This window comes from Miscanthus floridulus, chromosome 8 (genome assembly GCF_019320115.1).
Source record: "Miscanthus floridulus cultivar M001 chromosome 8, ASM1932011v1, whole genome shotgun sequence".
NCBI classification, from domain to species: domain Eukaryota; kingdom Viridiplantae; phylum Streptophyta; class Magnoliopsida; order Poales; family Poaceae; genus Miscanthus; species Miscanthus floridulus.
Window position 1 is genome coordinate 120194615 of NC_089587.1, and position 72089 is coordinate 120266703.

The following is a 72089-nucleotide window of genomic DNA, read 5'->3' on the forward strand; positions in this document are numbered from 1 at the left end:
TCGGATGTCTCCCCCTGGGCATTCACCTTGTCGGCAATCTTGTTCGCCGCCACCTTCAAGCGGTCATTCTCCGCGGAAAGAGCTGGGCAGAAAAGAAAAAAGAAAAAAGAAAAAAAATGGGTCAGCAAGCAAGGGAAGCCAGGATGATAAAACCAAATGAAGATATCAAACCGGTGATGGCGTCGCAGAGTTGCTTCCGCTGGTCCTCCCATTCGGCTTGATCGATGCCGAATTTCTTGGAGACGTCGCCTAGCTCCTCCTGGGCTTCGTCCCTCTCCTGGCGAAACTTGAGCGCCTCCTCGTGAGAATACGGATGGTGTGCATCTGCTGGTTCCGCCGAGCCCCAAGGATTGGAATGATAGGAGCTTGAAGAGTTGGAAGATCCGGAAGAGCCGGATGATGGAGTTCCCGGTTGAGCTGCTGTCGCCGGAGGAAGGAGATGATATTGGCTGGAGCTGATGACCCTTATCCTGATGAATGAGAAAGAAAAATCGAAACTGAGAGATGAACAAGGAAATTGAAAAGGGGGCAAAAAGCCAAATCATACCCACGATGCCGGCAGCGCGATGCTCTGCTTCCTTCAGCCTCTCCGTCGGCAGGACGCTTGCCACGGTTGCCACTGTTCGTCATTTGCTTTGATGGAGGTTAGGGTTTTCTTCTGGAATGAATCGAACGAAGGAAGTGGAGGAGACGGATGTGAGAACGCTAAAGCAAAGATAGCGATGAAGGCTAACGGAAGGGTCTATTTGTAAGCCGAAGCGAAGGATCATGGCGAATTCCACGGGGTTGTGGGGCGAGAATCCCGAACGGTGGAGTAGGGTTTTTTCCCTTTCGGCTAGGCCGCTACTGGGCTGGGCCAGGCATGGGTTAAGTCGAACGTCGCTCGACTATCTCCCTGGTTTGTTGGAGCCAACGTTGTTCGGCTATACCCTCACAATATTTGAATTGGATTCGTTCGGCTATCGGAAGAATGGAGACAATCGGCTACATTCTAATCGAGTAATTTAAGGGAAAGTGGCCGATTGCTTTTTTTCGAACGAATAAAAATAAGTAAACATAAAGCTGGTTAATCAAGGGAAAGAGGATATCACACTTAAGTTTATTACAAACCCAATGTCTACTGGTTCAGAAGATGATTGATTGCCTCTATGGCCTTAGTCCTGATTCGGCTAACATTATCTAGCACTTTTTGATCTTCATCTTCAGAAATCTGGATGCTGGATAACTTAGTTTTGATTTGCTGGTCTTCTTTGATGATCGAAGTCATCTTCAATGAAGCTGCTTCTATGTTCTTCAGCAAATTAGCTATATGGGCCCTGTGAGACTGAATTTTGGCATTCAGTTCGGTTAGTTGAGCTTCTAATCTGCTTTTTTAGTCCTCCATGGCTTTCAGTTCAGGCTCCAAGGTTGTCAAGGAATTTCTTGCAGTATGGATATGAGAGTGAAGGTCTTTAATCTCCAGTTTTTTCAAAGATCTATCCTTCTGCAGAGCAGCCCTCGAAGATATGTTCTTGGTTGCCCTTCTCACCATAGCAAAGTGGTCATCAAGATGGGCTGCAGATTCTAGGGGGGCTTTGAGAGCAGAGGGGATATCTTGATCAATGAGTTCAAGGAGGTCTTTTATCTGGTCTGCATCCTGAACCAGACTAATGGTATCCTTGTTCAGCAGAATGATCACCTCTTTTAGCCGAGCTTGATTTTCCAGCGATAAGGTTTGATGGGAAGTAATCTCTTCACCTTTCTCAATGATGTAGTCCTCAATAGAAAAGGAGTAACTGGTGGTCGGTTTAGTGATGTTCTTCTAAAGAAAAGAGAAGAAAGAAGGTGTTAGCCGATTGGGTAATTTTGCTAAAATATAGTGTAAAACAAAGAATTACCTGCTAAGCTGATTGATCATCAGGATGGGTTATACCCTGGCTTGCTGGGGAACTTGGCTGAAGGTTCAGAAGGGACAGGTTTGGAGCTTGATCAAGAGAAGTTTCCCTTGCCAGTTCATCTAAGATTTCATCTATTTTCAGTAAAGTAAATGATAATGAGCATAAGAGATAGATGTTGTTTAAAAGAAAGAAAAAGAGAATTGGTTGAACAATGTTACCTATAGTCTCATCAGGTTTATGAGCCTTTAAGCCTTCAGCTTCATGAGTCTCTGAAGTTTCGCTATCATGGATTTCTTCATCTTCAGTAAAAACTTCAGGGGTTGGTTCTACAGGTGCTGAGGTATTGCCTAGTGTGGGAATTTCGACTTGTGGCTGCAATGGAAGTAATGAATGTAAGAGGTGGTCAGGTTTACTGATAAGTGAGGTTGGTAACCTGATAGAGAATAAAAGGTTCATACCTTAAGAGATAATTTGGCTTTCTTGGTCCTTGGTTTCTTGGGTAAGAGAAAACTTTCAGGTGTTTTCCTTTTGCTTTTTCCTCTTGAAGATGCAGCAGCTGAAGTAGCAGGAGTTCTCATGAGTGCCTTTAGAGGTGCTGAATCCAAAGTTGCAGAAGTTTTCATGAATTCCTTTAAGTTTGGAGCATCAAACCCCAGAGCAGGCTTGGGACCAGCCGAATAGTACTGGATTGCTTTGGCTGGGAGAGTAAACTCAAGATCCTGTGCATGACCAGATGTTAAAATAAGAAGTGGATTCAAGAACAAGAAATGATGGGCATAATGAAATTACCTCACTGTCAGAAGCAAAATCGGGTTGCAAGTTTTTGCATAAAGAATGAACTGATATATTGAAGATATGAGCATGCCATTCTTGCCACCAAGAAACAAAGAAGGGATGAGCAACATCTATTAACCCAAATGGAGATGGTTCGTATGTTGGCAATTCCCATCCTAATTCAAAGACCTTCTTGGCTTCCATTCCTTCTATTATTACTTCCCTTGACTTTATGATTGTTGAGAAGAGGAATTTTGGAGGCAGTTGGCCACATCCTAATTGTCTGGCCACCATGTTTGGATAATAGAATTCATAGGTGGATTGCACTAACCTCCCATGATGAAATTCGGCTAGCAAAGTGCAAGGTTTGATAAAGGAGTTGAAAATCTTCGTGGATTCTTGACCTGAACAACCAATTTCATAGCTAAACTTGCAGGGCAAAGTCAAATTTTCGTTTTCTCTGTAAGGAAACCAGAGCACATTGCCGAATCCTTTGAAAAATAGCTTGAAGAAATGACCGATGTCTATATCAATGCTTATAGATGATGCTGCTTCCCCATAAGTCTGACAAGCCTTAACCTTTTGCTGTACTGCCTTCAGCATAGTTAACTGAAGGAAAACTTAGATTGAAGAGGCTCACAGAGGTTATCTGATGCATATATAGCTGGAGCCACATTTGAATTAGCCACCAGGGACCATTCACACAAGAGATTTCTCCACCTTGGCGCATCTGAAGAGTAATCTGATGCATCATATGATAAACAGACCCTAAGAGATATTTGCCTAGTGGGATCTGAGTGCCTGCAGCTAAGTCTTCAGCCATTACCATGTGATTCAGGGTTGGTTCATTGGATTTTCCACAGAAGATGAATCTGCATAGCCACATATTCATGAAGGCTTTCAACTCTTTGTCAGAGACGGTGCCAGATGCATTCATGTAGTTCTGAATATGTTTGACCCATCCACATCCAGAGCTGACGGCTCTTTGATTACTTTTGCTCTTGTACTTATAGGGATATACTGGCAATGACACGTTCAAGCCAGTCATCATGAACACGTCGGCTAGAGTGATGGTCATCATACCATGACCAAAGATAAAGGCATTGATAGTGTCAGACCAAAAATGGGAAACTGCTATCAAAAGGGAATCATTCCTGGGTGTTTCTGCTAAAGATAATTCCAGACAATGACTGATGTCCTGACTTTCCTAGTGGCTGCTGCTTTTCTCCAGCATTCTCCTGTACCAATTACGCCATCCGGTGATTGGGGGAAATGGCCAATTCTTGAACGTGTTTGGCCATCGGTTTGACGAGGTGATCCCAGACTTGAAAGGAATTCTTTGGGTTTCCTTCTCAATAATTTCAGAAGGGTCAGGATTTCCCATTGGGCCAAGGAAATAGGAGTCGGGGTTGGCAGCATAGGGGATCAAAATCTGGCTCTTGTATTCCTTTAGAAGGTGATTGAAATCAAAGGGGAATAAATCAAAAGAGGAGCGGAAGGATAAAATGAAAGTTGCCGAATATAAGTAAAGTTTACCTCTGGGATTTCATCCTGGGTCGCCATTGAAGATTCGAAGGAGGTCCGAGGTTGCGCTGAAAGCTTGAATTTTTGGGTAGCGGCTGCGGTATTGAACGGTGATGACCTAGGAGGATGAAAGAGCTTGTGGTCAATTTCAGAATAAAACAACTTTTATCCCGAAATTGAGGGGGCATGTGTTAACACTGGATTTTGGTCAATTCTGGAAGATGACAGGTAGACCCGCATGCGGGAAGAAGGGTGTTCAGCAAACAAAACAAGCGGTCGGCTAAATGCTTGTGCGGTCGGTTACTCCAGAAGACGGTAACTCCATTCGGGAAAACAGAAGATGGCAGGCAAGACCGATCGGAAAGATGAGAGTTGTAATAATAAAGGAATCTAGAAGTTTAGGGGGTTCACAACCAAATCAATACAACCGGCCCCGTGCCAACTTTCGAGTCCTCTTGTCGTGTCGTCGAGTTCTTCGAGAGGAGTCATCGATCCATCGACCTCCATAAGTTCCGACAACGTTGTTATCATGTTTAGTATCATGCGGTGGATTTAGACGTGATGCAAGTAGTCTTGTTTGTTTTCAATGGTCGTGCGGCGGATCTTTGCTTGACAATCAAGAAGTCTTTGCTTATGCTTTGTTTATGAGTAGATACCGTGCGGCAGGCGTTTGCTCAATATGCTTAGTGAAAGCGAGATAGTTATCGGCTCTATATTAGATATGGCAAATCTAAATAGATTCATTAAGTTATCCAGTGTTGCATGTTTTAAACCTTTTATATATTTGTAACACACTTCTGCCCAATTTAGATTGATATTGTTCGGCCTTCTTTCTCTCGTGGTTTTATTCGTGCTTCAACGATCATTGTTTTTTTATATTACCTTTGCAAAATAGATAACATGCTCATAATGGCTGAATTGTTTTAATCTAGATTGTCACATGTTGCGGGTTCATGCATGTTAATCACGTTTAAGCTTTAACGAAACTAGGTGTCGTGCGGCAGATGCAAGTTTTAGCTTAGTTTAATCGTTTTTTATTTGTACGTTCCTTCTTCATGGACCCCAATTCGGCTGGATTGCCGAGCTTGGTTATGCATTAGCTCATAATTAATTTCACTTGTTCAAACATGTCTTCCCATGCACATGCATTCGGCAATTAGGTCTTTACGTGCATTCACCTTACGATTAGCTGAATGGTTTATGAACTTGTTGGCAGACAGCTCTCTATAGCTGTATGTCGTTGTAAGTGGCTTCAGGGCCGTATATGTGGAACTGTCTGGTATTACCCGACATGTTCCGGTTTGACATTTAATTGTTTTATCCCTTGTTAGTTTTCAGGTCAAACTGACTGGCACGCTTCCGGATCACGAAACACCCGGGAACCTGATTGAAGCCACGCTTTCCGGCTTGCTGTGTGTGAGGCACAGTGCGTCACATTTTGTGTCAACAAATATAAAATGAACTATTTGATATTGGCCGAAGCATTTTGCTACAGGCCCCTCCAATATTGGAACATTTTTTTGTTACATCTTGGTATTATCTGTTTGGATCAGTCCCTCCTTTTTATTTGTCCAGTTCGGTACCTCTTGCCCCCCCCCCCCCCCCCCACGTTTCGATATTGGCCAAATTAGTATCCCTTATATTTAGGTCTCATATTAACTTGGCACCCCGACATTTTCACAACTCCCAATTTAATTCATTACGAGACACTAAGAATATCTCCCTATTTTTTCATTTGTAAAATGGCCAATGATGGAAATATGAACTATAAAAGAGCGAACCTTAAGATCTTACAACCGTATTTTATTCAGATTAGTGTGTCTGTTGACTTTTGATGGATTACTACAATAGCACTATTTGGTGAAAATAAAATCTAAAGTTCAGACGTGGCTCTCTTCATAACAATATGAGACGGATAAGTAACAATAATTATTTTCAATTTGACACATAACAGTACACAAGTCAAATTGCTTCTCTAGGCAGTAATCTACATGTGAATGCCTATTTCTTCATGGAACTTAACTAGGTCCCTGCTCCACATCAGGTACTCTACTAGAACTCGATGCACAATGTTGGTTTCTTTTTTTATGATCCCTTGCCATGTCGTGGGCGTGGACTATGAGATCTGCGTATGAGCATATTTTCAAGTAGTCAGGGCAGAAAGGATAGGAAAATTCATTGTTTTCATGTACTATATAGCCATCTACACCATTGATTAGCCCTTGAGTAGTTTGATTCTTAAGGTGACGTATGTTTTCATCACTTGCCACACCTTCAGCTGAAACAATCATGTCGTCTTCTTCCTCATATAGACTACTAATGAGCTCTAAAATAGCTTTTCCGTCAAATTTGTTGTCATGGGAAATGTCATCTCCAACTCTATATGTAAATATTAGAACAGAGTAAATTATATTAGTTGTTAAAAAGAACATCTTCTTGTAATAATAATCACATAGTATGACACAAAATTAAATATTCACTTGGCATACCTTTCTTTACCCTTTTCCCATGATTAAGCTAGCCTTGCAGAGCACAATACAACATATGTGTTGTGTTGGGGGTTCTAGGAATGGTGGTAGCCTATTATATAGTAAGTTTACTATTTATTATTTTTCTCTCTTTCTCATAGTAGAATCTTTCACGTGAACTATGTACCATTCTTGAGGTTCTTTTTTTCCTCATGATAATTTTGTGGTACATGCAACAGTCGCATCCGTTCTCGATTTACTTGGCCCTAACCTTCTATATGCCTTTCGTTCAAATATTCGTTCAAATATTTGGTTTAGTACTCGATACCCTCTGGTGAACCTATCTCTCCAGTTCATTATTTGATGGTGCAGTTGACAAGACTGGTGCCGCTGCAGTGATTCCCTTAAAGTATTTTTACTTTCTGTCTCGTCATCCTCAGGGAATCCTGCTCTTTGTACATGTTTGGCAGCGGCACCACACCCCTAAGGTTTTAGCTATCCATAGCTAGATGGCCGCCTATTCTCATCGCCACTCATCATTTATGCTATCAGCGTTCCCTTCGCCGCTTCCTTGTCCATACTTTAACTCTTTCTTTACCATGGACGCCGTTCTTAAAGTAAGCATCTTCACCATTCAATTATTTTCAATAGCACGTTTACATTCCTAATATGTACATATTTATCATTCGCAGAAGTATTTTGGTTTTTCATCCCTACGACCATACCAACGTGATGTTGTGGACGCAGTTAGAAGGGGCCATGATTGTTTAGCTGTCATTGCTACAGGTGGCGGCAAATCAAGGTGGTATGTGATAATTCCTTCATAAGTGCCGGCATCATGAACCACAGTAAAGTGTTCTTATTTATTATTTACTAAATTCAAGAACTATTATGTATTTTTTGTTTAATATTCTACACTCCAATCTCTCCTCTGCACTCCCTTTTTAACACTTGTAGCTACCAGCTTCCCCCGTTATTAACAAAAAAAGACTGCAATTGTCATTAGCCCATTGTTGTCCTTAATGCAAGACCAGGTGGCCCATTTCTCCCTATTTTTATTGCTATATTTTGTTTTGTTATTTTAACAATATAGCATTATAGGTCATGAGCTTGCAGCAAAGAGGGGTGCATTCTGACTATTTAGGAAGCACGCAAAAGAATCATGCTGTAGTAATGAACTACGCTCAAAGTGGTTTGTATGATGCGTTGTACTAGACACCGGAAAAGGTAATTTCCCTTCCCGATAGTATTATCATTAATATATATTCAAAGCATCGTTAAGATACTAATCAGAAACAATTACCCACCATTCTAATCGTGTTACTCTCAGTTTTTGGTCTAACATGATCCGTCGTGGCATTTGTCTGTTGGCCGTGGACGAAGCACATTGCATCAGGTATTTCATTAATCCGGATTTCCTTGTCAAATTTTCATTTGCTTATTTCTTATTTTTTCTTTATATTATGTTCCAAATTTAGGATTGAGTACAAAATGCTCCATCGTTTAAGAGCTAAATTGTTTGGTATCCCATTTTTAACATTGACTGCAACGGCTACTGATAGGTAATACCAGATTTATTATTGAACTATATTAATGTTTTTCCTGGAAAGAGATATCTATTTACATTATTTATTTACCAGGGTCCACGAAGATATTTGCAAATCACTTATCCTAGGTGAACCATTCGTATTCATTGGCTCTTTTGATAGACCTAATTACTTGTTTTGTGGAGTAAAATTAATTAGATCTAGCACATGCAGTAACGAAGCAATTGCTGAGTTGATACGAGATGTTCCTCGTCGGGTATCAGCCCGTGAATCAACTATAATATATTGCATCACAATATGTGACACTGAGCAGGCTGGTTTATTTTTTGTTTAGTTTTTTCTTTTATTTTTATTTTTATTTATTTTAATTATTATTTTCTCTCTCTTGGTGTTGATGCTCTTAAATCTCTTGGTGTTGATACTAGGTACATGATGCTCTTAAATCTCTTGGTGTTGATGCAAAAATGTATCATGGACAGATGGATAGTGCTTTAAGAGAGGCTGCACACAAGTTCGTTTTAGTTATAACCAAAATTATTCATTTCTTTGGTTCATTTATCTTTCGCTTTCACTTATTACATGTAACAATCATTTTTTGGTCATTTGTTACTGACGAGGTATTTGTCATGGTGACCACTATTGCCTTTGGTATGGGTATAGACAAGCCAGATGTCAGGTGTGTTATTCATTTTGGTTGCCCCAAAAGCCTTGAGTCATACTATCAAGAGAGCGGTAGATGCGGACGCGATGGTTTGCCTTCAACATGTTTGCTTTATTATAGCCGAAGTGATTTCTCTAGGGGTGATTTTTATTGTGCTGCAACTAATACTGCGAGTTTTGCATTTTTCCTTTAAGTTTTTTGTATCATATTTTCAGCATCTAAACTATTACATTATACAGGAAGCTCAAAAAGAAGTTATCATGTCATCTTTCTTTGCTGCCGAAAGTTATTGTGTCCTTGCTACATGCCGTCGCCAACTTATTCTTAATTATTTTAGCGAAGCTGGTGGTGACAATTGTGGTTAGTAGTGAATCCAAATATTTCACATTTATTTTATTCACATTTGTATATTCCTTTGGTCACTACTACAAAAAGCATTTCTACGGACGGCTGGTAACCCTTTGTAGGGGCGGTTTGCCCAGCCGCCCCTACGCAAGGGTCTCTACAAATTATGCATTTAAAGGGGCGGTTCCCAAGCCGGCCTTACAAATCGATTTGTAGGGGCGGCTGTCCCACGACCAACATTCCGAACCGCGTTCGTGTTGCCGAACGCCCCGCGACCAACATTCCGAACCGCGTTCGCGTTGCCGAACGCCCCACGACCAACGTTCGCGTTGTTGAACGCCCCGCGACCGCGACTACAAGCACAAGAGTATTCTATAAACTACAATTACAAGTCCAATTCACAAGAATATATACAATCCATCATTAAATATATAAATTCCATACACATTGTTATCAACGTCCTAGAGCTAGCCTTTCAGTCTCACGAAGGTGTTGGTACTGAGGATTTGTACATAACTCAGACTCTCGGTCATGGTAGGCGCCTCTGACGTGTACAACCTGGTCCAATATGAAGTTGCAAAGGTCGCCGACGAGCTCTAAGAGTTGGTCATCCTTGTATGGGTCTCTTTTCATTCCTTTCTCTTCTCTCCACTACAAGAGAACAAGTTTCGGTTTAGTATTTCATACCATTTATGAAGTTTTTATACTACGGGTGAAGAGGTTCAAACTTACCCTTAAGGGGTGTCTCCTGTAAGCACCGGTGTTACTCATCATAGAACATATATAGTATCCACAATGTACACTCTCAGGCTTCTGCTTGGGACACTGTGTGTTTTGCATATGAAAATGTTAAGTAATGCTTTTGACATCACCGGAGTACTGAAGAAGTAAGTTACACTTACCGCGCATAGTGTTTTTATAGCCAGCTTTTCCTTCCTTGTTGGATCATGCCTTCCATGATGATTAGTGACATAGAACCTAAATGCCCTGCTCAAATTATTTTAGCAAATACAACTTGTTAGTATCCAAAAGTGAACGTTATAAGTATGTATACAAACATATAAGCTAATGAGGATTGTCGATATGTATACGTCTTGAGAATCGATATGAAGTCTTTGTATGTCACTGTGTCCTTATCTAATGAATCAAAGACCCATGCCATGCTCCTCCCGACATCGACGGCTATACAAATCCAGTGGTTGCTGCATGGATTTAATCATAGAACTAGATAAGGTCTTTTGCATCGAATAAAATATATCGAACAAAGCTTTAAGTATAGAGTTGAGCTTACTCGAAGTTGTATGGTAGCCATATAGTAGAGTGTTGTTGGAGATTTTTGAAAGCCAGGGCAATGTATGCCGCAACCTTAAGGGACTCTTCCCTTAGTTTCGCCGTACGGATGTGCTCTTTCTCCCGAAGAGTCTTTGCAGCAGCTAGCTCTTTGGCATCTAGTATCCACCGTTTAGGGTAATTGAAATTTGTTTGGGCTATAGCTTGAGGGTCCACATACCCGGCTTTCACACTTGGCATTTGTTTGACAATGTGCACTTGCATTCTACAAATCACGGCGTGGGTTAGTTACAATAAAATTCAAAGATTACATTCATATCATATCGGGAGGATAAGGACTTACAGGCACCACGTGTGAATTAGATTCATCTCCATTTCTCCTAGGTGAAAGCATGTCTGCATGTCATTGAAGTCAAAGACAATTTTCCTAGCTGGGCTTCCAAATGTGTCGGTGGGGAAGCATGCTTGTATGATATCTATGCTCGTTGGGAGAACACGCAAGTACCAATCATGGAACCTTCTCATTCCAAGTGGTAGGCGCTGGATGTCCCAGTTTGGTAGGAAGGGCTTGCCTCTTTCATATGTTTTCGAGCAATCCTTTGACCATTTGATGGCATCAACATTTGGATACTGCTTTACAATTTGGTGGAGTTTGCTAGTGACAGCCTCCTCAGAACCCCGTGATGGGACTTTTTTAACTTGGTTCTCAGGCTTGAACTGGTCATGGGAATACCACTTGGACACCGACGAGACGTCTTTGATCGGAACATAAACTGGCCTTATGGTGATTGGATGCTTCTTTCGAAGTTCCCATTCAGGCACGTCCTCATCTTCTTGTGCTGCAGCTTCTTCAGGAGGCACTCGTTGTTCATGTATCGGTTGTGCTTGTTGAGAAGACTGTGGTATCTCATGATGCACTTGCTTGGTACAAGCTGGAGAAGGTTGTGGCATCTCATCAGACACATGCTCGCTAGGAGGCGGGGAAGAATGTGGCATCTCAGGAATGTGGGGGTCACGAGACGGTGAAAATATCTCCTCGACCTCAACAACTCGCTCTAAATTTGGGAGAGGGGGAGGCGGCGAAGAAGCAGTCAATATAATGTCCCGTTTGTGCCAGAGGATGAACTGCCCCATAACATCTTCGAGTAACACTAGCCCCTCGGGAGTTGCATAGTCTATCCTCCACTACATGAACTCGGGCTTCACTGTATGCACCTCGACCCTAGTATAGTCCGGTGGTATCTTATTATTGTGGTGTAAGCCACCGGGAGGATGTGCCACACCCGTTGCCACCTCCATCACAGTGTTCTACCAACCGCTGAGAAACACCAAGGTGCAACTAGTTGGTTCCCGTATGCGATCGACTGGGGTTATGGTTGCAGTGGAACCTTGGCTGCTAGGAACTTTCAGAGGGCTGCCAACTAATGCCAGTTCTCCTGATGGCGTCACTAATATCCGTGGCTCCATAGATAGTCCTTGCTCCTCCAGCGCCTTCGCAACTAGAGCCTTCACTTGGAGCTCAAGACTAGTCTCCCGGTCTTGGCCATGTTTCTTGTACATGTGTCTGTCCTCTTTGAATCCTTGCTTCTAGGTCGTCCTTTTCCCTAGCCTCCTGGTGCGGCCTGTGTGCTCCTTGTTTCCCAAGCCAAGGCTAAGCTCGTCCCTCTCTCTGGAAGGATTGAATGAGCCCTTCTCCTTGTCTTTAGCATATTTCAGTATCCTTGATACCGCCTCTTGGGTCTCTGGCTTATCAAACTTAAGATTACTACCGAATGATTCTGTACTCCTCGCATATATCCAGTTCCTTAAGCGTACCTTCAAATTTGTCACATCGATATTCCCAGCAGCTGCGGCCTCTTCGTCCATCTTCCTAAACTGCTCTTCCTTGGCATAGTAGCCACCGGGGCCTAGATGATGGTGGTGTTTGTTCCTCTTTGCCAGCTCGGTGTTACGGGCACTGAGCTCTAATGCCTCCAGTGAAGTCTTCTAAGCCACGAGCTCCTCCCATTGACTAGGAGTTATTTTGCCAAACTCGTTGAAGGGAGTTAACCCCTTTTGGATATACTTCATGTTGAGCTCCGACCTCCAACATCGGAATGACTCTCCCATCATCCTAATAGCATTTTTTTTACCAATTTGTGCTTACCCTCTAGAAATCTAAAATTGACCTTCAGCTGTCTGTCCCATAGTTCATTCTTTGTGTTCTCTGGTACCTCTTTCCAGTTAGGGATTGCTGGGTTCAATTTATCTCTTACTAGGGCCCCGATCGCATTACGGAATCATCCTCTTAATTCCTTCGGCTCAAGAATCTCCCCTGCTGGCCTGACCTCGGTTATCACATAGCATGCCTTATCTGGATATAGATTTCATTTTCTATCCCCTCATTTCCTCTTAGGCTTGGTAGTCGTGGTTGTGCCTTGAGTTTGTGGAGCAGAGGCATCGTGATCTGTCTCTATGGTTGTTGCCTCTGCTCTCCTTTCCTCTACTCCGTCTTGCCCAGCGAGATGTCATGGACATCGACGTCGTCTTTTCTGAGTTTCATGAGGGACCTGTATATAGGACAGGTCAAAGTGTTAGCAGAGGTAACACTACCAAAGCTTTAGCAAAATTTACAAGCTAAGGCTTCTTCCCTACCTCCTTGTTCAGGTCAAAATCCTTGTCCAAATCTTCCTCCGTTGGCCTCCTTCTTGGTTCACATGGGAAAGGATCCTCAGGACTTTCATATCCCTCTTCTGAGTCATCATCATCATCATCCTCTTCTTCTTCGCCTTCAGCAGTCTCTCCTTCGGGGCCTTCCTCCTCGTCACACTCCTCCTGAGTAAGCATCACTTCTAGATCCTTTTCTACCTCATTATCGAACTATTCCTAAGTAAGCTGGTCCTCTAGTGCTTGCTCCTCAAGGGTTGGCTGCTCATCATGCTCGGGGCATCGAGCTGCACTGTCTGTTGTCCACGACATTATTCCGTGCTTTATTCTAAAAGATGCAAGAAAGTGTGCTTTAGGTACGTGAGAAGGTATAAGAAATAAAAAAGGGCTATAAACCAAAGTAGTCCTATAAAACAACAATATATCAAAAAACTAGTAGTAGCAGTAGTAGAGGCCTCAGAAACATGTCAATCATCATCTGATCTTGAACTTGGAGCATCAAGGCATCATAACAGAGAAGAGAGGAGAAGGTAATGTAGGGGCGACTGCTAATGATGCCAAGTTCCTCACAAGTTCTTGATCATCAGCTCATATTCCATATAATGTATGTACTTGGACAATTTCATCATCGGCAAAACAAAGGAGAGGAGAGGAGAGGAGAGGGGAGATTTGGCAAAAAAAAACCAACAGCTGCTTAGCAAACATAGTGCAGCAGCTGATGGCAAAAGATAGGACAACAAGTCCTGGGCGAGTCCTAGGAGATTTGGCAAAAAAAGCAACAGCAACCAACAGTTAGTAGCTAGAAGTAGCAAGTAGTAGTAGTAAGTAGAAAGTAGTAGAGTAGAGTAAGTGTAGCAGTAGTGGTAGTAGTAGAGTAAGAGCAGCAGCCACTTAGGAGTAGCAAGTAGTAAGACGAGTAGTAGGAGTAGTAAGAGGAGTAGTAGGAGTAGTAAGAGGAGGAGTAGTAGGAGTAGTAAGAGCAGTGGAGTAGTAGTAAGAGTAGTAGTGTAAGAGTAGTGAAGTAGTAGTAAGAGTAAGAGTATAAAGTAGTAGCAAGGACAACTTAAGTAGTAGTTAAGTAGTAGTATAGAGTAGCAGCAGCAGTTAAGTAGTATAGAGTAGTAGTAGTATAGAGCAGTGGCAGTAGTTATGTAGTAGTAATAGTATAGAAAAGTAGAGAGTAGTAGAGATAGTAGAGTAGAGTAGAGGAGTAGTAGTAAAAGTAGTAGAGTAGAGCAGTAGCAGTAGTAGTGGAGTAGTAGTAGTATAGGAGTAGGAGTAGAGTAGTAGTAGTAGTAAGAGAAGTAGTAGGCACGAGTAAGAGTAGTGAAGTAGTAGTAAGAGTAAGAGTAAGAGTACAGACTAGTAGGAAGGATAGCTTAAGTAGTAGTTAAGTATTAGTAGCAGTAGTACTAAGGATTTGATATTGACGACCACTGCTAGTAAGCATCAAGACAGTGACAACCACTGCTAGTAAGCATCAAGATAGTGACAACCACTGCTAGTAAGCATCAAGACAGTTGCAACCACTGGCATGTGCTAAAAGTAGTAAGCATCAAGAAAGTTATAGAGTGGCATGTGCTAAAAGTAGTAAGCATCAAGACAGTTGAAAGTATGCAGTGTAAGTGCCATGGAGCCCAATCAAAACCAAACAGTAGTAAGCATCAAGACAGTTGAGTAGCATTTTGTATTATTTATATTAGGAGTTGGCTTTTGCTTGTGCTTCCAGTTCTTGATTTTGACATGCTAGGTGTGGACGACAATCACCTAAATTGAAACTGTCAACTAATACAGTCAAGCAAGTATCATAGTCCAGCAAGTAATACAACTTTACTATCATAGTCCAGCAAGTAGCACAAGTTTTCATACAAAAAATACAGTCAAGCCAGCATGCTAGAACAATGCAGCAATATTTTGACAAGTAATCTAGCACATCTCATTATGCTGAAGTCAAACTGATAACTCAACAATGAAAACTAAATTCTTCTCTGCAACGTCATGTATCAATCCAACCATAGTTCAAATGCAAGAACCTACCACAAATCATATCATGTCATACTGCAAATAAGAAATAACATGTGTACTTGCTGATAAAAAATAAATAATTAAGTTTTACTATAGTATATAATCCAGGAAGTCAGAACAGATCATTAAAGAAATAACATGTGTACTTGCTGCTAGAAATTTCATGTTCATCACCAGCACCATGTAAAAAAATCCTGCAAACTGCATTCTTAATTTCTAATCCGTTGACAAATTGATATCCCGATACCTAAATTTTTGAAACTGCCACTCTAAAAAAAACTTCAATCCTAAACCTGTGTATAAGCAAACACAAGCATACTAATTTTTGAAACTGCTTATATCATGTTCAATTTATATCTCACGACACTGCAGCATACTAACTAAAAAAGAAAAGAAAACTTCAATCCTAAACCTGTGTATAAGCAAACCGAATCCAGTCCTGGTGTGTGACTCAATTAGGGTTCGGGTGCTCAATTTTGCCTAGAAGGAAGGGAAGAGAGGGGCGGGCATACCTGGTGTGTGACTGGTGGATGCTCGTTGTCGGCAAAGGGTTCGGCGAAGACCTGGGCAGCTAGGAGTAGGGCGACGGCGGTCGGCAAGGCCGTGTGCAGCCAACCGAATGCAGTCCTAGGGCAGGCGAGGTGAACGGGAGCGGGGCGCCGGGAGCCTACGTCGTCGGCGTGCAGGGGCGGGACCGCTGGAGGCTAAAAAGGCTCCTTGCTCACCAGCGGCATCGCCACTCCTCTAGAAACCCTAGGGCGGGTGCGCGGGAGGGGGAGCGGGAGGGGGCGAGGGGGCAGAGGTGCGGGGAGGGGCGCGGAGATGGGGCACACGGGTGCGGGGAAGGGGCGTGGGCCGGCGTCGGCGGGGAAGGGGCGCAGGTGCGGGGCAGCCTGACGGAGTCGGAGGAGAAGAGAGCGACCAAATAAAGCCAACACCCGTGCGCCCTCATTTTCATAGACAGGATGATTTGTAGGGGCGGTTCCTGATCTAGCCGCCCCTACAAATGCATTTGTAGGGGCGGTTTCTGATCCAGCCGCCCCAAGAAATATATTTTTATTTTTTTAAACTGTTAATTCTGTATTATAAAAACAATTGTGTATATATAAAACAATTGTGACCAAAATAAAAGTAGTCTTACACACGTACATAAATAGAGTCATCTGGATGTTGCAAAGGGTAGTCTCACATGCATAAAATGTAGTCTCACACATATACAAAAATATGTAGTCTTACACACGTACATAAATATATAGTCTCACACGCATGCATAAATGAAGTCTTACAAACACACACTTACACAAACACTCCACGTTCAACAACTAGCTAGCCCGCTGTAACGACTTTCCCCTTGACACCTTTTCGTTCCCATGGCATTTTGTCTTTGGGGAGGTTCTTTTCCACAACACTGGTCTTCTTAGGAAAGACTGTGAATAGTGGCATCTCATCGTAGTTATTGTAAGCTTCAACATCGTCCACGCCATCAACTCTAATAATGTGTTGTTTCCTAGAGGCAACCACGTGCTTTGTCTTCTTCTTCAGGGGGAGGTTACTTTGTGGGTCAGACATATAGAAAACTTGTGCGACACGTGAAGCGAGCACCCAAGGGTCATCTTGGTAGCCTAGATTCTCGAGGTCCAGGACTCTCAATCCAATCTCGTTTAGTTGGTGTTGTTTGATCCAACGGCATCGAAACAGGGCCACCGTTATATCCCTTCCATAGTCAAGTTCCCATATCTCTTCAATGATGCCAAAGTATTGGATCGTTCGCCCTAATCCATCGAGAGCCTCTATTCGAACGTTGCTGTTTTGGTTCACATATTTACTATCCATTGCGTGGGTATAGTACGTATACCCATTGATGTCATAAGCATTCCAAGATGTCACTTGTCTCGATGGCCCCTCCGCCAACCTACTGATGGTAATAGAGTCTATGGTTTCTCCAGGCGGTATGTTTTGGTCCATCAACCATGTAGTTAGTCGTTGCTTGTGTTGTTTCATGATCCAATCATCCAAACGGCCATTTCTCTCCGCCATAATGATAGCCAAGTGTTCATCAATATACGGTTGCATTAGTTGTGTACTCTGCAAGACACTATAATGCGCCCGACTCACCTCTTTGTAATCATGGTCGATGAACACTTTTCTACCACTGGTGCCCTTCCCAGCCAGCCTACCCTTGTGACGAGAATCGGGTTTACCAATCCCTTTCTGTACTTTTAGGTACTCTTGACAGCACTCGACGACTTCTTCAGTACTATAACCCTCTATCATGGAGCCCTCTGGGAATGCTTGATTATGCACGTATTGACTTAGAACTGACATGAACAGCTCATAGGACCACATTTCATGCAAGTAACAAGCGCCAAGCGCCTATATTTGATGAACCATGTGAATCATGAGATGTGGCATTATATCAAAAAAAGCAGGAGGTAAACACATCTCCAGTTGGTTTTGTGTCTCCACCACAAATTCATGTAGGTCACTCAGCTCTTCCTTGCCAATTGTCTTCTGTGAGCTCCTCGAAAAGAAGTAGCACATGCGGGTGATGGCCATTTTCAAGAACTCTGGCTTTATAGCCCTGATTGCAATAGGTAGAAACATTGTCAGCATCACATGGCAATCGTGAGCCTTGCAGTGTGTTATTGACAAGTCCTTCATCGACACTAGCTTCTTCACATTTGCTGAAAACCCAGTTGGGACTTTGATCCCCCTTAGGAAAGTGCATATAGCTTTCTTCTCGTCTAGTGTTAGGTTGAAGCACGCCGCGGGCAGAGTGTATTTTCCATTAGCCTCAGGTACCGGGTGAAGCTGTGGCATCACGTTTAGCTGCACCATGTCTTTCCGTGCTTTCAGACCATCCTTTGACTTGCCTGTGTCCATCAAGGTAGCAATGAGACTATCAAAGACATTCTTCTACACGTGCATAGCATCAATGGCATGGGGGACCTCCAAGTCTGGCCAATAAGGAAGATACTGAAAGAAGATCAATTGTTTCTTGAAAGGTACGCCTTCGACAGGAGGTGTGCTTCTATCTCTGTTCGTCCCATCCGGATTCTTCTTTCCATAGACGACGCGTATGTTTTTCACCATTCTGTACACGTGTTCTCCATTATGATGTCTCTCCGGAGGGGGTTCAATCTCCAGGGCATTATCATAAAATCTAAAGAACAATTTATTGCGGTACTTGTGACTTGTCTTTAAGAAGTGTCAGTTCCTTAGGTAAACTATCTTCTTGGATGCATCTAGGTACACCCATGTAGTACCATCCAAGCAAACCAAGCATCCCGTCTTTCCTTTGATCTGTCCAGACAAAGCAAACAGGGCGGGGTAATCATTGGTAGTAACAAATATTATTGCTCTACATATGAAGTCCTCCTTTCGGAATGCATCATACATCTGCTCCCCATGCTTCCATAGCCTCTCCATTTCTTGCATCAAGGGCTCAAGGAACACGTCTATATCAATGCCTGGTTGTTTAGGGCCAGAAATAAGAATAGTGAGGAGAAGGTACTTTCTCTTCTGACACAACCATGTTGGGATATTGTACATGGTCAAGATCACTGGCCATATGCTATGGTCACTCATCCTCTCATTGAAGGGATTCATTCCATCGGTCCTCAAGCCAAACCGTACATTTCTTGGGTCATCGCTGAATTCTTTGTGCTTCTCATCAAACCTTTGCCACTGACTACAATCAGCCGGGTGTGCAATCTTATCATCATCCACCTTGCGCTCATCATCCCACCATGTCATGAGTGCGGCTTCTTTAGGGTTTAGGAAGATACGTCTCAAGCGGTCGGTCACTGGCAGGTACCACATTACTAGGGCAGGAATTCTTCTCTGCTTTGCATCGTTGCCTAATGGAGTATCCTCTGGGGGCTGAGATTCTTGTACCACCTTTTTTGTACCCTTCTTATTCCTCTTTTTCCCCGTGGAGGGTTCGTCCCCACCGTAAAGGTCATTGTTCTTGTACCGGCTGGCCCCACACCGGGGACATTTATCTAGTGACTTGAACGTTTCGCCAAGAAAAAGTATACAGTGGTTGGGGCATGCATGTATTTTTTCAACCCCCATTGTCAATGGACTTATGACCTTCTTCGTTTGGTATGTGTTGGCGGGAACTGAGTTTGGTTGTGGCAGCACCCATGATAGGAGATGCAATAGATCATTGAAACTATAGTCTAACCAGCCGTACTTAGCCTTTAGGATGAGCAGCTCAAGTATGAAATGTAGCAATGTCCAATGTGTCGAACAGCCCTTTTCAACACCATACACAGTCTCCTTCGATGCTTTTGTCACCCTTTCCAAATTTTCTAGACCTTTCGGGCTATTTAGTAAAATCTCTGGTCCAAGGGCTTGAATCATATCCTCTAAATCATCTTCATCCTCGACACGTGCTCCACCATCATTATTGGCACCACCTTCATCGTTACCATCCCAACCACCAGCATCACCACCTTGTTCATTACCAAACTCGAAATCCATTCGTGCATCAAGCTCTGCTGAATATTGGGACAGGGATTCTATGGTTTCGTTGTCGTATTCCTCATCATCCTCGTTGTTAACAATAACCGTTTCACCATGATGAATCCACACTGTGTAGTCCTCAACAAATCCTCACATAATCAAATGTGATCTGATGATAGTCACATCTGTCTATGCCATACGGTTCTTGCAATCTTTACAGGGGCAAATAATTGTATCCTTATTCTCTTTCATTGTCGTTGCATGCTTCGTTGCGGCTTCAATAAATTTATCCACCTCTTCACGGAAACCTGCCTTGAACCTTAACGAACCATACATCCAAGAGTTCATGTACTCCATCTTTTACAACAACAACAACAAAACAAACATTAAAGGACTACTTATTCAGATATATATAAAAATGAATCAAAGTATTAATTACTTGAGAATAATTGTATATACTTCAGATATATATGAATATAAATCTAATATAATTACATGAAGCATACAAACACACCATGGTAGAGAAAAATTAATTAATGGCCCATTTATCCATAAATAATTAAAATACATATTTATTGATTACAATAAACAATTTCAAAGACAACAATTAGCAACAATTATACTTTACCCAATATCTTTCATACAAACCCTAGTCCAATTTCATCAAACATAAATTTACAAAAACGAAATTAATAAAAAAATCAAACCCTAGATCTAGATCATCATGCACATGAAACATCCATAAAACTAACTAATTGTTCACTAAAATCAAGAAACATGGACCAAATAAGGGTATGATCTTGTTCCCCTCCTTAATTTACCCTAGTGCATTTAAAACTTGGGTCTAATTGCTTCATAAGTAGCTCAAGCACCATAGAAGAGAGAGAAAAACAAAACTCTAATTACTCACTAACCAACCATTACAACTTCAAAAAAAAGTGTGGAATAGCATTTTCTTACCTTCTACAACCTCTCCACCAAAGGATTTGAGACCAAAACCTTCCCCCTTAGTAGAGCAGTTTTTTGGAGGTGCCCAAGGCCTCCCCACCTTTTTTTCACGGGTTGGAGTGAGTGACCCGAGGAGGAAAAAGGTTCTGCAGCCTTTTTATATGTGGGTCATTTGTAGGGGCGGCTGGTGATTGAGCCGCCCCTACAAATTGGAGCTATGTATACGGGGGCATTTGTAGGGGCGGCTCAATCACCAGCCGCCCCTACAAATATAAACTACAGGGGCGGCTGGTGATTGAGCCGCCCCTATAAATCAGACCCCATTTGTAGGGGCGGCTCGTATCACCAGCCGCCCCTGCTATTCCATTTGTAGGGGCGGCTGGTGTTTGGGCACCCGAGCATGCCACTGTAGGGGCGGCTCCATCACCAGCCGCCCCTACAAAAAAATCGAACCGTTGGTAAAAATCGTTTTTTACATAGTGGGTCTTTCATTTTGGTAACCACAGGTAATTGCGACAATTGCACATCAAGGGTCGGCAAGGAGAAAGACTTATCAACCGAGGCTGTGATGTTGCTTGGTTGTGTCAACGAGTGTGGTGGACGTTGGGGCCTAAACTTCCCTATCAATGTGCTTAGAGGATCACATGTATCTATGTTAATTACAACCATCCTTTTCAGTGTTCTGTTTACCTAGTGTATTTGTTATAATTGTTTTATTTTAAACATTAGTGCAAGAAGGTTATAACCAACTATTTCCAAAATTCTAAATTCTATGGCCTTGGGAAATCACGTGAAGCCAACTGGTGGAAAGGTCTAGGTGGAATTTTATTAGCCAATGGTAACTAATGTCATTGTCTGTAGCATATTTGTTTTTTCATAATAAAGTTATATTAGCCATTTTGATATATTAGTAAATATAAGTTATGATAATTTTCTCAATGAATATCATTTGATGCAGGTTATCTTAATCAAATCGTCAATGGGTCATACAGATTTGTCAGGTTTATAGTTGTTTTTTCCCAAATATTTTTCGCATTAATGTTTTTCTTTTGACGGCTCATGATACTTCTTTTTCAACAGCATATCTGCTGATGGAGAGAAATTCCTTCACTCCTACCATTACTCTGGACATCCTCTCATCTTAAGGGTCATAGATGAAATGTTGTCTGACAATGATTACTCCACGTCTAGTGATCCGGAAATCGCTCCTGAGCTCGATTTTCTTTCAAAAGTATGGTAGTGACCTTTTATTTTTCCATGGATTTCAATACATGACTTTGCACATTTCTTTAAGATATTAATGAATTTATTTTCCTAGCATGAATTTTAATACATAATTTTTTTTCTCTCTAGGATGAGATCTTGCTGTACCAAATGCTTCTTGAAGCTCGGAAGATGATAGCTAAAGACAATCATGCAGCACCGTACTTTCCTATTTTAACGATTCATTTTTTCTTTCCAACTGTTTTTATTTTTCCTGCTATTACTATTTTCATATTAATTATTTTGTTTTCTCTACATAGGTATGCAATTTGTAGTGACCAGGTTCTTAGGAATATTGCTAAATATAGGCCATCGACTCCTGAGAACTTGTCCCTTGTTGACGGAGTCAATTTGGTAATGTTTTTCCATGACTACGTTTATATAACTTACAGTTACTAAACTATGTCTTCAATTAGTTCACAACACTTCATTGTACCCTGTGCAAAATTTTGTCAATAGGTTCAGTGCTATTTTTATACACTGTGTTAAAGGTATGGCTAAGGATTTTAATCTTGACCTTGACAACATGGAGATAGATGGATCAGATAATGATGTTGATGCTCCTATATCCTCGAATAATATCGGAGATGAATCATGGGATCTAATTGATAATGAAAGTAAGTTTTTTAATTCCACCGAGGTAGACTTACCTGAAGGTTCAATAGAAAGCGAAATATTTGACATCATCTCCGATCACAATGGTGTAAGTAACAACTTACTTTGACCCTATTTCTTAAGATTAATTTCCACAACATTTGTATCATTCTCACCTTTTTTTGTTCTTATTTGCAGCTCACCATTGATGAAATCATTTTATCAGTTTCTTGTGAAACTAGCTATCGTGTTGTACAAGCCGTGCAACATCTGGAGTCCTCCTTTTTAATCTATCAGAGAAACGGCCAATATTTCAAGCTGTAGAATAGTACAACTTTGTATTAGGGCCTTAATATTTTCGTACCAAACATATTTGTATGAACAATATTGTATCTCCCTTAATTACCATGGACCATAGCATTTGTCAACTTTTTTCATTTCACGCAATATTTTGCTTTTATTTTTATTACAGTATTGGTATTTTTTATTTTATTTACATTCCTTAGGGTACCCATGGATTCACTCTTTCTGAAGTCACTCTGAATAGTATGACATCCCTTTCCTCTCGTTATTTTATTACCACTGCCTTCCCCTGTACCTTCTTTGTTTTTGTTTAGTCTTTTCGAGCTGTTTGGTTGTTGGCCACACCACTGCCCGTAGGTACTCAAGTAGTCACGAACCATTCCATTGTACCTCTAGGAGCCTATTCTTCCTTGAGGGCGTTGGTTCTTGACATCGTTTCATAGCAGCTACTCCTCCCATCCACATCTCTTTCTCCAAGCCCTGGTATGACCGTTGCCATCCATCGAAGGCTTGCTGTGTTTCTCCATTCCTTGTATCCAATTTGTTCTTTTTGCTTTGGTTTCTTATGTTAAATCCGTATTTCCTACATCCTTACTACATTTCTTTAAGTTCTTGTGTTCTTTTTAATAATATTGGCTATCGTAGTTCTTTCATCTGTTCAAGCAAATTAATTAGAACTCTGTTGTATTTTGTACTATTTTTAGTTACGCAATGTCAGACATGGATAGTGGATCCAGTGGTTCTGATAAACCACGGCATAGACGGTTGAGCAGATTATCTCAAAACTATTCATTGCATTCACAACATCCCCACAGATCTGTCATTGATACTACTCCTCTATCAACTGTGCTTGCAAATTCATTTGATTTAGATTCTGTTACATTTCTTAGTTCTCCACACAAGGTTTATCAGGTCATATCAGGTTTTGATGAAAGGAAAAGGAACATTGTTGAATCTATTGGGTTCGGTGTGTTATGAACGACGTATAGGAATATGAAGTAAAGAATCAAACCACAGAGGAGACACACGATTTAACGTGGAAAACCCCTCCGATGTGAAGGGGAAAAACCACGGGCACCAGCCAGCAACAATCTCACTATCTCAAGAGTTTTAGGTTACACGCCTATGGCGGCTTACAAGAGAATCAAGTCTCCACGAAACCCTAGCAAGGGTATATATACCGCTACGCTCCGGCCCAAGCCTCCGGCGACGGGCCTCCGCTTCGCTCCGTCAAAAGCCTGGCCTATATCCTAGAGTGAATTTGGAACAACTCCAACAAACTCCACCTTGAGACAAATTCATCTTGTATCATAAATCAACCCTTCATCCTGAACATAACAAAAGATAGAAAACCACTTGTGCCAACAATAGTCTCTTGGACTATCCAATTAAACCAACTAAGCTTGAGCACAGCTCAAACTTAGCAACAGGAACAGGCTTTGTCATCATATCAGCAGGATTATCATGAGTACTAATTTTGCATACCTTCAGCTTACCTTCTTCAATCACATCACGCACAAAATGATACTTGATATCTATGTGCTTAGTTCTCTCATGGAACATCTGATCTTTAGTGAGGTAAATTGCACTTTGACTGTCACAGTACAAACTTATGCAAGATTCAACTCCACAAAGCTCAGCGTACAAACCTTTCAGCCAAATTAATTCTTTGCACGCTTCACAAATAGCCATATATTCTGCTTCAGTAGTAGACAAAGCAACAACTGACTGTAAAGTAGCCCTCCAACTCACAGCACAACTGCCAACAGTAAACACATAACCTGTAAGTGATCTTCGCCTGTCTAGATCAGCAGCATAATCAGAATCCACATAGCCAATAAGACCCTTATCAGTTCTTCCAAACTTTAAACAGGAATCTGCTGTGCCTCTGAGGTACCTGAAAATCCACTGAACTGCCCTCCAATGTTCTTTGCCAGGATTAGACATATATCTACTAACAAGACTCATAGCATATGACAAATCTGGACGAGAGCAAACCATGGCATACATCAAAGACCCAACAGCACTAGAATAAGGAACCCTTGACATGTATTCAATCTCTGCATCTGTACTAGGACACTGAGTAGCTGACAACTTAAAGTGAGGTGCAATAGGGGTACTAACAACCTTAGCATTTTGCATGTTGAAACGCTGAAGAACTTTCTTGATATAATTTTGTTGACTAAGAAATAGCAAACCAGATTTTCTGTCTCTACTAATTTCCATACCAAGAATTTTCTTAGCACTACCAAGATCTTTCATATCAAAACCACTACTCAATAGCTTCTTTAACTTAGTGATTTCAATCTTGCTCTTGGCAGCAATCAGCATATCATCAACATATAACAGCAAATATATAGGTGATCCATTAACATGCTTGATGTAAACACAGCTATCATACTTAGATCTTTTAAAACTGTGTGCTAACATAAATGAATCAAACCTCTTGTTCCACTGACGAGGGGACTGTTTCAAACCATACAAGGATCTCTTCAACTTGCACACATATTTTTCCTTGCCAGGCACTATGAACCCTTCTAGTTGGTTCATGTATATGTCCTCCTCAAGCTCTCCATGCAAAAACGCAGTCTTCACATCTAACTGCTCAAGCTCAAGATCATGTGAAGCAACAATACTAAGGAAAGTACGAATTGAACTGTGTTTTACCACTGGAGAGAACACATCATTGTAGTCAACACCCAGAATTTGACTGTAGCCTTTAGCAACTAACCTTGCCTTATACTTTGGAGGCTCGCTTGGAGATAAACCCTCCTTTCTCTTGAAGATCCATTTGCAGCTGATGGTCTTCTTATTCTTAGGCAAAGGTACAATCTCCCATGTACTGTTCTTCTCAAGAGACTGCATCTCCTCATGCATAGCAGAAATCCAATTCTCAGTATCACCACAACGAATAGCTTCTTTATAGGTTGCTGGCTCATGAACATTCTCCACCTGTTCAGCACAACTCAAAGCATAGTAAGATAAATTACACTCTTCAATAAGACGCTTAGGAGGTGCAATTGTCCTTTTTGACTTGCGTTGAGCAATAGGTAAATCCTCCTCTAACTGCAAAATAGGAGGAGTTTGCTGAACATCATCATGAGCATCATCCTCAGCAACATCATTATCATGGTCACCATGCTCATCAACAGGCTCCACCTGCACACCTGTATCATCATCAACATGCTCCACCTGCATGCGCATACGCTGCAGCTCTTTTTCTGGAACATGATCTGAGGGCAAACTGTCAGTAAACATCACAGATTCATTGAAAACAACACTCCTGCTCATAAAAGTCTTTCCTGTTTCAGGATTCCACAATTTATAGCCTTTGACTCCAGAACTATAACCAAGGAAAAGACACTTAACAGCTCTAGGCTCTAATTTTCCATTATCAACATGAGCATAAGCAGTGCATCCAAAAACTTTCAACTGTGAATAATCAGCAGGCGTACCAGACCATACCTCAATGGGAGTTCTTTTATTTAGTGGAATAGAAGGCGACCTGTTTATCAAGTAACAGGCAGTATTAGCAGCTTCAGCCCAAAAATGCTTGCTCATCCTGGCATTAGACAGCATGCAACGGGCCTTGGACATGATGGTTCTGTTCATGCGTTCGGCCACACCATTCTGTTGTGGAGTATGGGGTATGGTGTGATGCCTAACAATGCCTTCCGATCTGCAATAATCATTAAATTCACGCGAACAAAATTCTCCACCATTATCAGTACGAAGCAATTTTACCTTCCTTTCAGTTTGCCTTTCTATCATTACTTTCCAGTCCTTAAAAGCAACAAAAGTATCATCTTTCTGTTTCAGAAAATAAGGCCAAACCCTTCTAGAGTAATCATCAATAATTGTAAGCATGTAACGAGCACCACCAAGTGAGGACTTACGGGAAGGACCCCATAAATCAGCATGAACATAATCAAGAGTACCTTTAGTGGTGTGAACTGAAGTGTTGAAATGTACCCTTTTATGCTTCCCGAAAATACAATGCTCACAAAACTTTATTTTACTCGAAGTGCAGCCATCCAACAGGTTTCTCTTTATCAATTCTGCCATACCATGGTGACTCATATGTCCCAAACGCATATGCCAAAGGTTAGTTTTACTAGGTTCATCATTAGTAATAGCAGCAACAGCGGAATCAGAACCAGGTAAAGTACACCCTCTAAGGACATATAACTTTGTAGAATTAAGATCACCTTTCAAGCAAACAAGAGAACCTTTTGATACCTTCAGAACGCCATCTGAACCAGAATATTTGTAACCTTCTGCATCAAGCGTGCTCAATGAGATAAGATTTCTGGACATCCCTGGTATATACCTGACGTTTTTCAGCGTGCGTGTCATGCCATCATCAGTCTTGATCTGAACTGATCCAATCCCCACAATGTCACACGGGTTATCATCTCCCATCCGCACAACATCCCCTTTCTGCACAGACTTATACGAGCTAAACCAATTTCTGTTAGTGCAAATATGAAATGAACATGCGGAATCGAGAATCCATTCATCATGACCAGCAACACAACCAGCAAATACTACCAGACAATCTCCAGAATCATCATCAGACGCAGCAGCAGCAACAGAGACCTTACCAGCCGACTTGTTTTTCCTCTTCTCCTTATTCTGTACTTTTCTGCAATCCTCAACATTATGATTTGTCAGCTTGCAATAAACACAGAACTTTTTATTACCATGCGGCTTGGACTTTGAACGGCCTCTCCTTTCGTAGTTCTTTCTACCATCATTGCCATCATTGGAGGATCTGTTTTCAGTTCTGCCTCTCACATGCAAAGCATCGCCCTTGGAGGACGACGTCCCGTCATTCTGCACCATGCCTCTCATCTTCTCCCTAGACTGGAGAGCCTCATAAACTTCCTTTAGGGTTAGTTCATCACGGCTCAAAAGTATGGTGTCACGAAAATTTGCATACGAATTTGGCAAAGAACATAACAGCAAAAGACCTAAGTCCTCATCATCATACTTCACCTCCATCGACACTAGGTCGGCGACGATCTTCTTGAATTCAGCGATGTGGCTCATCACTGAATCCTCCTCCTTCATCTTCAGGGTGAACAGCTTCATCTTCATCTGCATCTTACTGGTTAGATCCTTGGACATACAGATCGATTCCAGTTTCAGCCATAGTTCTGCAGCAGTTTTCTCTTTCAGACACTCCTGCAAAATATCATTATGAAGATGCAACTGAATTAGGGCGAGCGCCTTCTGATCCTTGCGGATCTCTTCTGGAGTCCACTCGGCCTTCCTCTTTCTGAAACTATCCAGCGCCTCATCATAGTCATGAGTCTGCGCCAGAATCCCCCGCATCTTGACTTGCCATAGCGAGAACCGCGTGTCGTAGTTCAGCAGCGGAAGATCGAACTTCATCGACGTCGTCATGAACCCTAACAGCAACCAAAGCTCCGGTACCACTTGTTATGAACGACGTATAGGAATATGAAGTAAAGAATCAAACCATAGAGGAGACACACGATTTAACGTGGAAAACCCCTCCGATGTGAAGGGGAAAAACCACGGGCACCAGCCAGCAACAATCTCACTATCTCAAGAGTTTTGGGTTACACGCCTATGGCGGCTTACAAGAGAATCAAGTCTCCACGAAACCCTAGCAAGGGTATATATACCGCTACGCTCCGGCCCAAGCCTCCGGCGACGGGCCTCCGCTTCGCTCCGTCAGAAGCCTGGCCTATATCCTGGAGTGAATTTGGAACAACTCCAACACGGTGGTCTCCTCTCTCTCCCTGACATTACTTATGAGAACAAATCATTTTATTTTTGGTTATTAAACCGAGTGAAATGGTATCATGGTCATATGACTGTTGGCGATGGAAACAGTTTGCCTATGACCCCAGAGCACATTGGCAACATTAGTGGCCTAAAATTCTCTAGGATTGACATTGTTGATGATTCACTAGAAACTGTTGATGAGAAGTTGGCTTTCATCAAGTCAAAACTTGCTTTCCTGGATTATGGAAATGGCACTGTTGAATCAGCAGAAACATTTGTCCAACAGGAATTGCCAAGAGTCTTGAGTAATGAGCATTCAGATAATTTCAAGACCGCCTTTGTCATTTTTGTGATGGGACGCTTTCTTGCTCCAAGTCCTAACAATCCTGATGGTCATACAAATTTTTGGGGTGCTCTGCAGAATCCTGATGAAATCCCTTTGTACAATTGGAGTGCTTATGTCCTTTCAAATTTGCTGGACGCCGCACATTTGGTGAATTGGGTAATCCCTTGTCAGAGGTCATTGAACACAGTTGCTGGTTGTTCGTTAATCTTACAGGTATAACACAATGCTTATGTTATATTTTTGAATGACATTAACTAGTCTTGGTCTATTGACATAGAATTAATTACTCGCTATAATTCTTTATATGAATCATGCTTATTCTCATAAAATCCATGCATTTTTTCCAATGTAGATTTTCTACCTCGATAACATCGATCTAGGTGAATTGAATCTCCCACATGACATGTTACCACGTTGGAAGAATTTTTCTAATGATCGCTTCAAAGAGATGATCGAAGCAGATAGGGTTGTCCCTTTGGTGGCTTCAAGTACCTCAGAGTTTGGTCGTAACCAGGTATTGCTTGTTCAACCACAAAAATTTCTTAGTATAGAAATCAGTTGAATAATTTCTAATCAGGTTTCACAAACATTGATAGGTTTTGCGATCAAGTAACACATGTTATATGTTCGGGAATCAACAAATGATCATTGCTGCACCCACTGGTTTTACTCCTTCACCACCACTGTACCCGTCAGAACAAAAGCGTACGATAAGGGATCAAACCACATGTCCTGTGCTCAACAATCAAGATATAACATATTATTCCAACACTCTTTCACCACTGCCAACCCTTTTTAAAACTACACCAAGTCTTGGAACCGATGTGCTAGATTTTGCTGCTATAGTCAGGGAGAAGTTCCAAGGAAAGGTATTATGTTTTCATGCACGCACATTATATTTTGTGGTACTACAGTTTGTTTTAATTAATTAACTTATATTCACCTATACTTGATTTTAGGTCGATGATAAAATTCTTGATGACTTGAAGCTATACAATGCCAGATGCTTAAATCATATATACAAGTCATATCGCTCGATGGCAGCTTCTATTGTCAAAGAAAATGCCAACATTGCCCAAAAGTTATTAGAAAATAGCAACTGTTTCTCTACAAGGAACACTTCTGAGCCAGCAAATAATAATTGTGACACCAAACGTAGGAGCTATAAAGATTTTCTCAGCGGAACTGATTCAAGTACAGAAGGTGAGCTGTCTTTTTCATTTTGGGGTTGAATTTGATCAAGGTTTATCGTTTTGAACATATATGCATTCTCTGAAACAGGTGAAGATAACATAATACACTCCAAGATGCCAAGGACTAGGATACCTAGTGTAACTGTTGTAGGCGGCAGCAGTAGCACTAAAATGCTAAAAGGCATGAATAATTTTCAGCGTCATCACAGAACTCTAAGTAAGTTTTGAAAACAGGTGATCTCTGCATTCTCCATCTTTTTAGCTTGATCACAGAATTCTAATTCCTTTCATTTTTTCCAAAATGCACAGGTATCAATGATCAATGTCAAAGCAAGCAACCTAAAAGTGAATCTCGTCCTAACAGAGAGCACACTACCATGTTGCATACAAATGTTCCTAGATTTGTTAACAATGTTGCATATCCATGCTCACCTGCTGTAAATAGTTCTAAAAAACAATTTAGGTCTGTTGGTTTACAGGAAGACCAACCCAATACTCCTCCTGCTTCTTCATGTGGAGCTGTTGCTGGTAATGAACTTATTCCTAGAGAGGAGACTGATTCTAGCAAAAGATCAGCAGACCAGTCATTCACTGGTTCTTTCAAGTCATTAGGATATGACACTCCTGGTGCTAATAGTTCTCGGTACCTCACGTATGTGGGTTTACAGGAAAGGCAACTTAATACACCTCCTGGTTGTCCAAGTACAGCTTCTGATGGTAATGCTATTTTTTCAAATGAGCACACTGACCCTAAGAAAATTCAAGAAGATAAGTCACTACCTGGATCTATGAATGCTAGAGGTTTTGACACTCCTCAGGCTACCCTTAAGATGACTAGTTTTTCACCTAACATATCACCAACAACTGAGAATAGGATTTACTCTGGTGCGTGTTTGGGTATAAGGATGCTCGAGTCAATGAATGCAATAGATTTGAATGCTTCTTCCTTTGACTCTGATTACAACTATTCTTTTGAGCCGAAAAAATAGCTCACCACGGCTGTTTTGCTTCATCTCACTGGTCAATGAAATTGAAGCACCCTGAAATAGACCCATTCATCAGCAATGAGTTTTTTCAGTGGCTATCTACTACTAGTACGAAGGACCTGGATAGGTACATTTTTTTCCTTTTGAAGCATATCATTGCTATTTTCACATGTAAACTTTAGCCTTGTTTTTCCCAGGGACTGGATTATTCATGGTACTCCTAGGTTGTTGAAGATTGATGGATACAATTTGAAAGACCAGTTTTGCTCAAACAAAATCCATGACCTTTGATGTAATGGATGTATCAATACGGCGAATGAAACAACTCGACAAAGCTATATATCCTGCTGACGTACCATTGAGATGGCGGCATATGCTTGAGCCAGACTATGCAGTGCGTACTTTTCCTTTATCTAAAAAAATGTTAGTTCATTTTCTGATTAATGCAAAGCTATTTAAATACATTTAGTTTTCTATTATGCAAGTATATTTTTATTCTCTCCCATAATAGTCTACTTTTTCTCTTGAATGTAGCTCCATGTTCTCGGTGCTAAAAATCTTGTCGAAAACAAACCAATCAGAGATCAGTTTGTTGGTCCAGCTGTTGATTACGACCTTTCAAGTTGCCGCATGGTTTGATATTATTACATAAATTTTTGTTCGGCTGATCTCCATTCATTTAACTTTAAATTCATACCAGTTTCTTTTCTTGTCAATTTTTTGTTCCGATGTTTGTTAATGGAACTTGGTGGTGTTATGCCTGGGATTTGAAGGCTGGTGTCGTTTTCATTATGGATCCTTCAGTTGGTATTGAGAAAGATGATATAGTTTTCAACAAACATAGAGGCACAATTGACCAATTGTCTAGTTCCTTGTCATGCATTATAACTGATCTTTTCACTGGATGGTTACCTAAGTTCACTTCCACCAACTTTGTTGTTTTACGCACTCCTGGAATAGATGAAAATAGGTTAGTACTCAACTCATTTGAATTAGCAGTAATCTTGTACTCTATTGCTTTTTACTGCATTGCTTTATTAAAGTCCTCTTTTTCCTTTTAGGAATGATTCTGGTATGATTACCTTGTTTTGTTTGTGGAACTTCGCTGGTAGCAAACTTTCCGTCGATTGTACTCGGGCATGTTCACTAAACAGTCACTTTAATTTCTTACCCTAGATTTAATATAACCTTTTATTATTATTTTTATGTTCTCCAGAGTAACCTCAACCAGTTCAGATCATACCTCTTGTACCAGCTGCTGGAAATGAATGATAACAGTGGTTGGTCTCCCAGCACCTTTGTCAAGATTATCGATTGAATGAACGAGCTCTTAGGAATGAATGAAGACACTGGTTGGTCACCAAGTGCATTTTTTTAAGATAATTGTGTGAAGCAACTACTGGCAGCATGAAGCTCTTGCTTGTTGTTTCTCTTTTTCAGCTGCTTTTATTTTCCTTTTGCCCATGCGGTCACTGAAGTAACCATTATTACTCTTTTGCATATGATGTAATTCACTACTGATTCGGCCATGTGTTTAAGCGCTGGATTAAACACTTTGTCTTTCTTGCCATGAAGTGTACCATTTTATATAGTAACCATGCATTTTAGTACATTCGTTCTTTCTTGTATCACATTCTTTTTATTGCCCTTGTTTGATCACATGATTTTTTATCACCTACATGTTAGCACATTTACTTTTCTAGGAGTAAAAAGGTTTATAATGTTGACGGGTTGTTTGTTTGTTGTGCTAAACCTTGTGTACCGTGATTTTAATTTACTTTTTTGTAGAAATGGTACATGGTGCCTAGTTGATGCTAAGTACAGACGCTATCTATAGGTAACTAAATTCGTTAAGGTTTCTTTTGTTGTTTCTATCGTTCAATGCACACAAAAAATGAGCTTTTGCAAAATTAGCAACTTAACTCTTAAAATGTATGGACACGTGTTCACAATATTAATAGTCTTGGCAAAAAAAATTCCATCAGATAATAAACAATTCAAGTTTTTAGTCTTATTTTTAAAACATATAATATCTGGGTTTACAAAAAAAAAAACTATACTATCGAGGATCAAGATGAAGCACAAAATTATATCACTAATGCTAATCAGTTCTATTGGAAAAATGGAAGAAATGATGTTTCAGTGATTGGTACCTGTCTAATACCCCAAAATTTGCCACTTTTGGAAATAGGATTAAAAAGATTTAATTTGGAATTTTTGTGCGCATGAAATATAGGAAAATAAAAATTTTCATTAAATTAAAATTCATCATAAGGTTTAGCAATATGTTTGAGCATACATGCCCTTGCATTTGGTTTATTTGGTTGAGTGGTTGAAAATTTAAAATGATTTGAATTGCGTTTGGAAAGAAATTAAAAAAATGGTTGTGAAGGAAAAGAAAAGAAAGAAAAAGAGAAAAAAATGGCCACCTGGGACGTTCAGCTGCATGCAGCATGCTACACTGCATCCAGATTCATGTTTGCCTGTTTACTCAGTGTGACATTGGGTGACCAAATAATGGAAGGAAAATCAAAAGTTTGATTCTACTAGCTTTCAATGCGAGTCATGACAACGATTTTTGGCAGTGTCTTCATCCTTGGTGTCGTCCTTCGTCTCAATGAATTAGTGAAACACAAAAGGTACAAGATCTTGGTGATCATTTAATAATTCTTGAAATAGTTGTGTAGTACTGCTGTGGTAGACTAGTAGTGATATATATATACTTCTCAGTTTGCACTTAAAAAACACAAGATATGCAATGCAATTTTTGGATATACCATCTCCCAAGAATTAGCAAGTGATAAACAGCTAGCTAGTCATGACAGGCACTGGGAGTCCTGTTTGGTTGTGCATCCGTAGGAAACGCTGCAGAACAACTGAAAGCATAGATGGGCGCCAGGGCATGCACATATGAGCATGTGCTACTAGGATGTGTAGTGAACCTGTTTGCTCTAGCCTGTAGCCTGAGCGGCTAGGATCAGGGTTGGCCTTGGGAAGCCAGCAAGATGAGGTGAGCTAACATACTTACGTGCGCATGTGTGATCGCCAGTTCTTGAGCAGTCTTTGGCGCTTCAGTTAACATCTGGTCGATAATAAAATTTTCATTTCGAAACCTTTTTTTTGCGAATTACATGGGCTTAAAATGCCATACTAATTATCGAAAGTAATGTTCATTATTGTAGGGGACCGTGACGCCTAATAGGAGGGGTGAATTAGCCAACTTAAAATTCTAACTCTAAACAATGACATCTTTTTCTAACCTTAGCAAAACATATGCAAAAGATAAACTATCTAAATGTGCAACTACGGTTTTGCTAGTGCGTTGTTATCTCTACCACAAAAGGAGTAATACGATCAATGTAAATGCAGAAGCTAAAGAGCAAGATAGAGAGATATGCAAACTCCCGTCGACGACTCTGGTATTTTTACCGAGGTATCGAGAAGCACGCAAGCTTTTCCCTAGTCCTCGTTGGAGCCCCTCGCAAGGAATCCCACGCAAGGGTCAAGCTCCTGGTCGGGTAACTCCGTGGATAGCCTCGGGCCTTCCCCATGCGCAAGTGGGTCTCCAACGTGCCTTCCGGCAAGCCTCTCTCGGATGCTCCCCGCCGTCTTCACTATCAAGCTTCCGGACGAAACGCCGCAGGCCTTGTTCCCTCCGATACACGGTGGCGGCCACACTACAACCGCGGTTGGTGTGATCTCGCAAGACTACAAGCCCCTCTGATGTACAACAATGGTACGCGCAAGCACCGAGTGGTAAGAGGTATGCAAACCTCACTAAACATTAGGCCTAAACCTAGAGCAAGCGTATAAGCGGTAGTCTAATCAACCTAAACACTTCGCAAAGCACTTATGCTAATCACCTAATGAGTCACTAAGCACTATACAAATGGAGATCACTAAAATGGTGTATCAACACCCTTGATATGTTTCCTCAGCTCCACACCTGTCAAATGGCTGGTTGGTGGTCTATTTATAAGCCCCACTGAGAAAGTAGCCGTTGAGGACGAAATCCCACTTTTCTGCTACTGACTGGACGCTCAGGTCGTCCTGATCGGACGCGTCTGGTTGTCCCGACCGTTAGAGCCGCGATCAACTGATCGGACGCTGCCAGCGTCCGGTCACATGCCACCGGACACGTTCGGTCGTAATTTTGCCGCTCTGGAACCTTTTTGTACTCGATCGGATGCTGCAGTCATGCGTTCGGTCGATTTGTCGCCAGCATCCGGTCGCGCCTGCTATTGCTGAGCCTCTTGATCGAAGCGTCCGGTTGCTTCCGCCAGCGTCCGGTCACCACTGTGAGCTCATTTCTTCGCGATCTTATGTCCGGCTTGGTTCCTATCTTTGTGCTTGGACTTTGCTTGATATCTTGGGTCTTCTCTTGTACTTCTAAGGTCTTGCTTATGGTGTTGATCATCAGATCATCATGTCGCCTTCGTCCAAGTCACGTCTTGCACTCTATTGAACTACAAAATAATCATTTGCAAATTCATTAGTCCAATTTAGTTGTGTTGGTCATCAAACACCAAAATCCAAAGTAAATTGGCCTAAGGTCCATTTTTCTTATAATCTCTCCATTTTTTGTGATTGATGACAACACAACCAAAGCAAGCAAATAATAAAAAATAGAATTTAAAAATTATCTACTTGCTAGGATGCAATGCAAGGGGCAAGGTTATATGATGCTTAAAGATACTACTTGTAAGACTTAAAAACTTATCTTGCCCTTGCAAATGTCCCCATGTGGCATTATAGATTTAAGCCTTGCTTCCTACAAATTTTTCCATTACATAAACTAATCCATAATCCACTATCCTCCCTTTCTTGGACCATTACCACTTGTAGACCATTACCACTTGTAAATTATTATGATCTAGCTTTTGGTCCTATAAATTAATGCTTGCCTTTGGTCATCTAAATTCTCCTGCTTTGGAATCAAACACCGAAAAGGAAGATATTAGTAGCACAAGAAAGGGTCAAACTTAGTGATCCTTTGTGTGTAGAGTGGAATATGTCATAAAATTTGACTCTCACATTATATAGATTAAGCTCCCCTAAATATATGCATATATATGGTAGAAGGCAAAGCATATGCATAATTGGTAAATTATTTTTCAAGGGAATTTAATCTATATAATGCATGGAGAAAGCATATAAATATCAAAATAAAATCATCATAATGATATAGGTTTAGAAATACCACATGTGGAAACCAATTTGATTTCTACCCCTTACAATAGGTGGTGGATTTTTTTTAAGCATGATGCTTAACTCCAGGGACTCTATTTTCCTTGCAATGAGACTACTACACACATGATAAGCTTGAAAAGGTGTTAGTCTCAGTATCCAATCTTGTAGAGTAACATTCCCCTAAATTTGTGTACACAAGTATGGAATACTTGTAGAAAACTTGCACATTGATTTTTAGAATAAAAAATACCACTTGAAAGATGACATCACATGAATGTGAGAGTTATTTTCAAAGACGATATTCGAGAAAAATTATCTACAATTTAGACTTTGGCACATATTAGATGAACAATTGAAAGACAAGCTATGTGCTGTGCTCCTAAACAATTTTAAACCATGTAGAATTGCTCCAAGGAATAAGAATAAAACCGAGTCTACCATAAGATATACCTAGTGTATGCATGACAAAAGATATAAGCATGCAAATGCAAACCTAGGCATTAAGAGTAACTAGATGCTTAAAGATGCCACTAGTTAGGAAATTAAATCTAGTGACACTTGAAGAAAATTGAATCTAGTTACCTAACATGAGAATGGGAATTTGGGTCCATAGTATTCACTAACCCACTTGACAATAATTTTATCCATCATGATGCACCCCTATGAAATGTATCCATACTTTGCCAAGTCTCCAAATTTCCCAAAGTCCATCGAACTTCTCACTTCCCTTTCGGGATCCAAACCTTCTTGGTGCTCATCATGTTGGAAATGATTTCCTTTGGCACCCAAAAGCGTTTGACCCTATTGTTGGCTTGCTTGTTCACCTTGATGGCCACCACCTTATCATTTTTCTTTTTCTTTAACAAGTATGGTGTGGAGGCCTTCTTGTCCACCTTGTTGGTGTAGGTGTTAGAGAGCTTGCTTGTTTGCTACTTCTCTTTCTTTTTTGCTCTTCCTCTATTCTTCACCTTGCACTCATAGGGCTTGTGCCCTTCCTTGTGGCACACGTAGCAAACCATGGTTTATCCTTCATCAAGCTTCTTCACTCCCTTGACGGTGTTATCTTGATGAAGTTGGGCTTGCTTTGCATTGCCTTTCACTTGAGTCAAGTCCTTGGTGAGGCGAGCTACTTCTTGCTTGAGTTGCTCATTCTCCTTTGCAACCTCTTGTGTGCATGTATCTACAACAACTTTCTCAACACAAACTTGGTTGCACAAGGATGAGTCTAAACATAAATCATTACAAGAAGTAAATGCATCCTTTTTAGACATGTTAAAGATAGAAGTTTTCTTTTTAGATGCCTTGGTGGGGGTTGAACTAACGGCTTCAAGATTAGCAACTTTATTAGTTAGCTCATCATAATGTTTGCACATGGTTTCCATTTTAGCAAGCAAACTTTTATAAACATTTTGTGAGCTAGCTAACTTTTCTTTTAATTTTTCATTTTTTTATAAGTTGCTCATCATTGATTGTGCATGCATTTGTTATTGCACTAGCCTCAAGTTGCTCAATTTTAGTAGATAGTTCAATATTGAGATTAGCAAATGTCTTATATTATTCAAGCAAAGTTTTATATGCTTCTTGTGAACTATCTAGTTTTTCTTTTATTTTTTCGAGCTTCTTTTGTTAACTAGTGCAAACTTTAGCATAATTAAAATTTTGTTGCATGATTTCATCATAAGAAGGCATTTCATCATCACTATCACTCTCACTAGAGGATGAGCTTTCATTACCTCGTGCCATAAGGCACACCCGAGAAGAGCTTCATGATGAGTGCTTGCGCCTTCACCTCTTGTGATGGTCTTCTTCTTCACTTGAAGAAACATCCCATGTCCTTATTGATGTGAGGGCTTGGTTCTTGCATACCTTCTTCTTTGTCTTGGGTGTGGGCTTGTTTGGACAAACTTCCATAAAGTGCCCCAACTCGCTGTATCCATAGCATCATCTCTTTCTTTGCTCATTTCTTTGATTGGTGAAGATGATATCTTGAATTTGTATGGGCACACCCTTGACATTGAGCCTTTGGGTCATCTTCTCTACCTTGTTGATAAGTTTGATTGATTCTTCATCAAGGTCGGAGGTGGAGGAGGAAGATTGATCATCATCACTTGAATCTTCATCATCATTATTTTCTTCTTCTTCATCTTCACTTGAGAAGCTTGAACTTAAGCTTATCTCAACTTGCTTGCCCTTCATCTTCTTTTTCTCGCTACATGCGAGAGCTTTGCCTTTGCTCGATGAAGAGGCTTCGTCTTGACCCATCTTATGTGATATTTCAAATGCCACTATCTTGCCAATGACTATGTCCGGGGTCATGGTGCTCAAGTTCTCCATGTTGTGAAGGATGGTGATGATGCTTGTATATTTCTTTTGTGGTAGCACGGAGATGATCTTCCTCACGATGTCTGCATCATCTAGCTTTGTTAATCCTATTGAATGGAGCTCATTGATAATTAGATTTAAACGAGAATACATATCACGAACAAGCTTATCATCATTTATTGTAAAGGAATCATAATTTTGTTTAGCTAGGCAATGTTTTTGCTCATAGACATTAGATGTGTCGTCATGGAGCTCTTGAAGTTTTAACCAAATTTCATGTGCCGTATTTAAATTGAACACTTGGTAAACGCACATCCATGCTAAAAGATTCAAACAAGCAATTCTTAACTCTAGTATTGAAATGCATTTCCTTTTCTTCACTCTTTGTGGGTTTAACAGGATTATTAATGGGTTTCATCCCGTCACGAGTGACTCTCTAAACACCCAAATCAACCGCCTCAAGGTGGCAAGCCATTCTAGATTTATAATAGGGGAAGTTAGTGCCATCAAAGTGTGGAGGCCTAGATGTATCCATCCCAACCACTCTAAATAGCGTCGGCTCAACGGTGGTTAAGCCAAAGTCCAAATTGAGCCAACCGGCTCTGACACCACTTGTAGGGGACTGTGACGTCTAAGAGGGGGGTGAATTAGACAACTTAAAATTCTAACTCTAAACAATGGCCTCTTTTTCTAACCTTAGCAAAACCTATGCAAAAGATAAACTATCTAAATGTACAACTATGGTTTTGCTAGTGTGTTGCTATCTCTACCGCAAAAGGAGTAATACAATCAATGTAAATGTGGAAGCTAAAGAGCAAGGTAGAGATATGCAAAATTCCGTCGACGACTCCGGTATTTTTACCGAGGTATCGAGAAGCATGTAAGCTTCCCCCTAGTCCTCGTTGGAGCCCCTCGCAAGGAATCCCTCGCAAGGGCCAAGCTCCTGGTCAGGTAACTTCATGGATAGCCTCGGGCCTTCCCTATGCGCAAGTGGGTCTCCAACGTGCCTTCCGGCAAGGCTCTCCCGGATGCTCCCCACCGTCTTCACTATCAAGCTTCCAGCCGAAACACCGTGGGTCTTGTTCCCTCCGGTACACGGTGGCGGTCACACCACAACCGCGGTCGATGTGATCTCGCAAGACTACAAGCCTCTCCGATGTACAACAATGGTGTGTGCAAGCACCGAGTGGTAAGAGGTATGTAAATCTCACTAAACACTAGGCCTAAACCTAGAGCAAGCGCATAAGTGGTGGTCTAATCAACCTAAGCACTTCGCAAAGCATCTATGCTAATCATCTAATGAGTCACTAAGCACTATACAAGTGGATATCACTAAAATGGTGTATCAACACCCTTGATATGTTTCCTCAGCTCCACACCTGTCAAATGGCCAGTTGGAGGGGTCTATTTATAAGCCCCACTGAGAAAGTAGCCGTTGGGGACAAAATTCTGTTTTTCTGCTACTGACCGGACGCTCAGGTCGTCCTGATCAGACGTGTCCGGTCGTCCCGACCGTTAGAGCTGCGATCAACTGATCGGACGCTGCCAACGTCCGGTCACATGCCACCGGACGCGTCCGGTCGCAATTTTGCTGCTCTGGAACCTTTCTGTACTCAATCGGACGTTGCAGTCCTGCGTCCGGTCAATTTGTCGCCAGCGTTCGGTTGCGCCTGCTATTGCCGAGCCTCTTGATCGGAGCGTCCGGTTACTTTCCGCCAACGTCCGGTCCAGCGTCCGGTCACCACTGTGAGCTTGTTCCTTCACGATCTTACATCCGGCTTGGTTTCTATCTTCGTGCTTGGACTTTGCTTGATATCTTGGGTCTTCTCTTGTGTTTCTAAGGTCTTGCTTATGGTGTTGATCATCGGATCATCACGATCTTGCACCCTATTGAACTACAAAACAATCACTTGCAAATTCATTAGTCTAATTTGGTTGTGTTGGTCATCAAACACCAAAATCTAAAGTAAATGGGGCTAAAGTCCATTTTGCTTACAACTATATATCAATATGGACACCTGGGGTCATGGAAACCTCAGCGTCAAAGGTCATGGCGCTAACCCCTGGGGTCTATATTCGGAATAAGATCGTCTAGAGTGTAAAAGTAATTTTTTCTCAAAAGAAAAGGTTAAAAAACAAAAAAGTCAGCCAGGTTGGGGAGGGCTATGGAGAGAACGAGCGCATCCCTTGTAGCAATAAGGGTAACCTCTACAACAGCACCAACGCTCCATGCAGTGGTTATATATCTCGCCTGATCACGTCACTTCCATCTGTTTGAATCTGTAAGCGTAGCTTGTGCACACTTCTAAAAGTCACCTTGTGATACTCCTCATCAGTCATCACTTGTGTAATATTAATCTGCAAACTACAATTGCCTATTTGTATTTGTATGATAGGTTAAGAGTGAAACAATGTGGGGCGCACATTTGTTTTAAAAATTTACAGATCTCATGTCTGCAAAAATATTTTCCGCGTATCATGTACCTTCAAATTTGCTACCACAAGTCATTTCTAAAATATTCCTCCAGTAAAAGAAATAGACAACGCTCTAGGTTATGAATTGTGAGCAGTCAAAGCTCTATTGAAACGTTTGATCATCAGTAATGTCTTCTGACACCCAGAGCTTGGGGGAAGTATGAAATTAATTATTCATGATTTCTTATCTCTTCATCTCTATTTGTTCACTTTTTCTTGGTAATAACAGGCCTCGTTATTGTTTTTATCCATGTGGCTATTACAGAATGCAAGCATGTCTACCCTACAAAAAGGTTTCTTGATGAGATGATTAATACCTATATATAGAAATTATCTTGCCCTCTGAATTTTGAAGATACAAAAAAAAAACAAATTATCTTTGTATAGTAGTAGTTGCATGCATAAGTACCAGCTCAGATGCTGTCACATTTGGTGGGCGCATAGGAGAACTTGCGGTTGCCCACGTCGTAGAGCACATGCATGTTCTGCTGCTGGACGTTGCCGATGACATTGGGGGCGCCTTCAAAAGGCGCCTGCATCACCGCCAGGCACATCATCCCGGGGCTCGGCTCCTGGAAGTAGTTGTCCCGCGGGAGCGACATCTCCGCGTCGCCGTCGAAGTGCAGCACCAGCGGCGGTGCCTGCACCTTTTCCATGGACGTGCCACGCGGCAGCTCGAAGCACAGCGGGTAGTCGTCGACGCTCCGGTTCGCCACCGGCAGCTTGATGCCTTCCATCACGGCCTTCTTCAGTTCCTTGAACGCCGGCTCCACGAGGTACGCCAGCGTGGTCGCCGAGTCGAGGGCCGTGCCGCCGGTGCCATCGGGCTTTATCGCGAGGGCGTCCTCCTGCACGTCCAGCCGCTTGCTCCCGAGCGAGATCCCCACCATGGGCACGTAGTAGTAGATGTCCTCCACCGGGTTCTTCAGCAACGGGATCGTCTGCACCTTCCCCGTGGTCTTGTACTTGCCCAGGTCGGCCATGGCGCCGAACATCACCGGGCTGGTCTTGCGGTCGGCGAAGGGGGTGAGGCAGTAGGAGAACTTGGTGATGGCCAGCTGCTTCAGCATGGACAGGGGGCCCGGAGACAGGCCCAGGATGCCGGACGCTTCGGCTATGGTGCCGTTGGCGAGCTTGCCGCAGCCGAAGGTGAGGTTGGCGGAGACATTGTGGTGCGTCCCGAAGGTGAAGGTGTCGGTCGCGAGCACGCCGGTGGCCGTCATGATGCCGTAGTAGTTCTCGTACGCGCACTTGCGGTCGGTGCAGGTCTTGTTGGTGAACGTGCCCTCCTCGCACGGCTTGCTGTTGCAGGGCAGGACGGAGAAGGAGGACGACCTAGCGGCGTCGAACACGGGCTCCAGCTGCTTCGCCGTGGGGCCAACCAGGCTGCACTGCGTCCAGAGGAGGTCGCTGCCGAGGTCCAGGATCACCTTGCTGGGCTGCGGCGGCGTGCCCACGCCCACGGTCAGGCAGTGGCCCTGGTGGGTGTACGGGGAGATGGTCACGTCGGCCGCCGCGATTTCGGTGGTGGTGGCGGCGGCGGGGGCGGCGGCCCCGCTCAGCTTGCCGAGGGCCTTGGTGAGCCTCCTCGCCTGCCGGGCGTTGCTCTCGAGGGCGGCGCGGCGCCAAGTGTCATACCTGGAAGCCCGGGCGGAGCGGCCGAAGAACGGGCTGTCGGTGTCCAAACGGAAGTCGAAATGGAAGATCGCATGGGCAGCTGGGGCGGCCGTCAACACGACGGCGACGAGGCACACGAGTTGGAGCCGGTGGTGAAGACGATGGTGTGCCATGCCTTGCATTGGGGACACTCTCGATCGATGCTCAGAATTTCACGGTTGGTTGGTTGGTTTCTGAACCAATTCATATATATACTGGAGTATAAGTAATTGTGTGTTTCCTTAAAGTGGGCAAGTACGATTTTAGCCGCAGAATAAAGCCTCGTCAATAAGTGGCTAGCTAGTCCTAGATAATCTCTGTGGTCACCGAATTCTCTGGCGCTTCACTCTAATTTGTGCCCAATGAGATATAGGTATATATAGCATCCATTTGGATTAATAACGCAGATCCACGCAGACCAACCACATGTCATCTTTCCGTTAACAGTGGTTGCTAAGGATATTTAACTATTTGGCACTCATACGGAGGCCACCAATTCGATTTCCAGCTTTTTAGACGGATAAAATACAAAATTGTCACTAAAAACAACAGCGACCCTACGTTTTTTTTATTTTCACTGACGTGGCACACCAGTTCACCTCACCAACGTGTAACTTGCCCTAGCCCGAACACACAGGCATGAGCAAATAAAGACCCTTTTACCCCTGCCATCTCCCACTTAATGCGCGTTCGTCTGCCCCCGTTTGCTCATTCTCGCTCTCACTCTTTTCATTCCCAACGGCGGCACGAGCGGAGGATTGGGGGAGGCGGCCATGTCTAGTCGGAGCACCGAGATGGCGGCGGCAAGTCACAGCATAGCAGGGCGGCCTCCAAGGTTAGATCTAGAGCCCTCTTGTCCCTAGGGGCGGCATATGTGGCTGTGATATGTGCGGTCAGGGTTTTGTGGCATGTTGATGGCAGTTAGGGTTCCAGATTCGCAATCGTGCATGTTATGTTGCAAGACGCGTTGGATGGAGGCCAAACCTATATAGTAACAATATGGTGTTGTCTCCTTGCCTCCCGTTGTATGTATCTATGTTTTTGCCTTGTATTTATTTCATTTCTGACGAAGAATGTGATGTAGACCGTGGAGTTAGTTTGGTCCTAACTCCCCCTAGTTTTTTATGTGTATGATTTTGCCAGGATTGATCCTCGCAATGCTTTTAGAATCCATATTAGTATTGCTAAGTACACATTGGTTAATGGCTATGGAGTGCTTGACATAGAAGTTCAAGAACTTGACCTGTGGTTTGACAGTTACAATGTGTACGCACTTTCTAGGTTCCTAGATGATATGACTAGCAAGATCATATGGGGGTCCAGCTAGCAACTACTAGTTGGGGTGTTGGTAGAGATGGTGCAACAGAGTGGAAGGTTACTGGTAGTGAGCAATTTGAGGAGATGATTCTGTTTAGGTTGGGTGAGAAGGAAATGCACATAAGTTGTGATGTTGAGAAAGATGGGTACAAAAAGGTTACAATAGCTGGTAATTCTAGCCACTTTCAGTCTTCTACTGTTGTCACATCAGGGGTCGTTAATGCAGAACATATAGAAGGTTGAGGTTGCACTTGCAGCATTCCTAGAGAAGCCAGAGCTGATGAACATGTTATTGATTGGTGCACATTAACTATATTGCTTAAATCTGACTGTGATGGTGAAGCTAATGTTTTGGTGAACGAGGACCAAATCTATGAGGACATGGGTTTCAAGGAAGCAGATGAGGGTGCTGCAGTTGAGGAGCTTCCAATTCCTAACATCCTCGCTCAGTTAGAAGCACATATTAAAGAAGTAGCAATTCCTGTAAATTACTGTGTCATCGTCTTCCCATGTTGTTGCTCTTGTATAGCTACTTTGCTTGTGTAGCTTGCTAGTTGCTCTCTTAGCTTGTGTAGCTAAGTCGCCTTGCTTAGTTTGTGTAGCTACGTAGTTGTTGAGCTCTTTAGTTTGGCTTATGTAGCCTTGCTAGTTGAGAAGTCTTAGTATGTTTAGGCTTAACCCTCTCCCTTCTCTCCATCATACTTTGCTAAGTAGCCAAGGAGCTTTGCGCTGAAAATCTCATGCGAAAGCAGCCAAAGAGGGGTCGGGAGACGTGACTATGACCCATTCCATCACGTCCTTGTTTGCCACTCCTGTTTGCTCTCTGTATAATGTAAAGTCGAGCATTCAAATTTTGAAAAAGAGGCAATATATAGGGGGTCGGGCGACGGGCACACGGTGCCTCCCGCGTCTCTCCAACTCCTGCGAAAGCACAGCCGAGCAAAACGGCGAAAAAACTTTAAATGAAGCGTGGAATCGAAATAAAATAAAACGGGAAGCAGATAAAAAAAAATCTGTCTCCTCAACAACTATGTATTTTATGCAGTTTCATCACATGAATTTTTTTTACACCATAGAATTAAAATCCAACAGCCTCCATCTTCCTCCTACTTTCAGCCTTCTTTTACCTTCAGACAATCACAAATCATAAGATCACAGATCCACAGATCACAGAAAACGATCTTTTTCTATGCAAGGACAAAAAGAACAAATCAGTTTTCTTAAACTTGCAGCTCGTATATATACCGTCAACGTCGATCGGTTTTCTCATACAGATCGTGGACGATATGAACGAAGTGAAGACATGCAAGAGCTAGCATGTATGGCCCCGGGTGGCCGTCCGGCCGCTGGTTGGCCAGCGCCGTCAAGGTCAACCACCGCAAACCGTATGGTACTGGACGAGGACGACGACAATGCTTCCTCCACCTGTGAAAAGAGAGGGATAAAAAAATCTATGTTTTTTTTTTTTTTTTTTTTTTGCTAAAACAGCATTTCTGAAAAAGAAAAAGAAACCTGAAAAAATTGTCTTCGTCCCTAACCCCGCATTAGCGTCGCGTGGCCTCCTTCCGTTACTCTCATCCCACTCCTCCCACCTCTCTCAGATCTCCCCACCGCTCCCCGCCTCGCGTCGCCACCGTCCCCCAAACCCTACCCCTCCGCCTCGTTGGATCGGGCCAGACCCGGCCCCGGCCCCGCGCCACGAGGAGTAGCGGTGGCGCCCGCCGCGGCGATGCGGAGCTCCATCGCGACCTACCGGGAGAGCCTCTCCCGGCTCGCCGGCGAGGTCGACGACGCCGCGGCCGACGAGGTCCCCACGCCGCCGCTGGCCCCGGCAGCTAGGGGCGGGGGCCTCCCCGCCACGCCACCGTCGTCGGGGAGGCGCCGACGGTACTCCCGCCCTGGCCCCGGCTCCAAAGCCGCCGAGCCCGACGAGGTAAACCCCCATCCCCGCCCGGCAAATTCCTCAGGTAAATTGGTTCGAGTAGAGCTTCCTGTGTGACTGGTATGTTATCGGGATCCGAAGCTACCTTTGTTAGTCCAACTGCCTTTTAGATAGTATGATTGATTTCAATCAGTCAACCAGCGCGCGGAGCCAATGTACTAGGGGGAATTCTGCATTGACGAAAAGGCTGTTGTTGTTGGAAGAAAAAGGAGTATATAGAATGTTGATATCTGGGTTTAAGGGGGTGTTGATAGCGAGGTGGGTAAGGGATCAGTGTATGTTAATATAGCCTTTGCCTCCGTAATTGATCCTGTGATTAATGTGGCTTCGAGTTAGGGTGCATACGTTCATCTAAGTTGGTAGAATGCTGATATATTAGTTTTTCCAATGCTGCTTCCACAGAAATGTTGCGTATTACGTCAAACGTTTGTTCTAATAGATGGTTAAAAGCAGTGAGAAGTAAATTCTTTCCTAGCATATCATGTGCCAAAAAATGGGGTTGGTTACTTGTGATCTTAGACATGACATATTGCACAGAAGCTATCCTTGGGGACTGGTGGACTATAAGGAACTTGTTGATTGTTTGTCAATCTCTCTAAATATTGAACTGTGAAGTGAACTATTATTTGGTATGTTGCACGAGGTTCTACGAGGGTAAGGCTTGCCACTGACACCCTTCCCCAGACCCCGCACAGAGCGGGAGCTCTCTGCACTGGGTACGCACGAGGTTCTACTAGTTCTATGAACAGATCTTACTTTCCCACATGACAAATTGTGAAAGCAGTGCAGTAAGTATGAATTGATGTAATTTCATTTTCCTTCGCAGATTTCTAAACTCAGGGATGACATCCAAAAGCTTCAAGCTTCCGAGGCTGAAATAAAGGCATTATCTTTCAACTATGCGGCAATGTTGAAGGAAAAAGAGGTACACCTTCTTTAAAGTTCCCTGTTTCTCCCTTTTACGCGTATCCGCTTGCCAGATCATTTTTACTGGATACATTGTTTTTGGATGCGAGATTCATTTTTAGCTAGTTTCCACATCATAATAAGGTGTCGTATGCTTAATTTTTATGTCTAAACAAATTTACTGATTTTACGTGGCAGGCTTACAATCTTTCTTACATGTGTTGTGTATATTTTTGTAGGAACAATTGGGAAAACTTCGTGAAGAAAATGGGTCTCTTAAAAGAAGCTTGGAGAGCTGTAAGGCAGTTTCAGCCAATTCTAATGTAATTTTATGTTTTATTCACTTTAATAGAGTCACTATGTGTCATTTATTATGCAACATGCCACTATGGTAAGCTATTGACATAAGATCTCACAGGGTACTTTGGAAAGATCACCTAGAGCGCAAAGGAATGCAGTTCAGGAAAATTCATTGAATCTCACCAAGCAGAATAGATATGGCGGTGGTTCTTCTCACGGTACTCACGCAAATGGTCTGCATCCAGTTACAGGGTATCAGAAGGTAGTTATTACTTATAATCAGTTTCATTACATTGCGTATATTATTTATTCCTAGTTTGTATTCCCTTCACACCCTCATCCTACTTAAAAGCTGTTGATGTGATTTTTTTATCCTATGGTGAAGTGTTAAAAACAACAGCTTTGATATCTTTATTTGTTGAATGCAAAGAAATTGTGTACTTAGTTAAAAAAATAAATACTCTTCATTAAATTTAAATCATGCTACAGGGAAGTGCATTGGAGGAAGAGAGTTCATCCTTGATTACCAAGCAAGCTAGTCTTGAAAATGAAATCAAACAATTGAAACAGCAGCTCAGCAATAATTCCGAGAAAGAAACTGAAACTAAAAGGAGGCTAGAAGGTATGCTTGATCTAAGTCCAAACTGTTACATCTGAAACAGCTAGCAGTCTATATTAAATCTAGTGAGCTTCTTTTTTCTAAATCTGCTGTTTCTACATTTTAGATGAAACCAAGCGGAATGAATTTCTTCAGCTGCAACTAAATGAACTCAAGATGAACAAAGAGAGGGTAAGTTTTTTTCCCTATGGAAGAGATGCCTATGTATCTTGATCCACTGTCAACAGTATGTTTAAGGTAATGGATTTGACTCCATGGGCATGAAGATTATTTTCTTATGTACTTCTGCAGATATCAACTAGCATGGAAGGGCTACACAAGGAACTGAGTGAGAAGAAATCAGAGTTGAGACGTGTTCAAGATGAGTTAAGCAGAAGGGACAAGGAGCATGTCTCGGACGGATCGCTTCAGAGCCTAAGAAATATGTTGATGGCTCTACAGAAGGAGAACTCTAGCCTAAAGGTCTAACAGATCGTGCATCTGCTATAATATAGTGCTAATACAATGAACATATGGAAACTTCGCAACAGATTTTGACAACATAATATTTGCTTCTGCAGATAGAGAAAGTCAAGCTTGAGGCAGATCTCAAGAGTATGAAGAGTACCTCACAAAAAACTGTTGACAGTACTTTAGATACTAACAAGATTTCTGACTCGGAAAAGGTACGATCTGCTCTTAAGCTGTGCTTCATATATATAATTTCAATGGTGATCAATGCCTATGGAAGATGCATGGGATAGACTTGTTTTGTTCAATGATAAACACTACTTGTTATTATTCAGTGTTCAAAATACGTTGTTAAACGCTCGCTTAGGTGCTAAGCAGAGAGACCTATCATGCCTCCTAGTCCATAGGCATCCAATTAAACACTGCATGAACTGTCAGAACCCATGGATGGTGAAGAAAGGAAGAGAAGAGATGAGATTTGGATGGCAAAATGGTTTGTTATATCGTGATTCAATCTATGCGACTATGCATACCTCATGGTGTCCAAGTCGGTCGATTATGCTCACCTCTGTTCGATGTAGCCCCTTTTGCTTGATTTCTCCAAAGGGTCATGAGCGCAGCCAAAGCAGGGGTGCCATGGAGAGGGAGAGGATGGGGTGCACGTGGGCGGAGTAGAGGTCGGCGCATGGAGGAGCAGATGGGGTGAGTGCAGGAGGAGAAGAGGTGGTGCACCATGGAGATGTAGAGTGACGGACTGGGGCACACTGGTGGAGAGGTGGTGTGGCTTCACAAGGATTGCCTACTGGGAATCGGTGGTGGTAGGGCATCGTTTGGTGTTATGGTGTTCAGATGGGCTAGTGGGCTTCCTCCCTTAGTGGGCTCTTATGGCATTGCTCTTCCTTTTCTATTTATTCTTTCATATTTATGCAACTAAATCTCTATGTTTAGGCGCCCTAGGCACTAATCGGTGGCTTAGCGCCTGCCTAGCCCCTAGCACCTTTTGAAACCTTGTATTTGTTTATTCAGAATAGCCTACCCCAACTTGTTTGGGACTTAAAGGCTTTGTTGTTGTTGTTGTTGTATTTGTTTATTCAGAACTTCGATGTTAAATCAAGATCTCAATGAATTATATGTTGCTTAATGTGCTGAAATGAATTTTCCACAGTTTTTGCTAGTAAGAGTCATCTGAAAATTGCCAAGATCATAGAGTTTGTAAATTTCACTATGGATGACTTGTTACCTAAGAGTTATGGGCCAACAAAACAAGGATTTGTAGTATATATTACTTGTGATACCACCTAATGCCAAAGAGAATAAAAGTACTGATGTGTTTGTAGTTCCACTGTGAAGGTTAAGGAAGAGATGGATTCTTTGAAAAGAGCATTACAGGATGCTTCCCGTGAGAGAGACAAAGCAGTGCAGGATCTGGCTCGGCTGAAGCAGCATTTGTTAGATAAGGTAACCATATATTGGTATTTGTATTTTTCTTGCATTTTTTGTAGTACTCGTGATACAAGGCAAAGTATTATGTGGTCCCTGCTTCATATGTACCACCTACGCACAAGCTATGTGCAATACCTTTATGTTTAATGTTATAACCTGTTTACTGGACAATATGATGTGCAAACTAACAATTCACTTTCATTAGGATCTTGAAGACCAAGAAAAGATGGATGAAGATAGTAAACTCATTGAAGAATTGCGGGTAGTCTGTGAGCAGCAAAGGGCTCATATAATGCAGTTAGAGAGGGCTTTAAAGGTTGAGATGGCAAAGCAGGAGGAGAACAAAAAGATCATAAGTGAAGAGCACCAGAGGTCAAATGAACAAATAGAAGATTTGAAGTACAAACTTGCAAGCTGTATAAGTGCACTTGAATCAAAAAACGTGGAGCTACTAAATCTTCAGACTGCCCTTGGACAGTACTATGCTGAGAGTGAAGCCAAGGTGATTGAATTCTTGGGGTATTCTTTGTTTGAAGCTTACTAATTTAAAAATTGTCAGATTGATTATGGTCTTTAATTTGTATGTAGGAACGACTTGGAGGTGATTTAGCTGTTGCTAGGGAAGAACTATCTAAATTGTCAGAGTCATTAAAGGTAAAAACAGAGCATACCTTTTAGATGCTTGAGCAAGCACTGACCAACTTCAGTACTTACCTCTTATTTTTATTGGATTCATGAAGGCCTAAATTTATGGTGTGCCCACATACTCTAGTCTTTGTTAGTGCCTAGTAACATTACTAAGGCATGCCCCTTTTATGCAGGTGGCAAATCAAACTATTGAGATTTCAACAAGGGAGAAGGAAGATATAGCTACCAAACTTTCACAAGCAGAGAGGATGTTAGCAGATGGGAAGCGATCCATGCAGAAGCTTGAGGATGACAATTCAAGATTGCGGAGAGCACTAGAACAAAGCATGACAACTGTGAATAGGATGTCACTAGATTCAGATAACTCCGTTGACAGGTTGGTAATGATTTAGTTTTCTTATGTCGTGATTTAGTGAATGCATCTATGGAGGACACCTGATTTATATAATTATGTACCAATCATGGTTTTTGAGGCATCACCTATCATGTTGCCTAGCGTACCCCAGGCGCCATGGGGCACCACAAAGGTTTTAGTCACACCATATCGCTTGGGCCTCGCCTAGAATGCATCTAGGTGTTCAGGCGTACTCCTACCACCATAGGATGCCACAATGCCTCAAAAACCATTGTACCAACTCGTCACCTAGGTGTCCAGGCATATCCCAGGCGCCACGTGACACCACAAGGTTTTAGTTACACCATATTGCTTAGGCATCTCGCCTAGAAGGCATCCAGGTGTGTACCCCTGTACCCCTAGCACTACAGGATGCCACAACACCTCAAAAACCATGGTACCAATGATAGAGATAGCTATGTATTATTTGGTGAAGACAATTTTTTTCCAATACATGATATAACAGTAAGAATTGAATATACTCATATAAATGAGCCCATGGACAAACATTCATTCTCAAACCTTTGTACGAGAATAATACACCAGAAGTGGAATCTTGGAGCTTGGTCCCTTTGGAATCACTGCACTCGATGTGTCTTCGATGGGGCTGCACCTGTTGTGCGAAATGATTTGGCTTTGACCATTTAGCAAATGAGCCTATGGGGCTTGGCTGGAGCTAAGGGCATCACTTTATTGATTGCTCTGCTTCTTGATGTGTTAGCTCTGCCCTCGGCTGTTTTTGTGGTCATTCTGTTCTTCTGTAAAAGGTGTAATTGTAGCTTCTCATCCCCTTATGTGTTAGTGACTGAGTCTCAGTGTGTGTGGGTTTATTTTCTTTTGTTGGGGCTCTTTTGCCCCTTTTTCATCTTCTTAATATAAAGATAAGCAGCTCTCCTGTGTGTACGGTAAAATAAAACTAGGCCAGTTGTGTTTTCTATTCCTCTTGTTTTCACCTTTTCTTCTTTAGCTTTGAAATAAGAATTGATGACCAAAACTTAACTGCTGGTTAATCTATGGTCGTACCATGCCATCTGCAGCTTAACATTTCCAAATTTTATCATCCTGTTCTATACCAAAGTTCTCTGTTTCACATGATATATCTTGTGTAACATAGATTTTTCTTTTCTTTCTGCACTTTCATCACCTCATCCGACAAATCAGTAGATGTTATATGATATATTCAACATATAAAATAATCAAACTTTTTCTTGCAGGCGCATTGTGATAAAACTGCTAGTCACCTACTTCCAACGAAATCACAGCAAAGAGGTGTGTGGCTCTTCCAAATCAATTAGTGTCACTTCCAAAATAAATTTTGTTATCCAATAATTTGCTGATGTTGCGTATCGGCAGGTTCTGGATCTCATGGTCCGCATGCTTGGCTTCTCTGAGGAAGACAAGCAAAGGATTGGCTTTGCACAAAATAATGCTGGTAAGGGTGTTGTCCGTGGTGTTTTGGGTCTCCCGGGACGCCTAGTTGGAGGAATCGTTGGTGGAGGTCCATCTGGCAAATCTACTCAAGCGTCTCAGGATAGTCAGGTGGGATCTATATGCCTGATACTTTTTTTTTTCATGATCCTATTCCTTTCACCTCTAAAGTTCAGCAGACAATGAGAAGCACTAAGCTGTACTTTTGCATTATGTTACAACCTGATGGTTGATATTGGTGTCCTCGTGCCATCATGTGCAGTCATTCGCAGACCTGTGGGTGGACTTCCTGCTCAAGGAGACGGAGGAAAGGGAGAAACGGGAAGCCTCAGAAGCTGCAAGGCAATCACAGGAAGAGAGCCATACGGCCACAGGTCCAAGCACATCGTTGAGCATCCAGCAACCATCGCAGCACCCCGCAAACCTGGCACCAGGCCCATCCACAAGTCCACATCTCTTGGGTCGTCCAGACTCTGAATTCTCAACAGTTCCGCTAGCATCATCATCATCATCATACTCATCCGTGCCGACTCCATTCTCAAGACCACCTCTAAGATGATTGCAATCGAGTGTACACTGTACAGTATCGGACTATCGGTCCCCTTTTTTGTTCTGGGAGTGATCCCGCATCGGAAGGGCTAAGCTATTTGTTCCATTCGTTGACAATGCGATGATGATAGTAGTTGATTCAGAAATTACCCTCCTTCCTCCTTGGGCATGTAAAGATCTCAGTATGTAAAAATGGATTCCTACCCTCGAGGCCTCGACAACAAATGGAGATAAAATGAGATTGTTGATTTAATATGTGTATTTTTTGAGAACTGGAATGCTTTGTGCCGGTGTTTGACCGTTATGAGTAAAGCATTTTGTTTGGCATCCAAAGTTCCGAACTGAGTATTGCGGATTCGACTGGTAGTGGAATGAATCTGTGTACTGCAGTACTCCTTATTTGCGAATGGAGCTTTGTTCTGAAACCCTGGGCTCCCTTTTCCCAGGCCACGATAGTACAAGGGAACGAACAACCATTAAAACCCTGAGCACAAACATGTCTATGGGGTTATAGCATTCAAGACGTTTGTTTGATGGTTTTTCTGTAGTTTCAATAGAAAATGTTAAAACGTTTGTCATCGTTAAACAAAGTAACAAACAGTATATTAGTAAATAATGATCAGGGTCACAAGAGAAGTCGTTGTAGTATAGTGGTGAGTATTCCCGCCTGTCACGCGGGTGACCCGGGTTCGATCCCCGGCAACGGCGTTATCTTTTGAAGTTTTTTTTCTGTCTGTGCTGTTCCTCCTTCTGATTCTTTTACTTTCTTTTTAATTTTAATTATTATAACGTCTGTGCTGTTCTTCCGTCTGATTTTTTTGTTTCTAAAGCCGTCTGATCATCTTCCTGCTCCTCCAGTTGAGCTGGTATATATGAATAGAGGATATATATAACCACTAATTCGTCTGTCCGGGCTTGCGTGTGGTGTTTTTTTTCTTTCTGAAATTATGGTCATACTGCAATTTATTTGAGAAGAGCCGTATGATGAACACGACTACACAAACCCAGCCAAAAGGTCACTCACGTTTGTTTCGCTTGCAATGTAGGAGTATCTATCTATCTACAAATCCAGCAATCCTCATTGCCAACGGAGAAGTATAGATAGATGACTTGGGTACAGTGCAGCACTGCAGCCAGCGACCGTGCATGCCCAGCCCATGTCTTCTTCTTCGTCAAGATTTCGTTTTCTCGTGCTCAGCTTTCAAACATGGTGGCTTGCGCATTTCCTCTCATCATCTTGTTATTATTGCTTTCCAGCTCCAGCGATTTGTGTAACGAAATTGGATTTATATTTTTTGGAGATGAGGAAACAAGAACAGTAGTTTGATCTTGACTACATTTGTTTTTTTCTGAAGGAGCTGGAAGGGCCTTGGCCCTTACTGGATATATATTAGGAAACCAGAAAACCAAAGTACAGAATGATCAGATTGATCATAGTGTAACTCCTTCAAGAGACAAAGGAGAAAAACCTGTTGCCGTTTGGTCCATTGCACAAGCAAGTATCATAGTATGTCTCAAAATAGTTTCTGTAACTTGTAAATTTTCAAAGTTTACAAATGGATACAGACTCCCTGAGCCAATATGCCTGTGTACATTCAGAGATAGATCTGCATTCAGTCCTGTAATTCAGTTGTGTGTCCTCTGCATCTTCAGTTTCAGAATGTTGGGCAGGCTACCTTTCCAGTTACACTCATGTTTGCCTGCATGGACTTGAGACCTTGAGTAATAAGCCTTCATTAGGATTTATGATTTGCATGTGCTACAAAGATACGTATATAATAACTCCAGCATATGCATGTAGCAACAAACAAAGCGCATCATCAACAGCCATGCATGCTCCCTTTCATGTTCAACTTCGCATGCATGCACATTCTCTGAAGAGCAATAATGCGATCCACGTCAACCACGTGTACGCAAGACAAAGAAATTGGCAAGATCTTGTATATATTTTTTTCTCGATCGGGTATCTTACCCGTTTTTCTCAAGATCTTGTATATCAAAATACACCTTTTTTGTATTGTTTGATTAACACCCCATTTCATTCAAACATATACGCTGTTTTATATAGTTATAGAAAAATATATGGTATACGGTTTGGCTAAATTACAACAATATTAAATCTCATTCTGTATCCAAATCTCGCATTTCCTTGGCCCGTGTGTTGTATTTCTTCACATTGATGTCCACTGGTTTAGAACAAATTAGATAACAAACAAATCCTCTTCTCCAAATTTTCCTCATCTGCACGCCAAAAGAACTATATAAATTGAAAATTAATTTTTGTTTGGCCAAATCCCAATAAAATTAAATACACAAAAAGTGCTTCTCTGATTTCCTATGTTTGGCCAAACTGCGTACTGCACAGATCGACATGTGTTCTCTACAGATGCATCCAGAAAACATGAGCGGGCTAAAAAACAAGACTGATAATCTGTACTCAAATCAATGAGCATTGCAAAGAATCCTTCCAGCCTGACATTTCCTCCTTGTAAAAGACGATGCATCGCTAGATCTAGATTTTCATCATCGCCATAAGTCCTCCATGGCTAGATCCGGTGGCTCTGTTCGCTTAGCTTATAAGCCAGAATCAGTTCTACTTTTTCAACCATATAATAATGTTTTTCTCTTATAATAAATCAGCCTTACAAATCAGCCACAACAACAATAAGTCCTACCAAACCTGATATGACAATGGAGAGAAAAAAAAAATAGAGGCAAGCACAGAAAAACTGAACTACTAAAATATCACGCTGGTTTCTGCGGAAAATCAAAATAAAATCTCAAGAGATAATGAGTATGGTGCGACACCTCTTCATTCCCACCTCCGTTTCTTTTCCCTCTATCGTCATATCAAGCACAGTGATAGTCTTTTACAAGGAGGAAATGTCAGGATAGAAGCATTGTTTGCATTACTCATTGATTTGATTACAGATTGCCAGTCTTTTCTTTTTTAGCTCACTCATGTTTTTTTGGATGTATCTGTAGAGAAGAGAACACATGTCGGATGGTGTGAGGCCTTATTTAGATGCAAAAAATTTTGCAAAATGGCTACTGTAGTGTTTTCGTTGTTATTTAGTAAATAGTGTCCAATCATAGTCTAATTAGGCTTAAAAGATTCGTCTCGTGGATTTCGTCTAAACTGTGTAATTAGTTTTATTTTTTTATTTATATTTAGTGCTTCATGCATGCGTCCAAAGATTCGATGTGACGGAAAATGTGAAAAATTTTGTAAACTTTTTACAAACTAAACTGAACCTGAGTACTTATTCTGGTTTGTTAGTTCGACCTGTGCAGTAGGCATTTTGTCTCAACACAAGAAAACAGAGAAGTACTTTTTGTGTATTTAATTTTGTTGGGATCTGGGCAAACAAAAATTAATTTTTATTTTTTTACTGTGTGGCTAGCGCGTAGGCGCCCACGTCCGAACGTGCTGCTCCATTTCACGCGTCCTCCCGTTCGGACGCACGCGCCACCTCCGCTTCCCGCACTGGTGCCATCATCCCCTTCGACAGCTGTGGCAGAATCGTTCAAAATAGCACGTTTTTGGAGGTGCTCGTCTTCCACCAGACACTAAGCACCTCAAAAGCTGAGTACATCAGATGGTTCCGTCGAGCACATCCCAAAGAAGAAATCAAACAATCCACGTTTTCCCTCCAGGATCCAATAATAAGAACGAGTTTACAATACTTAGTCCATTTCATACAACAAGAGTTTTCAGAAATAAATTATTACAATACCAAGTTCAGAGTGCAGAATTTAAACAGCGGAATTAAAATAAACATCTAACGATAAGATATAAGGATCCGATGTGTCCATAAGAAGAATCTTCCACACAACAGCTACTCCTCAAGCTATACCTGCAACAGGGGTAAATAAACCCTGAGTACACAATGTACTCGCAAAACTTACCCGATTAGTGGGAATAATATCCTGACTCCAAATGATATGATAGGCTTTATGATTTGTTGGGTTTCTATAGGGGACCGTGACGCCTAAGAGGAGGGAGGGTGAATTAGACAACTTGAAATTCTAACTCTAAATTATGGCATCTTTTTCCAACCCTAGCAAAATCTATGCAATAGATAAACTATCTAAATGTGCAACTACGATTTTGTTAGTGTGTTGCTATCTCTACGGCAAAAGGAGTAATACAATTAATGTAAATGCGGAAGCTAAAGAGCAAGGTAGAGATACGCAAACTCCCGTCGACGACTTCGATATTTTTATCAAGATATCGAGAAGCGCGCAAACTTCCCCCTAGTCTTCGTTGGAGCCCCTCGCAAGGAATCCCTCGCAAGGGCCAAGCTCTCGGTCGGGTAACTCTGTGGATAGCATCGGGCATTCCCCACGCGCAAGTGAGTCTCCGACGTGTCTTCCGGAAAACCTCTCCCGGATGCTCCCCGCCATCTTCACTATCAAGCTTCCAGCTAAAACGCCGCGGGCCTTGTTCCCTCCGGTACACGGTGGCGTCCACACCACAAACGCGGTTGGTATGATCTCGCAAGACTACATGCCCCTCTGATGTACAACAATGGTGCACGCAAGCACCGAGTGGTAAGAGGTATGCAAACCTCACTAAACACTAGGCTTAAACCTAGAGCAAGCGTATAAGCGATGGTCTAATCAACCTAAGCACTTCGTAAAGCACCTACGCTAATCACCTAATGAATCACTAAGCACTGTGCAAGTGGAGATCACTACAACGGTGTATCAACACCCTAGATATGTTTCCTCAGCTTCACACATTTCAAATGGCCGGTTAGGATGTCTATTTATAAGCTCCCCTAAGAAAGTAGCCATTGGGGATGCAATCCTGCTTTTCTGCTACTGACCGGACGCTCTGGTCGTCCTGATCGGATGCGTCTGGTCATTCCGACCGTTAGAGCCGCGATCAACTGATCGGACGCTGCCAGCATCCGGTCATATGCCACCGGACGCGTCCGGTCGCAATTTCGTCGCTCTGGAACCTTTTTGTACTCGATCGGACGCTGCAGTTCTGTGTCTGGTCGATTTGTCGCCAGCGTCCGATCCAACGTCCGGTCGCTGCTACTGATGCCTGCTGTTGCCGAGCCTCTTGATCGGAGCGTCCGGTCACTTTCCCCCAGAGTCCAGTCCAGCGTCCGATCACCTTTCGCGATCTTGTGTCCGGCTTTCCTATCTTCGTGCTTAGACTTTGCTTGATATCTTGGGTCTTCTTTTGTGCTTCTAAGATCTTGCTTATGTTGTTGATCATCGGATCATCACGTTGCCTTCGCCCAAGTCACGTCTTGCACCCTATTGAACCACAAACAATAACTTGCAAATTCGTTAGTCCAATTTGGTTGTGTTGGTCATCAAACACCAAAATCCAAAATAAATGGGTCTAAGGTCCATTTTTCTTATAATCTCCCCCTTTTTGGTGATTGATGACAACACGACCAAAGCAAGCAAATAATAGAATTTTGAAATTTGAAAACTACCTACTTGCTAGGATGCAATACAAGGGGCAAGTGGAAAGTTTATATGATGCTAAAAGATACTACTTGTAAGACTAAAAGATACTACATAAAAACTTATCTTGCCCTTACAAATATCCCCATGTGGTATTATGGATATAAGCCTTGCTTCCTACAAATTCTCCCCATTACATAGGCTAATCCATAATTCACTATCCTTCCTTCCTCGGACCATTACCACTTGTAGAGCATTACCACTTATAAATTATTATGATCTAGCTTTTAGTCCTACAAATTAATGCTTGCTTTTGGTCCTCTAAATTCTCCCCCTTTGGAATCAAACACCGAAAATGAAGACATTAGTAGCACAAGAGAGGGTCAAACTTTGTGATCCTTTGTATGTAGAGTGTAATAGGTCACAAAATTTGACTCTCAGATTATATAGATTAAGCTCCCCCTAAATGTATGCATACATATGGTAGAAGGCAAAGCATATGCATAATTGGTAAATTATTGCTCAAGGGAATTTAATCTTTATAATGTATGGAGAAAGCATATAAGTATCAAAATGAAATCAACATGATGATATCGGTTTAGAAATACCACATATGGAAACCAATTTGATTTCTACCACTTGCAATAGGTGGTGGATATTTAAAGTATGATGCTTAACTCTGAGGACACCATTTTCCTTGTAATGAGACTACTACACACATGATAAGCTTAAAAAGGTGTTAGTCTCAAAGCATCCAACTTATAGAGTAACCTCCCCCTAAATTTGTGCACACAAGTATGGAATACTTGTAGAAAACTTGCACACTGATTTTAGAATAAAAAATACCACTTTGAAAGATGACATCGCATGAATGTGAGAGTCATTTTTTAAAGCGATATTCGGGAGAGATTATCTACAATTTGGACTTTGGCACATATTAAATGAACAATCGAAAGACAAGCTATGTGCTATGCTCCTAAATAATTTTGAACCATGTAGGTTTGCTCCAAGGGTTAAGAATAAAACCGAGCAAGCCTACCATAAGATATACCTAGTGTATGCATGACAAAAGATGTAAGCATGCAAATGCAAACATAGGCATGAAAAGTAACTAGATGCTTAAAGATACCAATTTATAAGAAATACCACTTGTAGGAAAAGCAAATTGATACTACTTGAAGGAAATTGAATCTAGTTAGCTAACATGGGAAGGGGAATTTGGGTCTATAGTATTCACTAACCCACTTGGCAATGATTTTGTCCATCATGATGCACCCCATGAAATACACCCATACTTTACCAAGTCTCCAAATTCCCCGAAGTCCATTGGACCTCTCACTTCCCTTTTGGAATCCAAACCTTCCTGGTGCTCTTCATGTTGGAAATAATTTCCTTTGGCACCCAAAAGCGTTTGACCCCATTGATGGCTTGCTTGTTCACCTTGATAGCCACCACCTTGTTATTTTTCTTCTTCTTTAACAAGTATGGTGTGGAGGTCTTCTTGTCCACCTTGTTGGTGTAGGTGTTAGAGAGCTTGCTTGTTTGCTTCTTCTCTTTCTTCTTTGCTCTTCCCCTATTCTTCACCTTGCACTCATAGGGCTTGTGTCCTTCCTTGTGGCACACGTAGCAAACCATGGTTTGTCCTTCATCAAGCTTCTTCACTCCCTTGACGGTGTTATTTTGATGAAGTTGGGCTTGCTTTGCATTGCCTTTCACTTGAGTCAAGTCCTTGGTGAGGCGAGCTACTTCTTACTTGAGTTGCTCATTCTCCTTTGCAACCTCTTGTGTGCATGTATCTACAATAACTTTCTCAACATAAACTTGGTTGCACAAGGATGAGTCTAAACATAAATCATTACAAGAAGTAAATGCATCCTTTTTAGACATGTTAAAGATAGAAGTTTTCTTTTTAGATGCCTTGGTGGGGGTTGAACTAACAGCTTCAAGATTAGCAACTTTATTAGTTAGCTCATCATAATATTTGCACATGGTTTTCATTTTAGCAAGCAAACTTTTATAAGCATCTTATGAGCTAGCTAACTTTTCTTTTAATTTTTCATTTTTCTTTATAAGTTGCTCAACATTGATTGTGCATGCATTTATTGTTGCACTAGCCTTAAGTTGCTCAATTTTAGTAGATAGTTCAACATTGAGATTAGCAAAGTTCTCATATTGTTTAAGCAAAGTTTTGTATGCTTCTTGTGAACTATTTAGTTTTTTTTAATTTTTCGAGCTTCTTTTGTTGACTAGTGCAGACTTTAGCATAATTAAGATTTTGTTGCATAATTTCATCATAAAAAGGCATTTCATCATCACTATCACTCTCACTAGAGGATGAACTTTTGTTACCTCGTACCATAAGGCACATACGAGAAGAGCTTGATGATGAGTGCTTGCACCCTTGCCTCTTGTGATGGTGTTCTTCACTTGAAGAATCATCCCATGACCTTATTGATGTGAGGGCTTGGTTCTTGCATACCTTCTTCTTTGTCTTGGGTGTGGGCTTGTTTAGACAAACTTCCACAAAGTGCCTCAACTCGCCGCATCTATAGCATCCTCTCTTTCTTTGCTCATTTTTTTGATTAGTAAAAATAAGATCTTGGATTTGGATGGGCACACCCTTGACATTGAGCCTTTGGATCATCTTCTCCACCTTGTTGATTAGTTTGATTGATTCTTCATCAAGATCGGAGATGGAGGAGGAAGATTGATCATCTTCACTTGAATCTTCATCATCATCATTGTCCTCATCTTCTTCTTCATCTTCACTTGAGGGGCTTGAGCTTGAGCTTTGTCTCAACTTGCTTGCCCTTCATCTTTTTTTTCTCGCTACATGTAAGAGCTTTGCCTTTGATCGATGAAGAGGCTTCGTCTTGACCCATCTTACGTGACATTTTAAATGCCATTAGCTTGCCAATGACTATGCCCGGGGTTATGGTGCTTAAGTTCTTCATGTTGTGAAGGATGGTGATGATGCTTGTATATTTCTTTTGTGGTAGCATGGAGATGATCTTCCTCACAATGTCCGCATCATCTAGCTTTGTTAATCCTATTGAACGGAGCTCATTGATAATTAGATTCAAATGAGAATACATATCATGAACAAGCTCATCATCATTCATTTTAAAGGAATCATAATTTTGTTGAACTAGACAATGTTTTTGCTCACAGACATTAGATGTGCCATTATGGAGCTCTTGAAGTTTTAACCAAGTTTCATGTGTCATATTTAAAGTGAACACTTGGTTAAATACATCCATGCTAAATGATTCAAACAAACAATTCTTAGCTCTAGCATTGAAATGTATTTCATTTTCTTCACTCTTTGTGGGTTTATCAGGATTCTTAATGGATTTATCGGGATTCTTAATGGGTTTCATCACATCACGAGTGACTCTCCAAACACTCAAATCAACCGCCTCAAGGTGGTAAGCCATTCTAGTTTTATAGTAGGAAAAGTTAGTGCCGTCAAAGTACGAAGGCCTAGAGGTATCCATCCCAACCACTCTAAATAGCGTCGGCTCAACAGCGGTCAAACCAAAGGTCCAAATTAAGTCAACCGGCTCTGATACCACTTGTAGGGGACCGTGATGCCTAAGAGGAGGGGATGAATTAGGCAACTTAAAATTCTAACTCTAAACTATGACCTCTTTTTCTAACCATAACAAAACCTATGCAATAGATAAACTATCTAAATATGCAACTACGGTTTTACTAATGTGTTGCTATCTCTACCGCCAAAAGGAGTAATACAATCAATATAAATACGGAAGCTAAAGAGTAAAGTAGAGATATGTAAACTCCCGTCGACGACTCCGGTATTTTTACTGAGGTATCGAGAAGCGCATAAGCTTCCCCTAGTTCTCGTTGGAGCCCCTCACAAAGAATCCCTCGCAAGGGCTAAGCTCCCGGTCGGATAACTCTATGGATAGCCTTGGGCCTTCTCCACGCCTTCCAGTGGCTCTGTTCGCTTGAACTTATAAGCCAGAATCAACTCTATTTTTTCAACCATGTAACAATATTTTTCTCTTATAACAAATCAGCCTTACAAATCAGTCGCAGCAGCAATAAATCCTGCCGAACCTGATATGACAATGGAGACAAAAAAAAATAGTGGCAACCACAGAAAAACTGAACTACTAAAATATCACGCTGGTTTCTGCGGAAAATCAAAATAAAATCTCAAGAGATAATGAGTATGGTGCGACACCTCTGCATTCCCACCTCCGTTTCTTTTCCCTCTATCGTCATATCAAGCACAGTGATAGTCTTTTACAAGGAGGAAATGTCAGGATAGAAGCATTGTTTGCATTACTCATTGATTTGATTACAGATTGCCAGTCTTTTCTTTTTTATCTCACTCATGTTTTTTTGGATGTATCTGTAGAGAAGAGAACACATGTCGGATGGTGTGAGTACTTGTTCTGGTTTGTTAGTTTGACCTGTGCAGTAGGCATTTTGTCTCAACACAAGAAACCAGAGAAGTACTTTTTGTGTATTTAATTTTGTTGGGATCTGGGAAAACAAAAATTAATTTTTATTTTTTTACTGTGTGGCTAGCGCGTAGGCGCCCACGTCCGAACGTGCTGCTCCATTTCACGCGAACACGTGCCTTCCGTTCGGACGCCCGCGCCACCTCCACTTCCCGCACTCGTGCCACTATCCTCTTCGACTGCTGTGGTAGAACTGCCTGAAATAGCATGTTTTCGGAGACGTTCGTCTTCTATCAGACACTAAACATCTCGAAAGTTGGCTACATCGGACAGATCTGTCGAGCACATCCCAAAGAAGAACTCAAACAATCCACGTTTTTCCTCCGATCCAATAATGAGAACGAGTTTACAATACTTAGTTCATTTCATACAACAAGAGTTCTCAGAAATAAATTATTACAATACCAAGTTCAGAGTGCAGAATTTAAACAGTGAAATTAAAATAAACATCTAATGATAAGATATAAGGATCCGTCTGTGTCCACTAAAAGAATCCTCCACACAACAGCTACTCCTCAAGCTACACCTACAACAGGGATAAAAAACCCCGAGTACACAATGTACTCGCAAGACTTACCTGATTAGTGGGAATAATATCCTGACTCCAAAAGATATGATAGGCTTTATGGTTTGTTGGGTTTCTGTAGGGGACCGTGACGCCTAAGAGGGGGTGGATTAGGCAACTTATACATCCACTTCTTAAACTATGGCCTCTTTTTCTAACCTTAGCCAAACTTATGCAAAAGATAAATGATCTAAATGTGTAACTATGGTTTTGCTAGTGTATTGTTATCTCACCCGTAAAAGGAGTAATACAATCAATGTAAATGCAGAAACTAAAAAACAAGGTAGAGATATGCAAACTCCCGTCGATGACTCCGGTATTTTTACCGAGGTATCAAGAAGCGCGCAAGCTTCCCCCTAGTCCTTGTTGGAGCCCCTCGAAATGAATCCCTCGCAAGGGCCAAACTCCTAGTCGGGTAACTCCGTGGATAGCCTCGGGACTTCCCCACGCGCAAGTGGGTCTCCGATGTGCCTTCCGGGAAGCCTCTCCTGGATGCTCCCCGCCGTCTTCACTATCAAGCTTCCGGTCAAAACGCCGCGGGCCTTGTTCCCTCTGGTACACGGTGGCGGCCACACCATAAACGCGGTTGATGTGATCTCGCAAGACTATAAGCCCCTCCGATGTACAACAATGATGCGCGCAAGCACCGAGTGGTAAAAGGTATGCAAACCCCACTAAACACTAGGCCTAAACCTAGAGCAAGCGCATAAGCGGTGGTCTAATCAACCTATGCACTTCACAAAGCACCTACACTAATCACCTAATGAATCACTAAGAACTATGCAAGTGGAGATCACTACAATAGTGTATCAACACCCTAAATATATTTCCTCAACTCCACATACTTTAAATGGTCGGTTGGGATGTCTATTTATAAGCTCCACTAAGAAAGTAGCCGTTGGGGATGAAATCCTGCTTTTCTGCTATTGACCAGATGCTTAGGTGGTCCTAATCAGATGCGTCCGGTCGTCCCGACCGTTAGAGCCGCGATCAACTGATCGGACGCTGCCAGCATCTGGTCACATGCCACCGGACGCGTCCGGTCGCAATTTCGCCACTCTGGAACCTTTCTATACTCGATCGGACGCTGCAGTTCTGTGTCCGGTCGATTTGTCGCCAGCGTACGATCCAACGCCCAGTCGCTGCTGTTGACGCCTGCTGTTGCCGAGCCTCTTGATTGGAGCGTCCGGTCACTTTCCCCCAGCGTTCGGTCCAGCGTCCGGTCACCTCTGTGAGCTCGTTTCTTCACGATCTTGCGTCCGGCTTGGTTCCTATCTTCGTGCTTGGACTTTGCTTGATATCTTGGGTCTTCTCTTGTGCTTCCAAAGTCTTGCTTATGGTGTTGATTATCGGATCATCACGTTGCCTTGGCCCGAGTCACGTCTTGCACCCTATTGAACTACAAAACAATAACTTGCAAATTCGTTAGTCCAATTTGGTTGTGTTGGTCATCAAACACCAAAATCCAAAGTAAATGGGCCTAAGGTACATTTTTCTTATAATCTCCCCCTTTTTGGTGATTGATGACAACACGACCAAAGCAAGCAAATAATAGAATTTTGAAATTTGAAAACTACCTACTTGCTAGGATGCAATGCAAGGGGCAAGTGAAAAGTTTATATGATGCTAAAAGATACAACTTGTAAGACTAAAAGATACTACATAAAAACTTATCTTGCCCTTGCAAATTTCCCCATGTGGCATTATGGATACAAACCTTGATTCCTACAAATTCTCCCCATTACATAGGCTAATCCATAATCCACTATCCCCCCTTTCTCGGACCATTACCACTTGTAGACCATTACCACTTGTAAATTATTATGATCTAGCTTTTGGTCCTACAAATTAATGCTTGCTTTTGGTCCTCTAAATTCTCCCCCTTTGGAATCAAACACCAAAAAGAAAGATATTAGTAGCACAAGAGAGGGTCAAACTTTGTGATCCTTTGCATGTAGAGTGGAATAGGTCATAAAATTTGACTCTCATATTATATAGATTAAGCTCCCCCTAAATGTATGCATACATATGGTAGAAGGCAAAGCATATGCATAATTGGTAAATTATTGCTCAATGGAATTTAATCTGTATAATGCATGGAGAAAGCATATAAGTATCAAAATGAAATCAACATGATGATATTGGTTTAGAAATACCACATGTGGAAACCAATTTGATTTCTACCACTTGCAATAGGTGGTGTATATTTGAAGTATGATGCTTAACTCTGAGGACACCATTTTCCTTGCAATGAGACTACTACGCACATGATAAGCTTGAAAAGGTGTTAGTCTCAAAGCATCCAACTTATAGAGTAACCTCCCCCTAAATTTGTGCACACAAGTATGGAATACTTGTAGGAAACTTGCACACTGATTTTAGAATAAAAAATACCACTTTGAAAGATGACATCGCATGAATGTGAGAGTCATTTTCGAAAGCGATATTCGGGAGAGATTATCTACAATTTAGACTTTGGCACATATTAGATGAACAATCGAAAGACAAGCTATGTGCCATGCTCCTAAACAATTTTAAACAATGTAGGTTTGCTCCAAGGGTTAAGAATGAAACCGAGCAAGCCTACCATAAGATATACCTAGTCTATGCATGACAAAAGATGTAAGCATGCAAATGCAAACATAGGCATGAAAAGTAACTAGATGCTTAAAGATACCAATTTGTAAGAAATACCACTTGTAGGAAAAGCAAATTGATACTACTTGAAGGAAATTGAATCTAGTTGCCTAACATGGGAAGGAAAATTTGGATCTATAGTATTCACTAACCCACTTGGCAATGATTTTGTCCATCATGATGCACCCCATGAAATACACCCATACTTTGCCAAGTCTCCAAATTCCCCGAAGTCCATTGGACCTCTCACTTCCCTTTCAGGATTCAAACCTTCTTGATGCTCTTCATGTTGGAAATGATTTCCTTTGGCACCCAAAAGCGTTTGACCCTATTGATGGCTTGCCTGTTCACCTTGATGGCCACCACCTTGTCATTTTTGTTCTTCTTTAACAAGTATGGTGTGGAGGCCTTCTTGTCCACCTTGTTGGTGTAGGTGTTGGAGAGCTTGCTTGTTTGCTTCTTCTCTTTCTTCTTTGCTCTTCCCCTATTCTTCACCTTGCACTCATAGAACTTGTGCCCTTCCTTATGGCACACGTAGCAAACCATGGTTTGTCCTTCATCAAGCATCTTCACTCCCTTGACGGTGTTATCTTGATGAAGTTGGGCTTGCTTTGCCTTGTCTTTCACTTGAGTCAAGTCCTTGGTGAGGCGAGCTACTTCTTGCTTGAGTTGCTCATTCTCCTTTGCAACCTCTTGTGTGCATGTATCTATAACAACTTTCTCAACACAAACTTGGTTGCACAAGGATGAGTCTAAACATAAATCATTACAAGAAGTAAAGGCATCCTTTTTAGACATGTTAAAGATATAACTTTTCTTTTTAGATGCCTTAGTGGGGGTTGAACTAATGGCTTCAAGATTAGTAACTTTATTAGTTAGCTCATCATAATGTTTGCATATGGTTTCCATTTTAGCAAGCAAACTTTTATAAGCATCTTGTGAGCTAGCTAACTTTTCTTTTAATTTTTCATTTTTCTTTACAAGTTGCTCATCATTGATTGTGCATGCATTTGTTGTTGCACTAGCCTTAAGTTGCCTAATTTTAGTAGATAGTTCAACATTGAGATTAGCAAAGTTCTCATATTGTTCAAGCAAATTACGACTGGACGCTTAGGTCGTCCTGATCGGATGCGTCTGGTCGTCCCAACCGTTAGAGCCACGATCAACTGACCAGACACTGCCAGCGTCCGGTCACATGCCACTGGACGCATCTGGTCACAATTTCACCGCTCTGGAACCTTTCTGTACTCGATCGGACGCTGTGGTTCTGCGTCTGATCGATTTGCTGCCAACGTCTAGTCCAGCATCCGGTCGCTGCTGCTGACGCCTGCTATTGTTGAGCCTCTTAATCGAAGCATTCGGTCACTTTCCCCTAGCACCCGGTCACCTCTGTGAGCTCGTTTCTTCACGATCTTGTGTTCAGCTTGCTTTCTATCTTCGTGCTTAGACTTTGCTTAATATCTTGGGTCTTCTCTTATGCTTCTAAGGTCTTGCTTATGGTGTTGATCATCGGATCATCATGTTGCCTTCGTCCAAGTCATGTCTTGCACCCTATTGAACTACAAAACAATCACTTGCAAATTCATTAGTCCAATTTGGTTGTGTTGGTCATCAAACACCAAAATCCAAAGTAAATAGGCCTAAGGTCCATTTTCCTTATAGTTTCCTTATGCAAAAAGCATTACTAGTACTGAATCCTTATGTATGTATTTTATTAGCAGACATGATTAGTTCATTAGCTAACCATTCTATGTAAGCACCTGTTCTACTTTCAATTAAGAGTTGAGCATTCAGGTCTATTCATTCCGTTTCATCTTTTTGTTCTTACTACGGTGCTAGATCGTAGACAAGTCATACTGTATCATACGGCGATTCACGAACCAATGTATCCCAGCTAGGTACCCCAAAACACATGCTCCGCTTGTACCCTAGGCATAAGCAAGACCAACCCACCACTCTCCTGTCAAGGGGTTTAGGTCTCCATCCAAACTTGGACTCCAAGCCCCCACTCCTGAGTCCCGAACTCAGTGTGGTGCTTAGACCTCCACCATCCCCGCCTCTAATCAGTCAATCTAGAAAGAGCTGGAACCCATGACAAGAGAGCAACGAGCCTTTCTGCTCTCATAATCAAGTATGTGCTTAGGATAATAAGTCTGTGACCTGACTAGAATCCAATGTAATGGACGGTCCTTAACCGACACGGATAGAGAAAATAGTGTAACCAAGCTATGCCCTGTTGACCGCGAGACATAACCTATTACACCCATCAATACTTGTACCATATCCCTGCCCGGTATTCATTTACTTTCACCATTTTATCATGAGAGTAATAATAATAATAATCACCTATTGTGAGTAACGGCAGGTTACTCATGCTACCGATAGCCCAAGCATAGTAGCTACTCGACCTATGCTAGTAGGAATCATAGGTAGGTTATTTATGCATGTAGTTTCAATATAAATCCTATAACGTAAATGCACATCACACACACATATGCATATATATATATATATATCCAATGATCATTCAAAATAAGGGTTATGCACTAGGGCTTACCTTGGGCAGGCGGGTTGTTAGCTATGTCAGTCATCGGTGGCTCCGAGTTCGAGGCTTCCTCTGGTATGAAGATCTCCTCCTCGTACTCCTCAATCACCTCCTCGTACTCCTGCTCGTCCGTGGTCACGAACTTTACCAACTCGTTCTCTACATGGATGCAATGACGGTGCAACTCTCGGTATTAAAGCAACAACAACTCTTAAAATAAGAATACACCTACCATGCTGCTAGGCTAACTCTAATGACTAAGATACCGAGCTAATCATCATTCCCATCAAACTAGCAGGGTTTCACCTAACAAGTGCTACTTAACAACTAAAATATATTCTTACTCTTATTAATGATTTACTATATACTAAAACAAGGAGTACTTAGCTACCACATTTCTCAACCTATTCTAAGGCTATAAAAATTACAGTGAGCACATAATAATACAATGAATCTAATGTAAAAATTTCATGGTCAAAGCTATTACCAATTTGCCACAAAAATTCCTACAAATACTAATCTAAATAACACTAAACACTCGTAAATAATTTAATAGGCCTTAGCATCAACTCAGACCTACATCATCTAATCATACCATCATATAGACAACATTTTCAGGAACCCAACAAAATTTATTTCATAATTTTTGGACACCAATGTGAATTGATATTAATTTTCAAAGTTTAGCTCAGAATGTAAAATATAAAACTATTTCTAATTCCTTAAGAAAAAGAAAAATGAATTCTCACTCCGCGGCCCACCACCGCGCGGCCCACGTAGACGCAGCCCACCGCGAGACAGCCCACGATGGTGTGACCCACGCGAGCACTGCCAACTTTGCAAAAATGCCCCCACACTATAGACAAATCAACCCAAGGTCTGTAGCACTATTCCCCGAGAGTGAGGCTATGCAAAAAGGACCTCGCTACTATCCTCTTTTACCATAGCTAGGTCCTTGGGCACCCCTACTCACATTGGCATGGTGGGCACGGCAATGGATGGCCACGCCAGCCAACTAAGGCACGTAGCGGCCTGCTAGCGGGCCGACCTGCATCTACGGTCCTAGCACCTACACTAGATGAAGTTACGGGAGCAGCGGAGCTTGCTGGAGCGGTGGCCATGGTGAATGGCCACGTGTGATGGTGGCGCGGCCGTACTGGCCATCCTAGACCACCGCATAGCTATTGGCTAGCGTGTGAGCAACCCTAGCTTACCCCGGTCATGGTTGTGGTGATGGTTGAGGGAACAATCAGCGGATAAGGGCTGGCGCGTGTGACCGGAGGGGTACGGCGGTGCTCTGAGATGGCGTAGCCACATCAGCAGCTATGGCGAGGCGGTAGAGGTGCAAGTGAGGCGTGCAGGGTGAAGTGGAGGTGGAGGCGAAGCTCGTGAGGTAGGTGGATTGGAGTGGAGTGGTGCGGTGCATGACTGCCCTCGTCCATGGCCAAGCCCGGCCTTAATGGCATGATGGAGGGAAAACTCCAAAATTGGAGCTTGATAGGGCTCGATTAGGACCGTACGTGGACTTGGCGTGTAGCTAGGTTCCCTAATTGACATCTGGCATAAGTAATTGTACAGAGATCGACCGGGTGCTGTAGGATAAGCTTTGATGTGATGCAGCCTCCTCTGCCCGCCTTCAATGGGGATGACGGCTTGGCGCCAGCAGTTTCCATTTAATGGAAGATGACATGGGTGAGATGGTAACCCACTACATGTGTGGCGCAGAGCAAGGCCAGCAACGTGTGGAAACTCTGTGTCGCCTCAGGGAGCGGTTGGTCACTAGCGAGGACATGCACGCGTGCAGGTGTCGCAGCGGCGCTACTAGACAACGCGGCACCAGGGTAGAACGTGCGCGTTGCTGCGGTTACAGGCTTGACCATGTGCTGCTGCTGCACCATGAGCGGGATGACTATGAGGTAGTGGGACCTGAGGAGGGTGAAAGCTCTAGTTTGGTTTTGGTTAATTAATGAAACCCTAAGTGCTAACCTAGTTTATCAAAGTGATTATGAGATAGGTAGCACTACTCCAAGTGATAAAGCAATGGCAAAGATCATGATAATGGTGATGGCATGGTGATGATCAAATGCTTAAACTTGAAAAGAAGAAAGAGAAAAACAAAAGGCTCAAGGCAAAGGTATAAATAGTAGGAGCCATTTTGTTTCAGTGATCAAGACACTTAGCGAGTGTGATCATATTTAGGTTAGATAGCTGTACTATTAAGAGGGGTGAAACTCATATTGAAATGCGGTTATCAAAGTGCCACTAGATGCTCTAACTCATTGCATATGCATTTAGGATCTAGTGGAGTGCTAACACCCTTGAAAATGTTTATGAAAATATGCTAACACATGTGCACAAGGTGATACACTTGGTAGTTGGCACATTTGAGCAAGGGTTAGAAACTTCACCGGTGGAGTGTCCGCCCATAGAGTGCGGACAGTCCGATGGTGCCACCGGCGCCCTATACAGAAAAGACAGGGGTTCACAGAGTGACCGGACGCTGGTGGCACAGTGACGAAACACTGGGGTCCTATGTCCGGTCAGTAGCGGCAGTGAGCATGAGTCTCGGTCTTGTGACTGGACACTGGCGTGAAGAGTGACCGGACGCTGGCAGGGTGCGTCCGGTTAGTGCTGACGTACGCTGACGTGAGGCGCACAGAGGAAACATTGAGTGACCGGACGCTGGGTGAGTCCGGTCGAGCATGACCAGAAGCGTCCGGTCGTGATTTTGCGGGAATGGAACCTTACTAAAAATGACTGGACGCTAAGGTCCAGCGTTCAGTCATCTCGTAGTAGCGCATCTGGTCATCACTTAATCATTGGGATCAGGCGCTCAATATTTGAAGAGGGAGGACATGTGGCGTGTATCACGTGACCGGACGCTGGGGTCCAGCGTCCGGTCAATCTAACCGGAGCATCCAGTTGGCCCGTGTTTAGAGCAGTGAGTAGCCCAACGGCTCTATTTTATGGGGGCTTCTATTTAAGCCCCATAGCCGGCTCAAGCTCACTCTCTTGGCCATTTGTATTGACATAGCAACCTTGTGAGCTTAGCCAAAGCCCTCCCACTCATCTCCATCATTGTTTTATCATTATTGTGAGATTGGGAGAGAATCCAAGTGCATTGCTTGAGTGGTTGCATCTAATGGCACTTGGCATTCGTGTTTCGCTATGGGATTCACTTGTTACTCTTGGTGGTTGCCGCCACCTAGATGGCTTGGAGCAGTGAGGATCATTGAGCGGAGGTTGGTGATTGTCTCTGGCTCCGATCATGGTGATTGTGAGGGGTCTTGTGCCTTCCACGGCAGAGAGACGAAAGGTAACTCTAGTGGATTGCTCGTGTCATTGAGTTACCTCACTTGTGGGTAGGTTCTTGTGGTGTCCAATTGTGTGGACGAGGTTCGTGCAACACCTCTTAGCCACCGAACCACGAAGTGTTGGTCGACACAATGGGGACTACCATGCCGGCAAGCACGTGAACCTCGGGAGAAAAATTGGTTGTCTCTTGCTCTTTGGTATTCTCCCAATGATTAATTTAGTATTCATCTTGTGATTGGTTCACTCCTCTATACGGAGGTATAATCACCCTACTCACTTATTTATATTCTTGCAAACTAGTTGTGGCAAGCTCTTTAGTGTAATTAGAATTGAGAGCTTGCTTTGTTATTTTATGTTCATCTAGTGGAGCTCTTTAGAGTAGCAAGATTGAGAGCTCTTAGTGAGTAGTAACTTTGCAAATTGTGTGCCTAGTAATCATTGCAACTAG

The 72089-nt window shown here is 42.1% G+C and overlaps 2 protein-coding genes, 1 non-coding gene and 1 pseudogene across 8 annotated transcripts; 3 read left to right on the forward strand and 1 right to left on the reverse strand.

The window, feature by feature from the left end:
• Positions 1 to 7242: 7242 nt before the first annotated feature.
• Positions 7243 to 22756, forward strand: LOC136469823 (uncharacterized; annotated as a pseudogene).
• Positions 22757 to 34204: 11448 nt separating this feature from the next.
• On the reverse strand, positions 34205 to 42836 carry LOC136473415 (aspartic proteinase nepenthesin-1-like). Of its 3 annotated transcripts, XR_010762611.1 has the most exons (3): positions 41414 to 42836; positions 36790 to 38612; positions 34205 to 35483 (listed from the first exon to the last, which is right to left on the reverse strand). XR_010762611.1 is itself a non-coding variant. In XM_066471064.1 (2 exons), the coding sequence occupies exon 1, from the start codon at positions 42801 to 42803 to the stop codon at positions 41418 to 41420; it is 1386 nt and encodes a 461-aa protein (XP_066327161.1). In that variant the 5' UTR covers positions 42804 to 42836; the 3' UTR covers positions 34205 to 38612; positions 41414 to 41417. The 3 variants fall into 3 exon arrangements, 2 of the variants coding, with proteins under 2 accessions (XP_066327161.1, XP_066327162.1); XM_066471064.1 differs by having other exon boundaries at positions 34205 to 38612; XM_066471065.1 differs by lacking the exons at positions 34205 to 35483; positions 36790 to 38612 and adding an exon at positions 38619 to 38636.
• Positions 42837 to 45522: 2686 nt separating this feature from the next.
• On the forward strand, positions 45523 to 52955 carry LOC136477231 (golgin candidate 4-like). 4 transcript variants are annotated; one of them, XM_066475333.1, is made up of 15 exons: positions 45523 to 45910; positions 46746 to 46844; positions 47065 to 47148; positions 47244 to 47387; positions 47615 to 47747; positions 47851 to 47915; positions 48036 to 48206; positions 48305 to 48409; positions 49545 to 49652; positions 49843 to 50139; positions 50226 to 50291; positions 50459 to 50661; positions 51894 to 51948; positions 52033 to 52218; positions 52370 to 52955. In XM_066475333.1, the coding sequence occupies exons 1-15, from the start codon at positions 45707 to 45709 to the stop codon at positions 52664 to 52666; spliced, it is 2217 nt and encodes a 738-aa protein (XP_066331430.1). In that variant the 5' UTR covers positions 45523 to 45706; the 3' UTR covers positions 52667 to 52955. The 4 variants fall into 4 exon arrangements, with proteins under 4 accessions (XP_066331430.1, XP_066331432.1, XP_066331431.1 ...); XM_066475335.1 differs by lacking the exon at positions 45523 to 45910 and adding an exon at positions 45975 to 46646 and having other exon boundaries at positions 52370 to 52952; XM_066475334.1 differs by lacking the exon at positions 45523 to 45910 and adding an exon at positions 45975 to 46635 and having other exon boundaries at positions 52370 to 52952.
• Positions 52956 to 53292: 337 nt separating this feature from the next.
• TRNAD-GUC (transfer RNA aspartic acid (anticodon GUC)) lies at positions 53293 to 53364 on the forward strand. The gene has a single exon. It is a non-coding gene; the product is annotated as a tRNA-Asp (tRNA).
• Positions 53365 to 72089: the final 18725 nt, after the last annotated feature.

What these genes read in the sequence shown, in the direction of transcription:
- LOC136473415 (XM_066471064.1), bottom strand. Translation starts at nt 42,803, where the DNA reads ATGCAAGGCATGGCACACCATCGTCTTCACCACCGGCTCCAACTCGTG.
- LOC136477231 (XM_066475333.1), top strand. Translation starts at nt 45,707, where the DNA reads ATGCGGAGCTCCATCGCGACCTACCGGGAGAGCCTCTCCCGGCTCGCC. An exon ending in AGGAGAACTCTAGCCTAAAG is followed by an intron (nt 48,207 to 48,304) that starts GTCTAACAGATC and finishes TTGCTTCTGCAG; the next exon opens with ATAGAGAAAGTCAAGCTTGA. An exon ending in AACGAAATCACAGCAAAGAG is followed by an intron (nt 51,949 to 52,032) that starts GTGTGTGGCTCT and finishes GCGTATCGGCAG; the next exon opens with GTTCTGGATCTCATGGTCCG.